Source organism: Pseudorca crassidens, chromosome 5 (assembly GCF_039906515.1).
Source record: "Pseudorca crassidens isolate mPseCra1 chromosome 5, mPseCra1.hap1, whole genome shotgun sequence".
In the NCBI taxonomy this organism is placed as follows: Eukaryota; Metazoa; Chordata; class Mammalia; order Artiodactyla; family Delphinidae; genus Pseudorca; species Pseudorca crassidens.
In genome coordinates this window covers 147,774,465-147,835,412 of record NC_090300.1, presented here as the reverse complement: position 1 = coordinate 147,835,412, position 60,948 = coordinate 147,774,465, and the positions used below count along the sequence as shown (strand labels likewise).

The 60,948-nt window shown below is 54.8% G+C and overlaps 2 protein-coding genes across 4 annotated transcripts; both read left to right on the top strand.

The window, feature by feature from the left end:
• Window positions 1–1,178: 1,178 nt before the first annotated feature.
• On the top strand, window positions 1,179–13,710 carry SUMO3 (small ubiquitin like modifier 3). 3 transcript variants are annotated; one of them, XM_067739654.1, is made up of 5 exons: window positions 1,198–1,325; window positions 2,121–2,354; window positions 5,967–6,095; window positions 9,660–9,731; window positions 10,702–13,710. In XM_067739654.1, the coding sequence occupies exons 2-5, from the start codon at window positions 2,220–2,222 to the stop codon at window positions 10,834–10,836; spliced, it is 471 nt and encodes a 156-aa protein (XP_067595755.1). In that variant the 5' UTR covers window positions 1,198–1,325; window positions 2,121–2,219; the 3' UTR covers window positions 10,837–13,710. The 3 variants fall into 3 exon arrangements, with proteins under 3 accessions (XP_067595757.1, XP_067595755.1, XP_067595756.1); XM_067739656.1 differs by lacking the exon at window positions 2,121–2,354 and having other exon boundaries at window positions 1,179–1,325; XM_067739655.1 differs by lacking the exons at window positions 1,198–1,325; window positions 2,121–2,354 and having other exon boundaries at window positions 2,361–6,095.
• A 1,268-nt stretch (window positions 13,711–14,978) lies between these two features.
• UBE2G2 (ubiquitin conjugating enzyme E2 G2) lies at window positions 14,979–44,822 on the top strand. Its single transcript, XM_067739653.1, has 6 exons — window positions 14,979–15,107; window positions 29,440–29,475; window positions 29,570–29,615; window positions 38,556–38,674; window positions 41,524–41,664; window positions 43,013–44,822. Exons 1-6 carry the CDS (start codon window positions 15,065–15,067, stop codon window positions 43,123–43,125), a joined length of 498 nt encoding a protein of 165 aa, XP_067595754.1. The 5' UTR covers window positions 14,979–15,064; the 3' UTR covers window positions 43,126–44,822.
• Window positions 44,823–60,948: the final 16,126 nt, after the last annotated feature.

The following is a 60,948-nucleotide window of genomic DNA, read 5'->3' as shown; positions in this document are numbered from 1 at the left end:
TGGCCACTGTGACTGGGGATGCCCTGCTAGAGGCACCACAGTCCAGGGTGAAGGAGACCAAACCCTTGCACCCGGCTGAGACGGAGGTCGGCTCTGACCAGAACTTTCAATGGACAGACTTCGTCAACCTGTGACATGGCAGCTCCATTCTGGGGGCCCCATTCCCCTCTCCTAAATGGTGCCTCTAGCCCAGGAAGTGAATTCTGAAGCGTCAAAATTGGTTTGTGAAATTAAGGCCCGTGAAAACTTGGCTCTATGGCCTTTCAGTGTTAACAGGAAATGAGCTGAACCCAGTGGGCTAGGTCGCTGTCTTCCCCAGATGCTCAGCTGCCACTGGCTGGGCTCGGAAGGCCCCAAAGGGGGCTGGACAAGGGGAGACAAAGGAGCCGCACAGAGTCGGCCTGGCTAAGCGCAGAGTGAGAAGTGGACGCAGTGGGAGACTTTCCACCTCCCTGACCCCCTCCTAGAAAAGCCCCGTTTAGGCCTCGGTCCGCTGGGAGCTCTGGGTGGAAGCAGCTGGAGCTTGTGCGGCCTCACTGAATGAACACGGGCCGTGTGCCCTTAGTGGACGGAGCTGCCCGGTGGGTCAGCCTGGTAGGCCTTCTTCCTTCACCCCCACTTCCTCAGGACACTTGGCTCCTCTGTGAAGGTGAACCGAGCCTTTCCTAGGCCTGGGGTCGTCCCCGGGGCAGCTCTCTCTCACGCACGTCCACCGGGGCCACTGGAGGTAGTTCACCCGGCTGGCTTTATTTTCCTTGTTTCCCTGTGAGACGCACTCATCACAGAGGAAGCCAGTGGATACACCCGGCCTCAGCTGGTGGAGATGCGGTAGGTGAGGGGCCAGTTCGGGGGACGGGCGGGCCATTCTCAGGCGCCAAGATAATGTGTCAGGCCTGCCCCCGACCCCGCACCTGTAGGGCTGATGGCCTGGCTCTCCGTGCACCCTTGGGGTCCCAGCACGTCCCACCCACACAGCTCCCCCCGTGCCCCACGACCCTAGGTGCCCTGTGTTCCCGCGGCTTCCAGCGCGCCCCCCGAAGTACGGACGCCGGACTGCGCGGGTCCAGCCAGCTGACGCATTTGAAACTGCCAGGAACCTCGGCCGGCCGGGCACGCGCCCAACGCCCGGGAGCGCGCCTCGTGCACGCGCGCCCCACCGCGTGACCCGCGCCGGCCAACCTGCGCGCGGGGATTTGGGGGCAAAGCGCGGCCCCGCGAGCAGCTGCGGCGGGAGAGCGGCGGGCCGAGAGCGTGAGTCGCCCGCTCGGCGCTGTCTATTGCCCCGCCGCCCGCCGCGCGCAGCCATGTCCGAGGAGAAGCCCAAGGTAAGGGCCGGCGGGCGCGGGCCGGGCCCCGGACTCGGCCCCCCCGCCCGCGCCGCCCCCGTGCCCCGGACCCCGCCGCCCTCCGCCGCCGGCCTCCGGGGCCCAGGCCCAGCGGCGCCGGCAGGCCTCCCCGCCTTCCTTCCCCACTCCCCTCTCCACCCCCAGCCCCTCCTCCCCGCACCGCCCGGCTCCGCTAGTCTCCCCTCCCCCGCAGTCCCGCCCTCCGCCCAGGCCCCGCCCCCGGGGCCGCCCCGCCCTCGAGCTCCGCCCCTGCCCGGGCCCCGCCCCCCGGCTCCCTCCGCCCAGACTCCTCCTCCGCGGTCCGAGCTCCACCCCTCCGGTGGGCCGAGTCCCGAAGAGCGGGCGCCTCTAGCCCGGCCCCCCTGGCTGCGACCCTCTCCCTCCGCTGACATCGCACCCCCCGTCCCCAGTCCCTCTCTGGGACCGCCTCTCCCCAGGACCTCTTCCCTCGCCGGGACCCACCCCCACTACGCCTCTTACGCGGGGACCCACGGTCCGGGCCGGCCTGGGCCCTACTGTCCCGCGTGCGCGGGGCCCCCTCCTCAGTCCTCACTGCGGAGCGCCGAGAGGGCGCAGGCTGGGCAGGGGCTCTGAGAGGCCGGACCTGTCTGGACGCATTGCCGCCCCCAGGGTGTGCGCCCACCTCCCGTCGCTGTCACCCGGTGTGCGCCACGCCCTGCGCACCGGGCTCTGCGGCGCGCGCTCCGCACGCTGGTGCCCTGCACAGCAGTCCTCGCGAAGGCCCGCGGTTGTGCTAACTAGTCTTAAAAACAGGTTTCTGGAGCTCTTCGTCTGCACTCTTGGGGTCTGTCTTTTTGAAGTGGACCATCTGCTGCGCATTGCTTTGCGTGCAGGCTCCCGCCGACCCCGCTGATGCTGGAGGTTGAGCTGAAGTTGGGGCCCCTGGTCACGGAGCCCCTCCCTGGTCGGGATCACACGGTGGGGCTCCGGTGGAAGCTGCCCTCTCCTGTGAGAAAAAGCCACCCTCCAGGAGCGTCCTCCCTCCAGGTGCAGTTGGAATTGCCTTTGCTTTTTTCACACTTGGGGAGGCCAGATGTAAATGCCCTTTCTTTATGATTTCTAGGTGGCCTCCTCTTACTGTAGTTTATAGGCAACGAAATACACACAGTACCATCCCTTCAGTGTGTTTAAACTTAACTCTCCCACGTGGTCAACGTCCAAGGCCCAATTCAGTAGAATCAACTTGTTTTAACTACTCTCAAGGCAACTGGATGGTTGGGCCTCATGCCCCACCAGTGCCCACTGTGCCTGCTGGGCACTGCTCCCTACCTGGAGCCACTCCTTCCTCTGGGCCTGGAGAGGAGAGGGTAGGAGGTACACTCCCAGGCCATCTTGGCAGAAAGAAAACCTTGTGGATCAGTCGGGAAAGACAGTTTGCCTCCCCTCGAGAGCACAGGCAGGGGACTGACAGCGTGAACTGTGGTTCTGGTGTTTAGGCTCCCCTCCCCGCCCCTCCTCTCTTCTAAGTTCCTTTGTTTGTTAGGGATTCTCCAGGGGTCTGGGCCAGGCCGTGTGCTCTTGGTGTCTTTCTCTGCCTGGTCTGCCCTCTTTCTGTTTGTTTTGTGTGCTGGCCCCAGTGTCCCTTTGTTTTGAACACACCCATATTGTTTCATCAAAAAAGCAAATGCATCCTCTATCCACGTGCAAAAGAATGAAGTTGGACCTTTTTTAACGCCGTATGCAAAAATTAAGTCAAGATCGTTCGAGGACTTAAACGTAAGACCTAAAACAATAAAACTTTTAGGAGAAAACATAGGACAGAAGCTCCATGACATTGGACTTGGTGATGATTTCTCGGATATGACACCAAAGGCACAGGTAACATGAAAAAAATAAACTAGACTCATGAAAATTAAAAAATTTTGTACATCAAAAGACACTGAACAGAGTAAAAAGCCAACCCACAGAAGGGGAGAAGACATTTTCAAATCACTATCAACCAAAAAGAGAACTGCAGGAGGCTGCAGATAAGAAAAGAGTTTATTTGGGGTGTTAAGAATTGCAGCTTGGGAGACACAGATTTGGGTAAAACCGAAAGAGCTTTCCGAGGAAGAGAAAGAATCAGGGGCTTTATAATAAAGGCGAAAGCCACGAGGCTGAGTTCTGACGCAAGAAAGGAAATATTTGTCCTTAAGGGATGGCTGTCACGAGTTGTTTTAGGGTCTGGGTCCCACAGGTATCTTGAGTTTCTGGCAGGTGTCCTGGATGCCTTCATCAGGACAGGACGTGGTCACAGGGTCAGATTCCGTCCGGGCTGAGAGGAGCGTAAGGTCCGTCCTCAGTGGCCTCCTGGCTCTGTTTGAGAGGCTCTCTGAGCAACACTGACTCCATTTTGATTTTCCTTCCACATCGTATGTCTGATAAAGGATCAGTATCCAGAATATATAGAGAACTCCTAAAGCTCAACAGCAAGAAACAAGCAACCTGATGCAGAAATGAGCAAAAAAACTTGGATAGACATTTCTCCAAAGAAGACATACCAATGGCCAAGAAGCCCATGCAAAGATGCTCAACATCACTGATTATCAGGCAAATGCAAGTCAAAACTACAGTGAGATATCACCTCACCCATTAGGATTGCTGCTTCTAAAAAACAGAAGAGAAAACAAGTGTTGGCGAGGAGAAGTTGCAATTGGTGGTGGGAATGTAGAGTGGTGCAGCTGCTGTGGAAGAGAGTATGGGAATTCCTCAAAAAGTTAAAAGTAGAATTACCATATGATCCAGAAACTCTGCTTCTGGATATAGACCCAAAATGATTGAACACAGGGCCTCCAAGAGATATTTGTGCACCCATGTTCATAGCAGCATTACTGACAATAGCTAAAATTGTGGAAGAACCCAAGTGTCAGTTGGTCCATGGATGAATGGACAAGCACAACTTGGTCTGTGCATACAATAGCATATTATTCAGGCCTGAAAAGGAAGGAAATCCTTTTAGGATTTCCTAAACACATGCTGCAACAGGGATGAACCTTGAAGACATTATGCTGAGTGACACAAGCCAGTCACAAAAGGACAAATACTGTGTGATTCCACTTACAGGAGGTCCCTGGGGGAGTCAGATTCATAGGGGCAGAAGAGCAGTGGGGGCCAGGGGCTGGAGGGGGAGGAGTTAGTGTTCAGTGGGGACAGAGTTTCGGTTTTACAAGATGAAAAGAGTTGTAGAGGTGGATGGTGGCAATGGTTGTATTTTATACTACTGAACTGTACGCTTGGAAATGGTTAAGGTGGTAAATTTTATGTGCATTTTAACACGATGAATAAATGGAAAAGAAATCTTATCTGCAAATGCAAGGTGGTATCCCGGATTGGATCCTGGAACAGAAAAGGGTGTTAGTGGAAAACCTGGTGAAATACAAAAGAGCTCGCAGTTCCGTTGTCAGCGGTGTGCCAGTGTCGGTTTCTTGGGTGTGATGGGCACTGCAGTACGTGAGATGTTAACAGGGGCAGGGCTGGTGTAGGAGTGCACTGTGCCTCGGTATTGCAACTTTTCTGGAAATGTAAGATTATTCCAAAATAAAACGTTTATTTGAAAAACATGGAAAAGCAACTGCATCCTCGGTCTCTGGGGAGTGATCATGGGGCCCCAGCTCCATCAGAGGAGGCTCCTTGCCGGAGTCTCGCCTCCTGGGGTCACTTCTCGGGCCAGCCCGAGCTCACCTACTGGGGTCTCCAGGGGCCAGAGTGCTGAGTGGCCTCCTTCCTCTCCCCCTCCGTGAGGCAGGGAGGCGTGAGGCAGGGAAATGGCGGCAGGGAGTGGGTTCCTGGGGGAGGAAGGGGAAGAAGCAGGGAAGGAGCAGAGAGCCCGCGGCGGCCGGACCTGCCGGAGCCTCAGGAGGAGGACGAGAGCATGTGGCTGGACAGCGTACAGACCCGCTTTGGTCTCCATCCAAACTCGTCTGCAGATTGACTCAGGGGTCAGCTTCATCATTTTGTTAAAAAGTAAACAACTCCCGTCTCCCCCAGCGGTGCTCTCAGGCCGAGCCTCTGCTCTGAACACGAGCTTCTTGCATCAACTTCCCGTAGTTTCCAGGGGCCAGAGACCCCCGCTACGGGATCATGTCAGGATAGAATATGGCGGGGACCCCGTCCAGGTGGGACTGGTGGCACAGAACGGACTTGAGGGTGGCCCTCCCTAGTGGCAAGCAGGGAAGCTGTGGGCCATCTGCACCCCAAGCCACTCGCACCCCGCTTTCCCGGCTGGAAACATCTGTCGTTGGGTCTCATTCATCCGCGTGCGTAAGTATAAATCACCTGTGCGTACGTGCGGTTCCTAGTCTCACGAGAGCGATCTTAGAGCAAAGATGGATTTTCTCTCCATTGTTTTCTGGATCTACTGAGCAGACTTTCCCCCTCGAATTGACAGTCTGTGGAAACACTAGATTGGCAGGGCATTTCCTGACCCAGCAAGTAGAAGTGAAAAGTAAGTTCTGTGTAGAAATCAAGCAATCACACGAGTGACCCAATTGCTGGGGAATTTTAAGAATTAGCTTGGTTTTCATGACTTCAAAAAAGGCCAGCAGCCACGCAAACACTTTGCCTTTAAAGTGGTGTTTGTGGGGCGACGGGCTGGAGGCCGAGATTCACGTCTCTTTGCAGGAAGGAGTGAAGACGGAGAACGGCCACATCAACCTGAAGGTGGCGGGGCAGGACGGCTCCGTCGTCCAGTTCAAGATCAAGAGGCACACGCCGCTCAGCAAGCTGATGAAGGCCTACTGCGAGCGCCAGGTGCGGGGAGGGCCCCGGAGCGCGCGCGCCTGTGTGTGTCTCTGTGTGTGCACACCTCCCCGGAGGCGCTCCCCTCCGCCCGGCCCCTCCAGGCTGGCCGGTCACTCCCTCTTCAGCCACCCGGTCGTCCCGGTCAGGGGTGGATATCTGGTGATGTCCTCGTGGCGCTGCTGGGATCGGAGTGGCGGCTTCGCTGGGTATTTCATCCCTCCACCTCTGTGTCCGTGGAGCCACTGCCCTCGACACAGTTCAGTTTCCAGACGATGCTTGATTCTTGCCCTTGGTTTACTACATTTCAAAATAAGGAGCCCGTGCTCGTATGTCCTCCCACGGTGACCAGAGAGACTGACTGCGCGGAGTGTGGAGTGTGTGTTACGTGTGCGTGTGACTGTGCCCTTGGGCCCCTCGGTCCCCTTGTGCTCTCTGATGCTCCTGCCCGGTCTCTCCCCCTGAGCCTGTCCTTTCAGGTGAGGCAGCTTTTCTCAGGATACTTCGGAAATACTGGACCTTTGTTAGTTTCCGTTCTTGGCTTTGATAAATCCTTGCCTTGGGCTTTCTGTTGTTATTATTACAAACACCCTAAAACAGCTCCACGCCTAACTCTTCTTCTCCCCACTTTTCAGAGCTTGCTCCTCGGAGGAGATCACTTTCAACTCCAACTTTTTTTTTCACTTTTCTTTGGTAAATATGCTTGCACTTCTATTTCTTCACGTTCTTTGATTTTGGAGATTTTTTTTCGCCTGTGAAAGGTGGGTCTTCAGCTCTGGCCTGCCATCCACACATCCACCGCCCGCGCTTGCACACAGCTCCTTCCCTGGACTCCAGCCCATCGCTCTGGAATCTCCTGCTTCTGTCCTGACTGGGGCAGCGCCAGCCCTGAGCCACACAGCGGCCTGTGAAGATTTCTGGCTCTTGTCTGAGTCCTGTTTCTCCTGGTCTGGTGGTGGTTGTGTGTGTCATTTTCTGGGGGCCCCTTGTTAATTTATGCCCTGAATTTCCCATCGTGCTGCACCGTCCGCCACGTTCCTGGGCCTTTTGCTTTCCCATGGTCCCTCCCAGGGCCCCTCCCTCCCTGCCCCACCTGGACTGCTGCTCAGCCATCATCCCAGAGCCTCCTCCTGTGTATTTTCTGGATTAATCTTCTGCCCCTGTTTTGATGGAGCATATCTTCCAGTATCTTGCGCAGAAAGGGTATGAAAACTACTGCACGTCGGAAAGTGATTTGCTTTATAAACCTTCACAATTGAATGTTTGAGTGCACGTAGGTTGCAGTTCATTTTCTTTTCTTGGAGCTATTGCATCATTTTCGTCTAGTTTCCAACGCTGGTGTGGAAAGTTCAATGGCATTCTCATTCTCTCTCCTCTGTTAGCGGCTTGGTTTATCTCTGATAGCTTTTGGGACCTTGTTTGCGTGCTTTGAGGCAGTGTTACCATTGACTCTTCTGGGCACATTCTGGGCCTTTTCGATCTAGAAACTCATTTTAGTTCAGGAACTAGACCTTCTGTTAGTTCTTTGGTAATTTGTGTCCCTCTTCACTGGAATTCCCATCCGGCTTGCAGTTACCTGCTCCAGGTGTGTTCAGCTGGATTATTTCCTCCCATCGTGCATTGGGTTTTGTTGCTATTGGCCTCTGTTCTGGGAGGTTTTCTCAACTTCATGTTCCCACTTTTTATGGACGGTCTTGTTTCTGTCATGATTTCTGATTTTTAAAAGTTCTCGTTCTGGGCTTCCCTGGTGGCGCAGTGGTTGAGAGTCCGCCTGCCGATGCAGGGGACACGGGTTCGTGCCCCGGTCCGGGAAGATCCCACGTGCCGCGGAGCGGCTGGGCCCATGAGCCATGGCCACTGAGCCTACGCGTCCGGAGCCTGTGCTCCGCAACGGGAGAGGCCACAGCAGAGACAGGCCCGCGTACCGCAAAAAAAAAAAAAAAAAAAAATTCTTGTTCTTTCCCGTTTTCTGAGGCTTCTTTTTCCCCAGGGGAACTTTCTGTTGTTTTCTATCTCCCTAAGAGCTTCAAGTGTGTGTATGCAACTGTGCACGTGCGTGTGCACGCGCGGCTGTGTCTCTGCACGTCTTTGCGTGCGTGCGTGTGTGCGCACGCGTCCCGGCGAGCTCTGATCCTTCCTCCCCGTGCCCTCCTCGTCCCTTTCTTTCTTCTTTGCTTTGACTCCTCACACATTGGTCTTTCCTTAACTGTCCTCTCTCCCTGGGTGACGGCTCGTATTTAAGCACGAAGCACTAAAAAGCTGGTGGAAAGCTGTACACCTGGTGTGTGGACGGGGCCCGCATGTTGTCGCAGGGCGGCCTGCCCGGGTGGGTGTTCTGTGGGGGTCCCAGTGTTGCAATCTGTGAGTCTTTAAGTCTCCCCGGAGTGGCCCTCAGGCTCCCGCCTGTGCCCTGGGAGCGCGGCGGCCGGGAGGAGCAGCTCGGCGGGGCGCCGGGTGTACTGGGCGTCACTCGCCTGCCTCCGCCGGCCACCTGTCACTGCCCCGTTTGTGCCTGTGTCCCCAGCCCAGGGCTCTGAGTCCACCTCTCCAGAACGGGGGCCTTCTGCCCGTGGGAGGGACAGTGCCCGACCTTGGGGTTGGGGGCCCTGCTTTGGGAGTCGGATATGGACTTTCCATCAGTCATCCCACATCAGCTGCATCGCTGCCTCTTACACCTGTGTGCCTGGCCCCTGCCCCTCTCGGGGCTCTTGTCCGCCCCCCTGCCCCCCAGCGCACCGCATCCTGACCTTGGGGTCTAGGGTCCACAGCCCTGTAGCTTCCAGCCTGGAGGTGATGCCCTTTGTCTGCTGGCCTGGCCCCTCTCCTGTTTTCTTTGTCCTTGTTTATGCCTTTTCTTGTTTCTTTATGTCACATCAGTAGGTTTCAGGAGGGAGCAGAGACGGGTGTTTTAATCCTGTCTGTCCTGAAGAACTGGCTGTGCCCCCGACCACGTCCAGCTGTTCCCTCAGGAGGCAGAAGGGCCGCTTCCCAGCTTCAGGCAGGCTGCTCATCACATGCCTCAGGGTCGCCTGACCTGTTTCTGAGAATTGTTTAAAGGGGAGGAAGTGATGGTGCCAAAGGTGTTGAAATTCTGCTCGGCACCTGGAGGGAAGCGAGAGGGATGGATGAGGGTGGAGCCCCAGGAGCTAGAAGGTGCTAGAACGGCAATGTCTGAAAGGCTGTTCTGGGTGCATCGCATGAACTAGGCTGCAGCCCCGCTGGCGAGGCTTCATAGTCAACTGCGTCCTGAATCCGTATATTCAGAAATCTGGTGTTTCCACATAAATGTGTGATTCTTTTTTTTTTTTTCTTTGCGGTACGCGGGCCTCTCACTGTTGTGGCCCCTCCCGCTGCAGAGCACAGGACCCAGACGCGCAGGCCCAGCGGCCATGGCTCACGGGCCCAGCTGCTCCGTGGCATGTGGGATCTTCCCGGACCGGGGCATGAACCTGCGTCCTCTGCATCGGCAGGCGGACTCTCAACCACTGAGCCACCAGGGAAGCCCCAAATGTGTGATTCTTTTTGAATTAATGTGTTAGCTGAAAATGTTTAATGATGATTGCTTTTTCTTTTCAGGGCTTGTCAATGAGACAGATTCGATTCAGGTTTGATGGACAACCAATTAATGAAACAGACACCCCAGCACAGGTAGGAAAGCCGCCCTGTCTATACTTGAGGGCTTCTTCCGATCTGCCTTTCATAACTTCCATTTGGAATACTTGCATTTGAGAGGCACCGATTGCTTCTCACATAGAAAGAATACCTTACATTTTCTTTCTGTTTTTTTTTTTTTGCCACACCAAGTGGCTTGCGGGATCCTAGTTCCCCAAACCTGGGCCCTCGGTAGTGGAAATGCAGAGTCCTAACCACTGGACCACCAGGGAATACCCACCTTACCTTTTATTTTCTTTATTTATCAAAAAAAATTGTTTTTTTGGCTGTGCTCTGCGGCATGTGGGGTCTCGTTTCCCCGAGCAGGGATCGAACCTGTGTCCCCTGCAGTGGAAGCGTGGAGTCCTAACCACTCGACCTCCAGGGAAGTCCCTACATTTTCTTAATGGCTTTCATTATTAGATCATTTGACTTTGTAATTTTGAGGTTCAGTTTTTGAATGAGGAAGATGTCCTTTGTCAGCCTCTTCTGTGTTGGGAGAGGGACCAGGAGGGTTGGGTGCCTGGCGGAGGTGGTCCAGAGACAGGGACGAGGCCTGGGCCTGCCCATGCCCGCCGCCGTCTGCAGGCTCCAGGCGAGCGGGGCACGTGCGGTCACCACCCACTTGTAGCCTGGATACTGGGTCTGCAACGTTAGCCAGTTTGTACTTTTCAGTAAAACTTTCTAGAGACTTGTTTATTTGTAACAGGACTTAGTGTCTCTATCGGGCCAAGTCCCTAACGTTGGCCGTTCCTTTGTTAGGGGAAGCTTGGGGAGTACGCGGGCTTGTTGGAAATCCACAGGTCAGCCTCCGCCCCCGGGTGCCCACCGACGGCAGGCTCGGGCTCAGGCGCCTCAGGGTGGTGTCCCTGGCGTGGGCGGGGGCAGCTCCAAGGCCCTGGTGCTCAGCGGGGTGGGACCCCTTCCTGTGACGTGAGGATACTCACTGCCCCCTCTGTGCCTGCAGCTGGAGATGGAGGACGAAGACACCATCGACGTGTTCCAGCAGCAGACGGGGGGGTCCGGGGCGGCCAGCTGCCTCTGGGGTGCAGCCCCTAGAGCCGCCGTCCCCTCGTGTCACTGCGCTCGTGTTCGCTATTGAACAGTGCAGGTGTGACCATGCCCGCACCAGGGAGGCTCAGACACCGAGGACATTCCCCAGGAGGACTTTGCTCTCTGATGTACTTCAGTGCGGCCGCGGGGATGTCCACGGCTTCCCCCGGCCCGTCACCCCGGTACCTCTGTTGGGGTAACATGCATGGCGAGGGGTTTTGGTTTTGTTTTTACTTTCAGTTTTGTTTTTCCTCCCTCCTATGACATTTCCCCCAAACCTGTGGCCCGAGTGCCCACTTTCCGTCTAGGTGGGGCTCTTACCCCAGGTACTGGCCCCTACCCATTCCAGTCATGTAGAGAACTCACGTCACTGCTCTGGGGGTGTTTCCGTGGGGTGAGTTTTGGGGACACAGTCGGGATGGGAGACAAACTTTCACTTATCTTGCTGGCACAGGTCTTTTTAATGCTAAATATTACAAGTGTGAGCTTTGTCAGAATATAGTAAAGTTGAAGGGAAAATACTGGAATGTTTCTTAAAAGGTAAGAAGTTCTTCAGTAACGTGGCCCCGCGTGGGGCCTGGGGCCCGGGACCCATCGCCACCCATGGCCAGTGATGCTGTTCAGGGGCAGTGAAAGTTGGCTTTTCCCCTCTTCCTTAACAGACAAAAAAGTAATTCCCACACGTCTCACCTGGTAATAGTGCCGGGGCCTCAGATTTCTTCTAGTATTTGCTTCTGATGAATGACAGTCTGTATATAGAAAAGGAAGATTGAGTATTGCTGATTTTGCAATTAACGTTTTTGTGTAAGAGAGCTGCTTCAAAGTGTGGTTACGAGTGAAAGACGGCTCCGGGGTCTCCCCATGGACTGTGCTCTGCTCCCCAAGTTGGTATGGAGTTTACGTGTTACATGTGATTTCAGTTCTGTGAAGCATTTGGGGTCTGTCCTGGTTAAACTCCGATAGTTGTCCTGTTGCCCTTGTGTGTGGACCCACTGCCGCCGGATGGCCCGGCATTGCTTGTTCGGGTCACCTGGGCAGCGTGACCACCGTCCTCTCTTGTCTGGCTGGCATCTCGCTGAAGATGTCTGCTTTTCCTTTGTATTTTGCTCTTCGGGCGCGGGTGGGATGTCTGCTGGCTCTGTTGTGTTTATTCCCGTTTGTACGTTATTTGTCGTCTTTTACTACTGTCGACAGTAAATAGAGTTTGGTATTCTGTCTCTCGGCTTGTATCCAGCACTGCGTACGGAGCTTGGGCGTTGTGTCATGTTCAGTATTTGCAGCGACCCTCCAGCGAGGCCACTCAGACTTCGATCTAAAGGCCGGTTCACCGCTGCCCCCCTTCCTGCGCCCGCGCAGGCTTCCCAGGCGGGTGGCGTCTTCTGCCGAGGACACCCCCTCACCCTCAGAACTCTCCTCTGTCCTCTCCTGGGTGTCCTGGGTGGAGGGTCGCCGTTACTCTGGGCTTCTCGATATTTTTGGTGTTTGAGTATAAGACTTTTCCTTGGTGCAGTTGACAAGCTACTCACTCATCGGTTTGAAACGGAAGCGAGTTGGCACTAATTTGAGAACTTCCCTGCGTGCCACGCTGTGACAGCACCAGGGTGCATCAGGTGAGGTAAGCGCAAGTTGAAAGGTCAAGGGCAGCCGGGTAGTGGAGCACTTGATTCACTTACAGCAGCGGCAGGAGGCGAAGGCGCAGCACAGCGACTGGGTCGTGTGCCAGATGCCGCGGCGGGTGGCGAAGCCGACAGGGCAGCCCCTGCACTTGTGCCGAGAGGGACACGCCGGGGTGCCTTAGGTTAGGAGCAGCGCTGTTTCCTTGGGAGCTTAGAACAGTGCTGCCCGACCGAATAGCAGGCAACGTCCTGGAGGTTGTCTTTTATCTTAGAAATGTGTGCAGATTGTGCATTCGGAATAATCTGTTGATATCGATGTTTTTAAAATAGTTACCTAAACCCAGCTCCCAGAATCTTTGGGTTAAATTGATGCTTCAGTAGGAGACAGGCCCTATTGATGCTGTTGGTGGTGCCCCGGGTCCCAGCCGGCACCTTCTCAGTTCCGGTACCGCAAGTCCCATGTCCCAGGACCCCTCAGTTCCAGGCGCACGGGCGATGCCAGCCTGGCTGTGCTGCACAGCACAGGTGGGGAAGCATGTGTTAATACTGGCTCTGCCACGAGACACAGGTTCCATGGAAAGGAACTGCAAAAAGCAGATCCTTCTTGTACCTCAGAACGTCAGTTCCCAAAGAAACTAGTTTATTCTGAACTTGCTGGCCTGTCCAGTGGACCAAAGCCTCTAGGTATTGATGTCACACACCTGCTACTCAGAACCCTGGGGACACCAGGACCGACTGACCGAGCAGAGAGTTGCCCCAGACTGAGTGAATAAAATACAGGGTGCCCAGTTACACTTGAATCTCAGAGAAGACGTGTGGAGGGGGCCTGCTTCCCTGAAGGGGAGGCCGTCCCACCAGCCAGTGAGGTGAGAGCCTTCTGTTACGTTGAGCACCTCATATTTTGGGCTTTTGTCACTTGAAACTAATCCTGGTACAAGCTGTGAATACACACACTGCTCTACAACAGGAAAATGATGTGACAAAGACAGCAGTGACACAGACGTGGATGCAGCTAAGAAAATACCCAGCATCTGACAGGTGCTGTCGTCTGAGCGTCATAACGTTGATGATGATGCTTTTCATCACCCACACTTCCTTTAGGTGACCAAGTGGAGTTTTCCTTCAGTCTCCATGGGAACCACACCCTCTGACCCCTGACCGGCTTGGGGGGTGGGGTGTGGTCTGATTGCAGAGAGGGCAACTGCTTGAACAGGTGAAGCGCATGAGTATTTGTGCAAATCCATTACTCTTTGGAACTGTCTAAAAGTACTGTGTTGTTTTTATAAATCACCATGGTCATTTGAAAAGACAGTGTCAGACTGAATTCTTGTGACACCTCTACCGCAAAATATGCACCATTGTGAGGTTTGTGCGAATTGTTTAATTTTATTCAACTCGACAGATACCTCCTGCCACGTCCAGGTACTGAGGCTGCATCCCGGAACACACGAGAAGAGAACACCCTGCCCTCATGGGACATGTTTCTGGTTACAGGAGACAGATAAGTTGTGTACTGTGCTAAAAAATTATACAGGACATTACATAGAAATTCTATAGAGGAGTACGTTGGATATGTGTTGTGAAGATAAAAACTTTTCTTTTTTAAAAGGTGCATATATCCTTGCCACAAAGCACTAAATGTGCTGACTTTCTCTGAAGTAAGAATGGGGTTCTAAGAGGCATAAATAAATAGATCAACAGATAGATCAGTGGGCCAGTCAGTAGAACCACCATGAATGTTACGAAAAAAAGACTCGCCAGTCTAGTTACCCGATGCACATTACTCAGTGGAGAAGCCAGAGCAGCAGCGGGGGCGTGGGGGGGGCGGTGTATGGCCCCTTGCTGGCCTCCTGAAGCAGTGGCCTGGGGGACTGCCAAGGGGGCCGTGGGGAAGTCTGGACCCGCTGCCTCTGGGAGCTGCTGGTCAGCAGGCTGGCGGTTGGGAGGGGAGCCCATCCACACCTGGGGTGAGGGAGGGGTCTGGCCGCTGCTCTGCTCCCACCTCGAGCTCCCAAAGCTCCTCTCTTGGCCGAGTGGAATCCAGAACCACACCGACACGGCATAAAACCGCCACAATCGCCAATCTCACTTTTTCAAACCTAAAGCGGTGTGAGGGTAGCCACCGGGGCACCAAATGTGTTCCGCGTGGATTCTCGCTCTGACTGCAGCTGGGCCCGAAAGTCGCCTCCTCTGAACTGCACGGGTGACAGCGAGGGAGCCCCGACACCGTCCACGGTGTACCTTCAGCAAATAGTCTGAACGACATCTGCTCATCCGGCCCGCGAGTGGCCAGCCCTGCCCACCGCCCCCCTCGTCCGCCCTCCCCGCCGTCTCCATCCTCTGTCCACGATCCTCCATCCCCGTCCCCGCCGTCGGGGCCGCCCTGAGGCCACGAGGACGGAACAGGCGGTTCACACACACTCTGCGGGCGCTCGCTGCTCCGGGATCTTCTGCAGAGTTCCCTACCGGAATCCGGATCCCCGGAAGTGGCGTTGATCCCACAAAGCGGCTTAGGGCCCCGCCCCGCCCCGCCCCGCGCACGCGCCTCGCGTCCCGGAAGGGCTCCTGTGCCCCCGCGGCGACCCGGAAGCGGCCGTGGCGTCGGGCGGGAGGGAGGAGCGCTGAGGAGGCGAGGCCGACGGCGCAGCTGTTGCCCGGAAGATGGCGGGGACGGCGCTCAAGAGGCTGATGGCCGAGTACAAACGTGAGTTCAGGGCCGCGCGCCGCCCCTCGGCCCCCCGCCGGGCCCCGCGACCCCGCCCGCACGCTGCTGGCGGCCGCCCCGACGTCCGGGTGCGGGGCGTGGACTCGGTCCGCCGCCGAGCCCGGCCCGTCTGTGCGCCGTCGGGGCGCGTTTCGTGCGGTCGCTGGCGGCCGCCCGCGACCCCGGGCGGGGAGAAGCCGTCGCGGCTTTGATCTGGGGACCCTGGGCTCCGGCTCTGCCAGTAACCGGAGGGCTCCCCGACCCAGCCTCGCGGACGCCGGCGGGCCGGGCGGAGGACAGCTCACCGGCCTAGTGAGAAGTTGCGGGAAGCGTCCTAGGAGGGTAATCGCGTACTGATGAGGCGGAGGCGAAAGGTCAGATTTGGGTTTTCTCTTTAACGAGGGAACAGGGTTTTGGGACCCTGCCACCTGCCATTCTTCCCGGGTAGCGTTGCAAGAGCCTCCTTCGTGCTTTCTTAGCCCGCAGAATTTTCTGATGTTTGGGGAAAGCAAAGGGAGAAGCGAGAAGCGTGTTCTCCCTTTTACAGCGGAGACTCCCTTGGAGGAGTCGCTGTGAGAAGCCGGGGATGGATGCCGTTGTGTTTGCTGGGCGCAAGGTGGGAGGGAGCCTGCTGGGGGTTCATACCTGCCTCTGCTTGTTAGTTGTGGACCTTGACCTCGGACGTCGCCCTCTGCCTTTCCCCGTCTGTGAAGATGGTGCTTAGCCAGGTACCTGACAGCTGGCTGTCCGCAGCGTGAGCTGTTCCTGTTGTCATTACACTGAGGACACTTTCCGAAGAAACTTGAACGTAAACTAAAATAACGAATGTCGTAAAGCTGACTGGTAAATACGCACGCAGCTGAGTTTCCTAAACCATCTTGGCGGCCCTGCGCAGGGGGTGTCAGTGTTTGGCTAGAGCAGACCACAGAGTTGCAAATGCAGGCTCGTTAAAATAAATGGTTAGATAACACGAGATAACCATCTAGCTTTCTCTAAAGTAAGAATGTATATTTAGAGGAGACTTTGGGGGGGCAGAGTGGGGGGACAGATGGTTCCCCCTGAACAGAGGGTTGGAGATGGGGGCCGTTGCCTCTGTCTCCTCATGGGAAACCTGGCTGGGGGTCAGATGTCTGGGAACACGTGCCATTTCCTGCCATCCTGGTCTGTGTCGCTGCATCTGTTTTAGTTTATTTGGCCCTGTTTCTAGACTGCCAGCAGGTACTGTTTTCTCATTTCTGTAGAGAAGGACTCTGTTAAACCCCTGCATGGGGAATTTAGGTGGCTGCTTCAGCCCAGTCTTTGCACTGTTGAGCTTGTATTTCCTAATATTTTCCCCTTTTCTGTGCTTACAAAAAGTCCCATCCGGTATCTCAACCATGTTGTCAGTTTGTAGTAATAAAACGTAAATAGCAGTTGACTTCCGAAGCTGTATCGCAGAAGTGTATCACGTGTGTTTTTATGTGTAAATATACGACATTTTGGAGTGTGTCGCAGACAGAGCTCTACAGGTGTCTCCCTAAGACTCCTGTCCCCCGGTTACTCAGTCACACACTGACCTGGACACCGTGTGAAGGGACTTTGGAGATGCTGTTTACAGGTAACTAACGAGCTGACATTAAGATGGGGAGAGTGTCCTGGAACCCCATTGTCACGTGAGGCCCCCAGATGGGAGGGGAGACAGGAGAGGGGAGGCAGGAGACCCAGAGCAGGAGGAGGACCCCCTGCCGTGGCTGGGCCAGGAGCTGAGGACCACGGTGGCTTCTAGAATCTGCGAATGACCCCGGCTGACGGCGGTGAGGGCCCTGGTCCTGCAGCCGCAGGGAGCAGGGTTCTGCCAGCCCTCTGAATGAACTTGGGGTGGCAGCCTGTGAGGCTCTCGGCAGAGAACCAAGTGGCCTTTGCGGTGCCCAGGCTCTGACACACAGAAACCGCGAGATCATCAGTGGGTGCTGTTTTCAGCCACTGAGTTCGTGGTCATCGTCACATCCGCCGTAGAAAATGACTCCAGTGTGTTGCTGGGGACGGGGATTGTTGATGCGGTATCTTAGGAACATGATAAAATCCCACTTAGTGATTCTTGTCTTTTGTGTCTTAGCATCTGGTTTGCCCTCCTACCACATTTTAAGGTGGCACATCCAGTAGAAAGGTAGGCTTCACAGAAGCAACTTCTGTGCGGAATGGGTTTAGGTAGATTTGGGTGGGGTTCAGGCCCCCTGTCTTGTATTTGGAATAGTCACAGAGCTGCAGAAACTCAGAGGTGGTAGGACCTTGGATATGATTCCGTTCAGGCCCCTAATTTTACAAATTTATAGGAAATTGAATAACAGACAAAATGATTTGCTCAGGTTCTTATAACCGGAAAAAAAGAAAGATGGGAAAAGAAACAAGGTGTCTTAAAGCGATATCTTTTCTCGATGTTTCATCTTCGTGCATCGTCTAGCCTTTTCTAGGAGTATCAGAGATGGACTTAGGTATTAGTTTGCCAGGCTCCCGTAACAGAGTAGCACGAGCTAGGGGCTTAACACAACAGAAGTGTATCCTCTCACAGCTCTGGAGGCCGGAAGTCCCAAATCAAGGTGTCGGCAGGGCCAAGCTCCCTGCACAGGCTCTAGGAAGGATCCTTCCTTGCCTGTGCCAGCTTCTGGGCGTTGCTGGCAGCCCACGGTGCTCCTTGGCTAGTGGTAGCAGAACTCCCGTCTCTGCCCCTGTCTTCCCGTGGTCGTCTTCCCTCTTATGAAGACACCAGTCACTGGTTTAGGCTCATCCTAATCCAGCGTGATCTCGTTTTAACTTGATTACATCTGCACAGCCCCCGTTTCCAAATAAGGTTACTTTCACGGGTTCTGGGGGACGCTGTTCAACCCAGTACGGTGTCTAGTAGGAACTCCAAACTTACACGTGTGGCGCTGAGCCGCGGTGCTCCTGCACTGTTGTTGTCCCACAGCCTTACCTGTCTCGGTGGCGGCCTTATTCTTCCAGCTGTTTGGGCTCAAAACCTTAGATTGGTCTTTTGAGGACTCACTTTCTTCTGTATCCAAGTGTAACCTGTTGACCTGCCTTTTGACTTTATTCATTTATCCGGAGTCCAGTGCTGGCTCAGGCCACTCACCTCCGGCCTGCGTAACTGCAGCCCAGTCCTGACGGCGGTCTGCTTCTCTCTTGCCCCGCTTGGCTCTGTTCTCAGCACAGCAAAGTCAGATCGGGTCGCTCTGTCCAGAAGCCCTTGCAGTGACTTCTCAGGCTCTGTGTGCTCTGGCCCTTCCCTCGCCTCTGACCTCACTGATGCCTGCGCCCCGGCGCGTCTCCCCAGCCCCACTTGGTGCTGCAGCAGCACACTCCTCTTGGGGTGTGGGCCCTTCCTTGCCCTGCCCCCCTGGAGACGCCTTCTCTGAACCACCAGACTCAGCCTGTCCTTCGCATTACTGTCATCCTTCCCTGTCATTAACCCGTTTTAGTTTTTTAAAGCATCCTTTATTGTGAAGTATGTTACGTATGTAAAGGATGTAAAAGGTGTACTTTCAGGTGAAATAGTGAAATGAACACCTGTACCTGTGACACCAGCTTAAGAAGTAGGACGTTAGCAGGAACTGAGCAGTCTGCTTTGTGCTGCTTCCCACCCCCACCAGGAGTTACCACCACCGAATTTTGTGTGACTTGTTCTTTTCTTTTTCTTTATGGTTCTGTCACTTAATATCCTCCTACACAACGTTTACTTTTGCCTGTGTTTGTACTTAGTGGAACTAGGATTGCACAGTATGTATTCTGCAGATTGAATCTCTGCTCAGCACTCTTTCTGCGATTCATTTACGTTGAAACATACAGCGGTGTCTATTTTCACTGCTGCATAGTATTTCATTTTATGAATAAGCCACAATTTGTCCTTTACTGCTGGGCATGTAGGTTATTTCCAGCCTTTGCTTATTGTACAGATTGGTTGCTGTGGACATTTCTGGTGCCTGTGCACAGTGTGACGCAGCCCTGGAGCGCTCGCGGGTCGGCCTTGTGGATGATGCTTCCCTGTGTGTGCGTGTTCCGCGTGCATCTCTGTGGGTACTCACCGACACCTTGGTGTTGTGCGGGGTCTGTTTCCTCCCACCCGGGGGGTGTGATGTGGTTCCTTGTGCTTTTAGTTTGTAGATCATGACTAATGAATGAAGGTGAGCATCCTGTCATGTTTTCCCTTTGTGAAATGTCCATATCTTTTCCCAGATTTCCGTAGTGTGGTTTCTTTTTCTTACTGATTTGTAGGAGTTCTTTATAAATTCCCTATCCCTTTTTATATTCCTGATCCTTTGTTGGTTATATGTGTTACAAGTATTTTATCCCAGTTTGTGCTTTGTCTTTTCAACCTTTGTGGTGTCTTTTTTTCTAGCCACCCTTTTAAAAACAGTTTTATTGAGGTATAATTGACATACAGTAAGCTGATGTGTTTAAGCGTACATTTGATGAGTTTGGATGTACGTGCACACACCTGTGAAGCCATTGCCACAGTCAGCATGCTGAGTGACCACCGCCCCCCAGTCTCCTCCTGCCTCTTTGTAATCTGGCTTGGCCTTCTCCTGCGCCCCCAGGTCCCAGGCAATGACTGGTCTGCCTCCGGTCGCTCCTGTAGTTGTTTTGTCCTTTCTTTGTCAGAGGTCCTTCACTCGGCCTAACCATGTTGCAGTCCATCCAGGTTGTTGCTTGGGTCCGTAGGTCCTTCACTCGGCCTAACCATGTTGCAGTCCATCCAGGTTGTTGCTTGGGTCCGTGGGCCCTTCAGGACCACAGTTTGCTGCCGCATTCACCGTTGGTGGACCTTTGGATTGTTTCCAGTTCTTGGCTATTACAAATAAACGTGCTGTGAACGTTTGGGTTAGGGTTAGGGTTGAACCTTTCTTTCCGTGGACATGTGCTTTTGTTTCTTTTGAGTAAATTCCTGGGTCATATGTGAGGTGTGTGTTTAATTTTTAAGAAGTAGCCAAACTGTTTTCCCAAGTGGTTGTACCATTTTACATCCCCACCAGCAGTGTATCAAGAGTTCCACTTCCTTGCTGACACTTGGTATAGTCAGTTTTAAAGTTTTTAGTCATTCTGTTGGGTGTGTAGTGACATGTCATTGTGGTTTTAGTTTATGTTTTTATATGCCATCCATATATCTTTTCTGATAATGTGTCTTGAATCTTTTCCTCAGTTTTTTTGTTTTTGTTTTTTGCGGTACGCGGGCCTCTCACTGTTGTGGCCTCTCCCGTTGCGGAGCACAGGCTCCGGACGCGCAGGCTCAGCGGCCATGGCTCACGGGCCCAGCCGCTCCGCGGCACGTGGGATCTTCCCGGACCGGGGCACGAACCCGTGTCCCCTGCATCGGCAGGCGGACTCTCAACCGCTGCGCCACCAGGGGAGCCCTTTTCCTCAGTTTTTAATCGAGTTTACTCTTTCCTTATTAAGCTGTAAAGCTTCTTTATATAATGCAGGTAGGGATGTTTTGTTGGATATTTTGTAAATGTTTTCACTTAGACTGTAGCTTGCCTTTTAAAAAATTGTGGTAAGAAACACGTACTGTTGTCCTGTTGCCATCTGAAGTGTACAGTGCAGTGTTATGAGCTGTGTGCATGTGGTTGTGTGGCAGGGCTCTGCAGCTCCTTCACTAGGCTGGACGGAAAGGCTCTGTCCCTTGAACGACAGCTCCTGTGGTTTGCCTTGTAATTTTCATAACGTTGCCTTTAAAAGAGCAAAGGTTTTAAAATTTTCAGTGACATCCAATTGATTGACTTTTAAAACATTTCCTGCTTTCTGTGTTGCCTAACATAAGATCGCTAAGGTTTTTTCTCCTATGATTTCTTTATACTCCCAGCTCTTATGTTTCAATCTGTGATCCACGTCAAGTAAAGTTGTGTGTGTGGTATGAGATAAAGGTCAAGGTTTATTTGCAGATGATTTGCAAATGGCCGTCCAGTTGTTTGGGCGCGGGCTGCTGTAACAAAGTACCACAGGCTGAGGGGCTTAAAGCACAGAAATTATTTCCTTGCAGCCAGAGATCCAGCTGCAGCAGGGCTGGTCCCTCCTGAAGCCTCTCTCCTGGGCGTGTAGACAGCCACCCGCTGTGTGTGTCCTCACAGCATTTGTCCCTCTGTCCATGTCTGTGCCCTGATCTCCTTCTTATAAGGACATCTGTTAGACTGGATTAGGGCCCACCCCGATGACCTCATTTAATTACTTCTTTTTTAAAGACCCTAGTTATACACTCTTCTGCACTTTTTGTCATTTACTATGTCCTGGAGTTCATTCTGTACTAGGACACAGAGGTGTTCAACATTCCCTTTTACAGCCGCAGAGTGTCCCATCAGTAGACGTATCATAATTTGACTGATCCCCTATTGATAGACATTTGGGTTGTTTCCAGTTTCTTTTTTGCTATTACAGAAAGTCCTGAAATGAATAACTTTACGCATGTGTCTTTTCTTGCCGAGGGATGGATTCTGAGAAGTAGGACTACTGGTCAGAGTTTATATTTACATTTTATTTTGCATGGTGTCTATTTTTAAAGCCACTATTTATTTAAAGCAGTGTTTTTATTAACCAATTAACATTCTCATGGAATCAGTGGCAAAGAATGGTCATTGGAAATTTCTCTGATATTGTTAAGGTTTTGTTTCTCTTTTTGAAGTTGTTTTTATCATTAAACATGAAACTATATGGTTGTGGGTGTGTGTTTTAAAAACAAAAAACAAAATAAGGAAACAATGTAATCCAGAAACATTCCCTCCGTCTGGAGAACTCGGTTGCTGTAATTCTTTGCTGACCGGTAGATGCCGCTGTTGACCAAGGATGCAGGTGGGCAGGCTGCTGGAGGTGGCAGTTGTGACCCTGAAAGGAGGGTGTCATGGAGGGGAGTTCCCAGGGGATCTCTGCAAAGGAGAAATAAGGCCAGCTCTTTTTGGTGTAAGCTCCTCCTCGAGGCTCCAGGTGCTCCGCTCCCTTTCCCACCGACATTCTATCCTCCGCCCCTCTTTAGCACTTTGCAATTCATCCGCCCTAATCTGGCGCGGGGCTTTTTCTTACAGAAGATGAGAAGTGCTGGGGATGCCGTTACACCGTGGGACTGTAGTGAATAACTCTGTGTTGTGTGTTTGACAGTGTTAAGAGAGTAGGTCTTAAGAGTTCTCAGCACGAGATGTGTGGTGACGGACGTCAGCTAGATGCATTGTGCTGATCATTTCACAACAGATACAATTACGGAATCGCTTTGTTGTACACCTGAAATTAATATAATGTTCCGTGTCAGTTATACCTCAGTTAAAAAAAAGAGCCCACCTTCAGTGCCCCCTGCCCAGCAGGCCTTTCCTGACCGCCTGGCCACAGCTTGCTGTCACTTCTCTGTGTGCTTCACTGCGCTCATCAGTATCTGAAACACTCTGTGTTTATATGTCTCCGTGTTCACTGCCTGTCTTCCGCCACTAGAACTGAAGCTCACTGGAGGCAGGACCTTGTCTGGCTCATTCACCACGACACCCCCACTGCCTGGAATAGCTTTGCAGAGAGGAAGTGTAATTGATATTCGTTAGTTGATATGTGATTAGTGGTTGGCTACTTCTGGTCATATTGGCCAAGTGTGGGTGCTCAAGCCATTGCCCTGTGGCTTGTCTAGCTCCTCAGAGCTTCAGATATCTCCATGAAGCAAGCGTAAAGAGAAAAATACCACCTGGAATTGAATGATTCTGTGGTTAGAATTGTAACTATAACATTATATAGGGGCTTCCCTGGTGGCGCAGTGGTTAAGAATCCGCCTGCCAATGCAGGGGACATGGGTTCGAGCCCTGGTCCAGAAGATCCCACATGCTGCGGGGCAACTAAGCCCGAGCGCCAGCCCACGTGCCTAGAGCCCGTGCTCTGCAACGGGCAAGGCCACCGCAATGAGAAGCCCACGCGCCACAACAAAGAGTAGCCCCTGCTCGCTGCCCAGCACAGCCAAAAATAAACAAATCAAAACAAAACAAAACAAAAAAACATTATATAGCAAAATAGAGACACATGACCAACTTTTAAACCACCAGTCAGAACAATATTTTCATGACAATGGAGAAATACTTAGATTGTCCTTTGTCTTACAAGATTTAGATTCATCGAGACTCTTCAGCAGTGGTACTGGCGAATTCTCCTCCTTACTCTTGCTTAAGCTAGTATCCTTGGTCAGAGCCCATTCTCTGTCCGTTTTGGGAGAGTTGCCACATGTTACAATATAAAACTCCTTAATCACATCCAGTGACATTTCACCTGCTATTTCCCCATGTTTTTCCAGAAGTTGACACATACGGGGATTGTTGTAATTTGTTTTAAGTTGCTCTGCATATTGGTTGCTACCTAGATTCTGAAGCTAGTCTTCTAAGTCATGACATCAACAGTTAAAAAAAAAAAAAAAAAAATTCTTTGACATGTCTCTTGGTGCACATGTGCACATATATCTGAGAGTTTGCACTCTGGAGAGGAATTTCTAGGTCATAGGAGGTGAGAGCAGCCTCATTTTCAAAGTGGTTGTACCAGTTGCACACTCCTTCCGGCATTCTATTTCTGTAGCTCCTTTTCTTCGTGGACACTTTGTAGGGTCAGCCCTCTCAGCTGTGGTCACTGGGTGATTCTGCTTGGGGTAGTACTCTGATTGTGGGCTTGGTTTGCGTTTCCCCCCAATTAACAAGGCTGAACACCTTGTCTTAGGTTTATTGGCCACTTAGATGTGTGTGTGTGTGTGTGTGTGTGAGTGAAGTGCCTGTTCAAGGCTTGCACAATGAGGCTGAACACCTTGTCTTAGGTTTATTGGCCACTTAGATGTCTCTGTGTGTGTGTGTGTGTGTGTGTGTGTGTGTGTGTGTGTGTGTGAAGTGCCTGTTCAGGGCTTGCTTGTGCTTGATTTTCTTTTGGGTTGTTTATATGTTTGTATTGATTTGTAAGGCATTCTTTCGAAGTTCAGATAGTAGCTCTTTGTTGGCTATATCTGTTACAGATGTCTTCTTCCTCTCCGGGACTAACCTTTTCATTCTCTTAGAGGTGGGTTTTATTTTGTTTTTTGGGGTTTTTTTTAGGATAATGAAGCTATTTTAGTATTATTTAAAATAAAAACAAGCTTTAAACTGTATAAAGTGGGCAATAGGGGAGAAGCACGCCTTCCTGAGAAGGGTCCTCCGGGAAGGGTCTCCTCGGGGGGAAAGGCAGGAAGGGTGGGTGGGCAGGAGGGAGTGCAGGCCTGGACGTCAGCGGTGCTTCCATGGGGCGGGCTCTGCAGGTAGGAGAGGTGGCTCTGGGGCTTGGCAGCCCCTGGCTGGAGTAGAGGGAGCTGGCCTGGCGGTCGGTGCCAGTGACTCAGCAAGGGGTAGAGCAGGGGTCAGCTGGGTGAAAAGAACTGTGCGTTCGAGTGTCAGGAGGAGGTGGTGGCCGGGCCTTGCCTCTCAGGACTCAAGGGGGACGTCAGGCTGCAGGAGGCCCAGGCCCGGGAGTGCCGACCCGCTCCCGTCTCTCCAGCGAGGCTCTGCGACTGTGCCCTGGGTGGGGGGTGGCCTTGCCTTGTCTTTTTTGAATGTTAAAAACAAAAATATCTTTTGAGGTCAGACTTTCTGTTTATTTCTTTTTTTTTTTTTTTTTGGCTGCGCTGCTCGGCTTGCAGATTTCGGACGAGGGATGGAACCCGTGCCTGCCTCCCTCCCTCCCCCGAGACTGCCAGGGAATTCCCAGAAGTTCTTAATTTTAGTGCTGTTAATTTTATCAGTCTTTTTCTTTATGGTTCGTGCTTTTTGGTTATTAACTTTACAGTAAGTTCTGTTTAAGAAGTCTTTACACTAAGAGCATGAAGAGATTCTTCTGCATTATTTTCTAGGAGACTTATTGTTTTATATTTCATAAAAAATATTAATTTGGGGCAGTCAGTTTTATTGAGATAAAATTTACATACTATAAAATGTGTCAATTTCAAATATACCATTTTTTTCAATTAGTTTATTTTTGGCTGCGTTGGGTCTTTGTTGCTGCGCCCGGGCTTTCTCTAGTTGCGGCGAGCAGGGGCTACTCTTCGTTGCAGTGCGTGGGCTTCTCATTGCGGTGGCTTCTCTTATTGCGGAGCACGGGCTGTAGGCGCATGGGCTTCAGTAGTTGTGGCACATGGGCTCAGTAGTTGTGGCGCACGGGCTTAGTTGCTCCACGGCATGGGCTCTTCCCGGACCAGGGCTCAAACCTGTGTCCGCCGCATTGGCAGGTGGATTCTTAACCACTGCGCCACCAGGGAAGTCCCAAGTATACCATTCTTTGAGCTTTGGCACGTGTATGCTGTGTATAGTCGTCAACACAATCGTGGCAGACTGTTTCCATTGCCCTGGAAAGTTCCCTTGTGACTGGCCCCTGGGGTCTGGCAATGTTGGATTTGCTTTCTATTACTATAGCTTTTGCTTCTTTTAGGATTTGGTATAAATAGACGCGGTGTGTAGCCTCTGTCAGGTTCTCTCACTCAGCCCAGTGCTTTGAGAGCCACCCTTGTTGTCACGTGTGCCGGTGGGTTGCTCCTGCCTGTTGCTGCCTGGTGTTCCTGGTGTGGATGGATCACCCCTCATTCATTCACCAGTGGATGGATATTTGGGTTGCTTGCACTGTGAGGCTATTGTGAGTAAAGTTGCTGGGAACACTCACATACGAGTCTGTGGGGACATAAGTTTTAAGTTTATTTGTGTGTATTCCATTCCTATTTTCAGGTACCATCCTGTTTCAGGACCCCTGATTTATGTGTCCAGCCTGGACTACTGTTTAGGGCTCTAGTCTCACGTCCAGTTTCCTCTTTGACCGTCTGCACTTAGATGACTTACCAGCATCTTTAACTTGATGTTTTCAGAACTAGACTATTTTCTTCCCTCTGAAACACGTTTTCTCTGGTGGCGTTTTCCAACCCAGTAGCACACGTTCTCCCTGTGGTTCAAGTTAGATGCGCAGCTGCACCCCTGACTCTCCTGGTCCTTAGCCGCCTACAGAGTTCAGCACGTGCTGTCTGTTATGTCTGGTTGCAGCCATGCAGCTGGTATCAAGGCTCTAGGATTCTTTGGGCTTCGTGCTCACTGGCTCCACTGTAGGAGCAGTGTGTCAGGATCTACCTTAGCAGCAGGTGTTGAACACTGGGTCTGGTGCAGCCGGGGGTCAGATCCCAGAGAGGAATGCAAGAGATCTCGGGATCCTTAATGCAGTAGTACCATTCTGATGATAAACCTATTATTTATATCATTTTTATTAACTGAACGTATACACTTTGTGTTAAGATAAATAATATACATTTCTGTTGGGGAAGGGGAAGGAGGTACTTCGCTTTGTCCACAGTCTTTAATCCCTGAGAATCAAGAATAAGAAAATATTACGGATTTACAGCACCAAAGCAAGCAGATGAAAGTACAGTGTAAACCTCTTCTCTAAACAGTGTAGTCAATCAAGTACTTCCTGCACACCCACTTCATGCCAGGTGCTCTGCTAGGTGCTGTGAAGGGGCTCACTGACCACTGAGACAGGGCTCCTGTGTGTACACAAAGTAGTCAAGAAAAGAAGTGTTCATTTCTCTCGGGTAGGCAGTCAGTAGTCGAGGTGCGGGGTCTCGGGCAGTACATGTTTAAGCTGTTTGCCAGGGGCAGCCAGAGCATTTTGCATTCCCACTGGTGAAGCATGAGAGACCCAGCTGCCGAACTTACCAGCGCTGGTGTTAGCAGTCTTTTAAATTTTAGCCCTTCTGTTCCAAGTGAAGATACTCTCACCGATAGGGCTGTGTAGCAGTGTCTGTTAGTGGTCTTAATTTCGTCTTTCTCTGACTCACCGTGTTGAGCATCTTCTCATGTGCTCGTTTGCCTCCATGCCCTCTTTGGTGATGGGTCTGTTGCATTCTCTTGCCCTGTTTAGAAAACCTCGCTTGTCCTGCATTTCTCCTTTACGATCCTTCAACTGCCACGCTCACAGCACTTCTGACGACAGACGCGTGGGGGTTTTCCCACACTCGGCACTTCTGTGACCGCAGCTGGGCGTCCTACGATTGCACTCAGTTCTGACACTACCTACCTGGAGTTGGTGTGTCAGATCCCACAGCCTGAGGGCCCAGTCCCGCGAGACTGCTCCCCCGCCCCCGCCCGTTGCAAATCCAGGGTATCTATCGCCTGTGCTTCTGACTGATCGCCTATAAATTGGAGGCTTCCAAGGCCCCTCCGCAGGGTTGGTTAACCCGCCAGAGCAGCTCACAGAACCCAGAGACGCGTTTTACTTGCGTGGTTTCCAGTATATTGTAGAAGGGTAGAACTCGGGAACGGCCGGCTGGAGGAGAAGCCGAGGGCAGGGGTGGCGAGGAGCCCAGGTTCCCGCCGTCTGGGTGCCTCTCCCTGCCAGCCCCTCCGCGTGCTCACCAACCCCGAAGCTCCCTGGCCTTATGCTAGTGGGATTGTGTGGAGGCCTCCTCACGTGGGCCTGACTCACCAGCAACTCCATCTCCAGCCCCTCTCACCCTGGAGAATGGGGGGTGGGCCTGCAGCCTGCTAACCATGGCTCGGTCCTGGGGCCAGCGGCCACCCAGAGTGGGGGACGCTCCTGGTGCTCTTGTCGCTTGGGGATTCACGAGGGACTTAGGAGCTTTGCTGGGAGCTGGCGCAGAGGCCCATGTGTATATTTTCTACTAGTTCTCATGCCCCTTCTCCCCTTTTCCTTACATACTTTGATTTTTGTATGTGGTTTGAGATAGGGAAAAGGGTTTTCTCTTTTCACCTCTGTTCTTCTGTTCTTTCACCTCTTCCTGCGGGGCGACCTTCCTAGCAGATGGAGGGCCTCTCTTTGCACGGCGTGCGCTGGGCGTGCTCACTTCTGTTCCATCGTCTGTTGAACTTTGTGCCAGTGTCTGCTGCCTGCTTACTGCAGCTTTGTGATGAGTTTTGCTAGCCCACGGCTGGTTCTCAGTTACCCTTTTTACAGAACGCCGTGGCTCTTCTGCTCGTTCACATGTTCACGTGTGTTCACCTAGTCAGTCAGACAAGAAAACCTGGTGGGACTTTGGCTGAGGTGCGCTCGATCCGTAGGTTCAGTTTGAGGAGGATTGATAACTTGGTAATGTTGAATTTTTAGTCTATGAACGTGATATAATCTCCATTTATTAAGGTCTCTTAAAATTTTTTGTTAATGATGTTTTCTGTTCTGTTACAGCTCTTGCACAGCTTTGACAAGCTAATTTCTGCGTGTTTCCCATTGTAATTGGTGTCCTTTTTAGACTTTTCTAACTTGCTGATATATAGAAGCACAGTTCAGTTGTATGTATTGACCTTGTATTCAGCAACTCTGGCAAACTCACTTTTTATTATAATGTATCTTCTGACTCCTTTGGACTTTATGTAGGTAAGCGGAGCATCTGTGAATAATGATTATTTTTTCTTTTCCGGTCCTTACGCTTTATGTTTACTTGGCAGGGAATTGTTAGTTTTGTGTCTCTTCAGAGAACTAGCTTTTGGTTTTGTTGACCTTCTGTGTGTTTCTCACTGTTTTAGTCATGTCCCGGCCCTGCACTCGGCCCAGAGGGGTGCCCTTGCCACCTGAGCCCTTGCTCCCGTGGCCGTCCTTCTTGCCGAGTCCTCCTCCATCTCCCGGTGTTCTCCTTGCCAGATTTGCCAGATTTGCCTGCAGGTGTGGTTTCATTGTGTAGCCTCCCGTGTGTCATACAAAGCGAGGAGGCCAGGAGTGCAGAGGACAGCCTCCGGGTCGGCAGGGCCTTAGAACAGCTACTAGCCTTAAATGCTGAGGAGCGCTGCTGCCGCTGGTTTCTTCTCTTCCTGCTCTCGGCCTGCTGCTCTGGGGGGCCTCGCACGCGAGGGGCTCGCGGATTTTGTAACGTGTTGTCGGAGGCCGACAGCAGACGGACTTGATGATAGCAGGCTTCTGAAACCTCGGCGCGGGCCCACAGCTCTGCTTTGTGGCCTTCAGAAAGCTTTGGGCCCGCTCTCAGAATGACAGGACATCCCTTCAGTGAGGAAACAGCACACCGTGTTTGATGTGCGAGCTTTAATCAAAATAACCCGCAGGAGTATTTTGGAAGGAGAGTTAACAACACCTTTTGTTTGTTTCTTCATTGTAAGTTGAAAGTGTTGACAGTTCTAAACTTCTCCTTTTTGCTGGTATAAAGAACTGTTGACACAGTCTTGACCAGAAGTGTAACTGCAGCAGGTGTTCACTTGGGACAAGCAGAATTTTAATTTTCATCTGCTAATATGTATGCCATATACTTTATAGCCTTGTATACGTTTTCATGTTTTTTGTTAAAGTGCAACATAATATTCATTCCTTTTCATAATGGTTTTACTTTTTAACCTTATAGAATTAACACTGAATCCTCCGGAAGGAATTGTGGCAGGTAAGGCAGTGTGAAGTTCGCCTCTTTATCATTTACTCCTGATTGCCAAAGTTTCCTTCAAAGTAAAGTTGTGAAATTTCTTCTTTTCCTGCAGGCCCCATGAATGAAGAGAATTTTTTTGAATGGGAGGCATTGATCATGTAAGTTAATCATATGTGTTGTTTGGTCTTAAGCCTTTGTTGGAAATTAGAGCTGTGAATCCCATTCTGCACTGTGAGTGATCAGAAGCGTCAATGGGGAAAAAAGGCCAAGTGCGCCTCTTTCATTGAGCTTTTCTGTGTCTGCTGATCTGAAAGCAGAAAACACGTACGTTCTTCCAAAAGAAATGAAAGTACTTCCTTAGAACCAGTAAAAGGTTTAAGTTGTAAGTGTTTATATTTGTAGAGTTTCAAAATAATGAAGTTTGTGTGTTGGGTTAGCCTCAAACAGAATGGGCTTTGGCTTCAAGGAGTCCCTGTGAGCCTGGGGCTCTGACGGTGCGGAGGGGTCCTCAGGGTGCGGGTGACGCCACAGGCCTACTGGTGCAGCCTGGGCCCTGCCCACCTGTGTGCCTGGATTCTTCCCTCCCCCTCCCCTCCCCCTCCCCTTCCCAGTTCTCCTTAGATGTACAATTCTTGGCCATTCTTAGACTGTACTTTTAACAAAATGTGGTTAGGTAGACTTCAGGAAGTTGAAGTTTATAATCCATTTCAGAGTCTCGTTAGTAAGATGAGGAATTAGCTGACAGCTTTCAGGTGGGGTTTCGTGGGCTGAGGCGTGCTCTAGTGGGTGGGCCTGGGAGATGTGTGAGGGGTACGTAGTGTCAGCCTCGTCAGACTTCCTGCATCTGCCCCGTGCCTGTATCCCATTTAGTCTGAAAACAGATTGCTGCTCAGTGTTGTCTGCGGAGCTCAGATTAATACATGAAATTGGTGTGAAAATGAGTTTTTTTCATAAGCAAATATTTTAAAAATCATTAATAAACACTATGCAGAGAAAGTACCGCGCACCTAACGTTTCCTGAGCACTTGTTATGCCCTAATTCCCTGGGCCTGTGATACTCATTTTCTTTCTGTGTTTAAATGTTTCTGGCATGATGATGACTTCACAGTCTGTGTTTGTATCTAACATGGTGTTGTGTCTTTCACCCCCTAAAGCACTTGCAGATTGCGTGGTGGGCCTCCTGGTCAGCGGTGTCCTTCGTTCGCTGCAACAGGGCGTTGCGCACTCGGGTCAGCTATAGCTCTTTATCTTTAGGGAAACAGTACGCCCCAGGGCAGCTGTCCTGGCTGGGGTGCACAGATGATTGGAAGGCCTTTGAGCACACAGGTCAGCGGGCCCCTGACGGTTTTCCCGTCCTTGGAAGGTGTGGCTGGTGCGCACGCACAGGAGGCTACTGAGAAGCCCTTCCAGGGACACTTGAGCCTTCCAGTACGGTTTTTTTTTAAGGGTTTATTGTTAAGAATCTGTTAGGATAAATATTACTAATTATAGATAAATAACGTAAAGTTAAACCAATATTTTGAAAACTTACCTTAAAAAGTAATTAGAAGTATTTTTAGGTAGAACACTTTTATGTTTGAAGAAGGCTTTTGCGTTAGTATGGAATTCCCCTGCCTCAGGATGTGGTGAGTTTGTGGGTTTGGTCCTGTTCCAGATCCTTTCCCAAACAAGAGGCCGTTTACAAAGGTACTTAAAACATCTATTAAGGAATTAACTGTCCTCCTCTTGATTTGTCTCGCTCCGCTGTTCTGGCAGACAGCTGGCTGAGCTTCACTCCTTAGTGATGGGTTTTCTCTTCTCTCATTTTATTCTTCGATTGTTTCCAGAGTCTCTTCCCTACCCTAGTGCTTCTAAAAGCCACACTTGCCTCCGTTTCTGGGAGTCTGCTGCTGTTGCAGTAGTGCTTACCTGCGGAGCCTCAGCTGTGCAATGCAGAGATCATCTTTTCAGATGTTCAGGCAACAAATACTGAGTGCCTGTTATATTAGGGCCCTCGTCTGAGGATACAGGCGTGTCCTAGGTGACCCCAAATCTCCACCCTGAAAGAACAAGATTAAGGGACTTGGATGGGGAGCACAAGAAATTAACCAACAGGAATAAAATCAACACGGCCTGTTCTCTGATTAAAAGGAGACAGAACTCTAGTGACTCCCGGCCGAGCTTAGGGCAGAGTTTGACCTGTGACCCAGTGGGAGAGGGCGGGGGCTTCCGGTCAGTGACACTGACGCTGTGTGTGGCTGGCCTGGCTTTATGGTCTTGGGCAGTCACTCTGCCTCTCTGACCTTCGCTTATTTGGATCAGTACAGAGCCTCGACACCTTTTTAGACCGGTGGCTTCACTTGCACCTCTTCCAGCTCCAGGCTCTCTGGCCTGTGCAACCTCGTTGGCCCTTGGCCGCGGCGTGGCAGCTGTGGAGGGTCCACGCGAGCTTCTGCAGGACAGGAGGAGCCCTGCCGTGCAGGACGGCGGTTTATCCTCCGTGGCTGGAAGAGGCGTGAAGCCCTGGGCGTCTTGCTGCCCCGTTTCTGTCCTGCCCCAGGTTTCTTCAAGCAGCCGCATGGTGACCTCCCTGCCTGGTCTGTGGCCGAGCCACTGTCCCGTCTCCAGATCAGGGCCCCGAGGCTGTGGTGAGATGAGAAGGCCCTTCCCTTCCCCAGCGGTTGGGGGCCCTTGGCTGACGCCATCCCCGCATCTCTGCTGGCGCACTTGGGTCCCAGCTGGTTCACACCTGCGGTGGGGAGGATTCCCCCGGCTGCGGCTCCTCCTAGGCTGTGCTTGGCTCATGCTGGGTGCCCAGGCCACGGTCACGGCACCGCCCTCTACACCAGGCTTTCTTCTTTACAGAAGCCTGGCTCCGGTCAGGATTGTGCCTGCTCAGATAAACCTGACATATTACAATAGATGTTCATGATTTGCACTGTATGTTCTCTGACCCAGCGGTTCCCACCCCGGGAATGTCTTCATCAGACATTCTGTTAGGAAAACCTCTGTGTAAAGAAGTTTATTACAACATTCACTGCAATCATAAAAGAAAGTGGAAACATCTTTGTTCAGTATAAGTTACGGACATCCAATCAGCAGGATGCCGGCAGCACTGCCATGGTTCACGCAGTTCACGCAGCGTCGTTCACGCAGACGCTGAACGACGGGTCTAGACCAGTGTTGTCACGAGGTGTGGCCTCGCCCCCAGGGACTTTGGGCAGTGTCTGGAGACATTGTGGCTGTCACACCGGGTAGTGGGGGAGATCTCTACTGGCCCCGGGTGGGAGAGCGCTGAGCGCCCCGCCGTGCCCAGGACGCCCGAGGTGGCAGTGGTGCTGAGGCCGAGAGACCCTGGTGTGGCCGGGTGCATTCAATAGCTTTGTTGAGATAGAAGTTAACATGCAGAGTTTCACCTGTATTAAGTGCGCGAGTCAATGATTTTTAGTAAATTAAATTTATAGAGTTTTGCAGTCGTCACACTTCACTTTTAGAGCATTTCCAAGCACGTGCTCACACCCCTGTGCACTCAGCCCCCACTCCCCCTCCGCCACGGGCACCCTCTGATCTGCTCTCTGACTGTTGATTTGCTTTTCTGGACTTCTGCTGCAAGTGGGATCACGATGCGGCATCTTCGGTGTCTGGCTCCTTTTTCTGGGCAGCCTGCGGGAGCGGCCCCTTGCCGTCACCACCGAGCTGTGTCCGCCGTGAGCGGACCCGCTCGCCCATCGACGGGCATTTGACGGCTTCCCTCTTCGGCTGCGCGACGGTGCAGCTGCGAACACGGGGCCTAAGTCTGTGCGGATGGGTTTCCGCCTCCCTCGGCTGGATGCGCAGGAGTGGGCCTCCTGGCGTATAGTGTCACCGTTTTACACTCCCACCCGCAGTGCCGAGTTCTCGGCTCTCCACTTCCTCACCCTCTTGGTGGTGTGTGATGCCAGCTGTCCTGCTGGGTCTCATTGTGGGTTTGGACTGCGTTGCCCTAATAACCGATGCTGTTGAGCATCTTTTCATGGGCTTATGAGCCATTCATCTATCTTTTTTGGTGAACTTCAGAACTTTTGCCCATTTTTTAATTGGGTTGTCTTCTTATTTGGTCCTAAGAGTTCTTTATGTATTTTGGATACAAAGTCCTTGATCAGATGTATCAGTATGATTTTCAGATATTTTCTCCCAGTCTGCAGCTTTCCTTTTCCTTTTCCTTTTCCTTTTCCTTTTCTTTTTTATGTTTTAGGCCGAGCTGTGCGGAATGTGGGATCTTAGTTCCCTGACCAGGTATCAAACCCATGCCCCCTGCATTGGGAGCGTGGAGTCTTAACCACTGAACCGCTAGGGAAGTCCCTCCTTTTCATTTTCTTAACGAGGTCTTCTGAAACTCAAAGGTTTTCATTTCCAATGAAATGCAGTTCAGCAGTTTTGCCTTGTATAGATTATGCTTTTGGTGTCATATAACCCGAGGTTGAAAAGATTTTCTCGTGTGTTTTCTTCTAGAAGTTTTGTATTTATAGCTCTTAAATTTAGGTTTTTGGCCCATTTTGGATAATTTTGGAGTATAGCATTAGGTAAGAGCCAGGTTCATTTTTTGGCATGTGGCTGTCCAGTTGTCTTGCACCATTTGTTGAAAAGAAAATCCTTCTTGCATTGAATCGCCTTGGACCTTTATCAGAATCAATTCCCTAAGTGTGAGGGTTCATTTTGGACTGAATCCTGTTCCGTTGACCTGTGCTTGACCCTCCATGAGCACCACACACTCCGTCATTGCAGCTCGATAGTAAGCTTTGAAATTGGGAGGTGTTTTGTTCTCCTCTTTCAAGATGTCTTACCTATTCTGGGTCCCTTGGTCTCCATTGGAATCTGGGGATCAGCTTGTCATTTTCTGTGAAGAAACCAGCTGGGATTTGACAGGGATTGGGTTGAGCCTCTAGGTCAGCTTGAGGAATGTTGACAGTCTAACAATCTTGAGTGCTCCAATCCATGCACATGGAGTGTCTCTCCACTTATTCAGGCCTTTAAAAATCCCCTCAGCGATGCCATGGTACGTTTTTAGTAAAAAACGAGCCAGTTTTTGCAGATGAAGGTATGTGAGTGGATGCACTTGGAGGGGAAGCCTGGGAGGGTGGCCAGACTCCGTAGTGGCTGCCTCAGAGCTGGTTCAGGGAGGGGCAAGGAGGCATTTGCTTCTTACTTTATTTACTTATGTATCTGAGTATTTTCTAACATACATATTTTTTCTAGTTAGAGTCAAAGTTTATGTTGCAGAAGTCCATGTCAGAATTCACTATGAAGTTCTTGTAATTGATGAACTTATTTAGTAAACTTTAAATATAGTTCAAATATATTTGAGTTAAAGTTTTCAGAAATTTCTGTTGCAAGCAAAAATTAGGGGATGACCGTAGGCTCATTTCAGACGGGTTTAATCATGAAAATAGTTACATGGAAGGAAGCCTGTATTTGTCACCACCGTGCTTTCCTGAGATGGAAGGCCCTGTCCTTTTTCTCCCTCACAGTTTAACCAGCGCTGGTTCTCTACATCAGGATCGCTAGGGTGCTTTGCACACAACGAAAGAGGAAAACGGCTCTTGGGTCCATCCCCAGAGACTCGGCGCTGAGTCAGGGCTGGTGCCAGGTGGGTGTAGACACATAGTCCGGCTGAGACCACCAGGCTCCCAAGGAGACAGGCAGCGAGGGCACTGTCTGCGGGACGACAGCTCCCTGCAGCCCTTCCTGGCTTTCCTGCAGGTGTGAAGGTCCTGTGAGCGGGAACTTCCGGTCGGTTTCTGTGCAGCCTCGCTGCTGGCGGGGTGACCCTCACGCAGCAGGCGCTCCTTCAGTGACTTGGGGGCGTAGAGGCACAGCAGGGCACCCCGGAGCTGGAGTCGTGGCTTCTAGAGCCCCTGGCCTGGGGGCTGTGCTTGCAGCCCACCTCCACTGGGGAGGTGGGGGCTTTGGCAAGAAGCTTTGGCCGAGCTGCGGAGCCAGGGGTGCAGGAAGGAGGTGGCGCCCCTGCTCTGACGCCAGGCCCCCTCACGCCACCGCCGGGTGCTCCGTGTGGGTTCTGCAGCAAGAGAGCGAGGGCAGTGACACCGTCGCCTGGACTGGAGGGTGTTTGTGAAGCAGTGTGCCCTTCTTTTTTATGCTTCAAGTGGTCATGGCTTTGGAGAATAATTGTCCCTTGGTAATCAAGTTCAAGTGTGCGCTAGCGGATGGGTTTACGGTCTCCATTATTTCAAGCCTCGTATGTATGTTTGAGAATTTTGTCTGTGTGCTATGACAAACTTGAAAAAGAACAGCGCAAAAACAGCTTCTTCCACACCTGCCACAGCTGGAGTGACGTGCAGGCTGCGGTCCTGGAACATGCCTGGCGGGCAGATGGCTCACTGACGCCCAGACACACCCGGCTTCCACGGTGCAGCACTCTGGCCTCCCTGCCGCCTTCAGTGTGCAGGCCGTGGGCTGCTTTTGTCATCTCTGTACAGTTTTAGAGACGAAAGGCAAAGCACGGTGCTCCACTCGAGTTTAACGTTGAAAGACTAACAAGCGTGTCTCCAGTTTTTATTGGCTCTGCAAGTGACCGACCACCAGTGATGGCTCGTGGCTGCAGGTGTTGAGCCAGCGCTGTCCTTTGGGAGGAGCGAGCGTTGCTGGGCCCTGGTTGGGCTTAGCCCGTGGGTGCAACTCTCCCACTGCTGGCTCCCTGGCCTCTCGTTCCCCTAAAGCTGGGAAGTCAGAGTGCACTATTGCCTTTACAGAGGAGAGCAAGGGCGTTCTGCTTTACTCTTAATACTAGTCTCAGAAAATAAAACACTTACCTCAGAGCTCTGAAATAATTTCGGCCGTTATTTTAATCAATTAAGATAGAAGATAACTTGCAGGCTTTGAAGAGTTTGTATTTGCCTCAGATAAATTTGATTTTGAGGTGAGGCCTTCTTTGGTGAAAGCGGAGTGAGGCTGTCCTGAGTATGACAGGAAAGCTTGTCCAAAAATAACACTAATTATATCTCCCGTCTTGGTCCAGGAATTTACTCGACAGCGTTTTCCATGAAGTCAGCGGGCAGGCCCCCGTGCACGTGGGCGCACCTGTGTGCTGGGCCAAGGCACTGGGCATTCTGGAAGAGAAAGAAGCCCCTGTTTCAAACCAGTCGCAAACCAGAGCATTTGAAAATGGCTTTGATATTTCAGATGTGGGAGCACTTTAGGAGATGTTTGATCTTGCTTCTGAAGCTGTGGACGACCTAGTGGGTTTTTTTGTTTTTTTGTTTTTTAAAGAAAGCTCTATTATGAGAAACAAAGACCTGAGCAAATATCAAAGTCTTGAGAAAATACCACTTGGCTCAGTCCAAAAACACTTAACTACCCAGACATTCTTTTCTGTTCTAACTTGGAGGCGCCAAGAATACCGAGGCACTGCGAGCATTCCTGGTGTGGCCGCAGCCCTGATTTGCAGGCTCCTGGGTTAGCAGCCTGAGCTGCCCTCTGCCCTCCGCTGAGCCACCCGATCCGGGACCTGGCCTGAGTCAGGTGACCCTGGCTGAGGCGACAGCACTGCTTCCTGGCACCTTCCCTCGGGAGGCCGTGTGAGGGCCAGCGCAGTGGTGTTTATCCTCTACTGTGAGTTGTAGGCTGGAAGAGGGGCGGGGGGCGCAGGCTCTCCCCTGCCGTCGGCGCTGACCCCCTGCAGAGGGGAGGGCTTGGAGGGCGGCTGTCGGGGAGCCGCGGCCCCCGAGCTCGCCTCTCCGTGTGGCCGTCCTGTCCCTGCTTCCTGCCGGGGCTCTGGGCGCCGCTGTCCTCCGCGACAGAGTAGTAGCTTTCCACTCTTGGTTTCCCCAGAAGTAGCGAGGACACAGTTTTCAGAATCCAGATGTGTCTTCAATTGAAAACAGTGTGGCTCCGCCGAACACCTGCTGCCTTGTTCTTGTTTTGGCCATTTTACCAGCCCCTCCCCACCCCACCCACCCCATGATGCAGTCCTGGCCTCCACTGCACTGGTGCCGTTGAAATCCCTAGGCACTGTCACCAGGTGGAAGTGAAGCCGCCTGCACAGTTTCTTTGAGAATTTTTTGTCTACTTGAACTGCTGCTGTAGCGCGGGGTCTCGGCCCCTGTGCTGGTCATCGGGGCCCGTGTGTTACGCGCTTGGGGCCTTGCCCTCTCCGCGCCCAGAAAGAGAATGGGATTCCTCTTCGTGTTGAACTGACCGGTCTTCGCAGAGTGCTTGTCTGGTGTCGCTGTGTGTAGCTGTCATTCGGCAGCTCTGCCTCCTGATAAAAATGTACGGAGGAGAGATGGTCTTAGATTTTAAACTAGATTTTAAACTGCTGTCGTGCATGTTTTATAAAGGACGTTTGTAAGGGGAGGAGGCGTTCCTCTCTCTGTTAATGTGCGAGCTGCTCTCCCTCTCCCTCTCCCGCTGGCCTTCACGTCTTGTCTGTTGGTCAAGATAGTGTTGATTTATACATATAGAGCTTTAAAATTTGACAGGACTTTGGAAGTGGTTTGGCCCGTTTCTGCTATTTTCCACACCAGGAGGACGTGAACTCAGGCAGGCAGGCACGTGCCTGGTGACGGTGAGGACTCAGGTGACCGCGTGGTCCCCAGAGGTGGCACGAGCCCAGACCTGCAGGTCAGGGCTTGCGGCTGCCGCACGTGCGCACGAGCATCATCAGTGCTCCGTACGTGCTCTGTATCTGTTTCTTGAAGGTTACAAAACCACTTCTCAGGCACATTTAAAAATTAAAAGTAGCCTTTGAAGTAACAACTCTTCGCCCCTCGTTCATTAGTACAATAGAGTCCTGCTCTAACATGTACCAGGGTTTGTATCTTTACCCTAAAATGTGATTGTACCACATAGAACAGCAGGATCCCTGCCGCCCCACTCTCAGCCTTATTAATGGGAAAATGCCCGTGAGCCGGTCTTTGTGATTCAAACCTGATTGGAACGGAACGATGACACGTTACCTTCCAACCATAAAAAATACCAATTCATTGTTATCATAATATTTAGATAATCTTTTCATGCACATTTGTGAAGCAGTAGATATTTCCTTAACTCGTTTCTAAAGTGTGGGAGACATTGAAAAAAATCTACCTTGAAGTTCTGTCTCTGTATTTTGTATCTTTTAGGGGCCCAGAAGACACCTGTTTTGAGTTTGGGGTTTTTCCTGCCATCCTGAGTTTCCCACTTGATTACCCGTTAAGTCCTCCAAAGATGAGATTTACCTGTGAGATGTTTCATCCCAACAGTAAGTGCTTTTGAAGTAGTTTCGATGGTTCCAGGAGAGGCCTAGAGATTGTGTGCATGTGGGCATTCATGGTATACTTTTTTGCTCTGTGTTTGGAATTTTCCATAATACAAAGTTTAAAAATTCATTATGGTCAGAAGAGTTGATTGAGGAAGTCAACAAGTTCAAGGTGATTAACTATAAAATACAACTATGAAGAGGATTGTGGGTAATTAAAAAATAAATGATAAGGGCTTCCCTGGTGGCGCAGTGGTTAGGAATATGCCTGCCAATGCAGGGGACATGGGTTTGAGCCCTGGTCCAGGAAGATCCCACATGCCGCGGAGCAACTAAGCCCGTGTGCCACGACTACTGAGCCCGCGTGCCACAACTACTGAAGCTCGAGCACCTAGAGCCCGTGCTCCACAACAAGAGAAGCCATCGCAATGAGAATCCCGCACGCCGCAACGAAGAGTAGCCCCCGCTCGCAGCAACTAGAGAAAGCCTGCGCGCAGCAACGAAGACCCAATGCAGCCAAAAATAAATAAGTAAATAATAAGATTATATTGAAGATAAATATATTCTTTAGAACGATACCTGTGATGTGGTTTAAAGACAAATATGGCCAATAAACTGATTGAATTATGTGTGTACTAAGAATAGCCTGATAATATCATTTTATTTATTTATTTATTTATTTTTTTGCGGTACACGGGCCTCTCACTGTTGTGGCCTCTCCCGTTGCGGAGCACAGGTTCCGGATGCGCAGGCTCAGCGGCCATGGCTCACGGGCCCAGCCTCTCCGCGGCATGTGGGATCTTCCCGGACTGCGGCACGAACCCGTGTCCCCTGCATCGGCAGGCGGACTCTCAACCACTGCGCCACCAGGGAAGCCCCTGATAATATTATTTTTGTTGTTCAGGTAATCAGTGCAAATAGTTTTTAAATTTGGCCTTACTGTAGGTGGGTATCTGTTACTTTTATTTTGTAAAAATTATTTTTGAGAAGAGCTATTCAGTAGGTCTGCCGATGTCATAAAAATTGGTCGGTCCATAAATACTTAAAAAAATAATCCAGCAGATTCACTGAGAGTTGCTGGGATGGGGCGGTGAGCAGACCGTCAGAGGTGGGGGGCTGGACGGTCAGGAGCTCCCAGTCTGAGGGCAGCGATGGACGCTGATGAAGGAATCATACAGAGAGATGTGAAACCACATGGGAAGCCACGGAGGCCCCTGCAGGGGTGGTGGTTGAACCCACCACCTGCAGGAGGATCTGTAGGAGTTACCCAGGGGTCTGTTTGGGGCGGGGAGGGGGTCTAGCAGGTGCAGAGGCCCAGTGTGAGGAGGGAGGAGGAGGGGGAGGGGCCAAACCAGTTCAGGCCTTTTGGTCAACATTAAGGATTTTGATGTTTATCCGAGGAGCAGTGGAGACCCACTGAGGGGCTGGGAGTGAGCATGAGGGGCGGCGTGACCAGCATGGCCTTTGAAGGGTGATTGTGATGCAGGCTGGAAGTGGAGTGGAGCGCGTGCTGGGCCGCTGCCGTGGCCTGGAGGGGAGACCGCCAGCCTGGCACCAGCGGGAGTTGTTGGCACTGAAGCGCTGTGGCTGGGCGGGGACTCGGGAGGGTTAGGAAATGACGCTGCTGTGGTGTGGTGGGGGGGGGGTGGCAGGGACACAACTACTTTTTGATGTTTCTGGGGTCAGCGGTGTCATCGCATGGTGCTGTCACCTTAAGGAAGTGACACTGAAGTTGAAAACTCTGCAACACCTCCTCTCTGTCCGTGGCAGAGAGAACTGTTCAAAGCATTCTGGGCGCCCTGGTCCCGTGTGTGTGGACTTCAGACGGCCATCCTGGTGTCTGAGACAGATCACACGTGGTTTCCTAACCCTTCAGTGAGAGTTTGCGGTACAGTTTCAAAGCATAGAAACCACTAGAACAAGGGGTGCATGGGGAAAATGAGGGCCCAGGTGTAAAAGAAAGGCTGCTTATAACGACTCACATTTCTGAATGGTCACGAAATGCTGAGTTCATGAGTGAGGATGAAGTAAATAAATTTATTTAAAATTGTCTGGTATTCTTACTATTATAACTTAATAGCCTTACAGTTTTACAAGTGATTCCTGGATATCTGAGCATATACTAAACCATCTGAGAATTTCCCCAAGTATGTGTAAGAGAAAGATAACAGGTGCTTTTGACCTTCTTGACAGGACCAACCCCAGACTTTGAATTGAAAATTTATTTTTCTTGAATCAGGTCTTGAGGGTCTCGTTAGTGGTGCTGTTGATGGGAGATGCGTTTAGATTCAGGCACAGCTGATGTCCAGAGGAGCCAGTTATAGTAAGTTAGCAAGAGGAGTCCAGGCGTCTGTCTTGCTCTGGGTGTTTAATTCCTGTAGCGTTTTCCCAGCTATGGCAACGTATGTTTTACACAGTCCGTTTCAGGGATTTAATGGCAGAACGAGGGATATCTAAGAAACCTTTTATGAAAAGTGTTGTGAAGAGTCTAATTACATGAGGTATTTTGGTGGAATATCTGGCTGCCAGGTAGCCTTTCCTTTATCCCCTTTGGATATAGTGCTTTTTAAATGCATATGAAGGTGGAGTCACGCCATGACACTAGAGCTGTTCAGACTGGCCCAGCACCCTGTCGGCGCGTGAGCGGTGCCCTGGGAGCCCGGCCGGGCCCGCGGGGAGCGCGTGCACGTGAGCGTGGCCGTGGATGTGGCGCTGGGGCCGCAGGTGGTGCCGCGTGCAGACAGCTCCGTCCCGGTGTCTGTGCCACTTGCTGCCCTTTCTCTGTGGGCCTGACCGAGCGCCCTATCGCGGGCCCATTCCCTCGGCTCACCGGGTGTGCTCTGACCCCGCAGTCTACCCTGACGGCAGAGTCTGCATCTCCATCCTGCACGCTCCCGGCGACGACCCCATGGGCTACGAGAGCAGCGCCGAGCGGTGGAGCCCCGTGCAGAGCGTGGAGAAGATCCTCCTGTCGGTGGTGAGCATGCTGGCAGGTAACGCCCGCCCCGCCGGCTCCTGGCGCACTGCGGGTTCATGTCCAGGGGGGGAGAGCCGACACTCCGTGCTGCTTCTCTTTCCTCGCTAACCCTTGTCTTCTAACTCCCTGTCCACCGTGAGGAGTCGATATGTACTGTTTTCTTTTCTGCTTTTTCATGTAATGTCATTCATACACACCTTGCCAAGCGTAAGCTGCTTTTTATAATTACAGATGTAAAGATGGTCTTGTGTGTATCACATTGTTGGCCATGAGTAGCCGTGGGCATTTCATTCATTCAGTGGGCACTATATTGCAGACACCGTGTCCTGGGGTGTAAAGCTCAGGTGACACTGACCCCAACCTTAAGGCCCCACGTTCTAAGGGAACTTTCACAGCCACCAGCTGTTGCAGGCCACTGTGATAACTCCTGAGATCAGGGTGCAGGGGACACTTCCCGAGGTGAGTTTAGAACACGTGGGAGTTAACAAGGTTGTGGGGGGGCACGGACCCTCTGGCGGCGTCACCAGGACTATAGGTATGGCTGGAGCCCCGCTGGGGGCGGGGCGCCCTGTGGACCTGCTCTGGCCCGGAGCTGACGCTCGCTCGTGGGGCTGTTAGACCACGGATTGCCCTTGCAGCCCACGTGCTTGAGACAGGCGGGGTGGGTCCCAGGCCAAGAGGATGGGGGAGGTTGGGGGGACCTTGGAGACTCCGGCTCTAGGGCTCAGCGTCCTGGGGCGGGGGCGCTCCTGCCCTCACTGTGGGGTGGAGGGGTGCGGACTTTGGGGACAGGACTCCAGAGGGAGCAGGATTTGGGGGAGACAAGAGTTCAGGGTGTTGTGTGAGTGGCCACCTTGACAGGGGCTCTCGGGGACTGGCTGTGGTGGTGAGGGTGTGTGCCCTCTCCAGGTAGACAGGGCTGGTGGCGGGAGGGAGCTGAGAGAGGAACGGCCCGGCAGCCCCGGGGGAAGAGAGCGCCCATGAAACGGAGGAGCATCTAACGGAGAGAGCTGGTGGCCAAACAGGAGGCCCGAGGGGGAGGCCCCCAGTGGCCCCTTGATCTGCTCGGCTGGTGCCTCCTGAGTGAAGCCGAGTTGGCTGGTGCAGCCCTTGGGAGGCTCGGGTGGAGGAGCCCTGAGGGTGGGTCTGTCCGCCGCTGCTCCGCCCCGTCCCTCAGGGGAAGGCTCTCGTCTCCACAGAACTGCTGTCCTTGCCTGGAGTTCCACGTCCCGTCCCTCGGCGCTTCTGGTTCATCTCTGGTTACCTCTCTGGGAAGATCAGTGATGTTCTTACAGGAGGTGGGAGGTCTTGCCAGGGCCTTCCTTCTTGAGCCCCTTCACGTGGAGGTTCTCCTTCTCTTTCAGAGCCCAACGATGAAAGCGGGGCCAACGTGGATGCCTCCAAAATGTGGCGGGATGACCGGGAACAGTTTTACAAGATCGCCAAGCAGATCGTGCAGAAGTCGCTGGGGCTCTGAGCCTTGCCCACATGTGTGCACAGCTGTGTGCCCGCGCGTGCGTGCAGGCACACCACCGAGCAGTTTTTGGAGTTTCTCCTCCAAGACACTTAGTGACAGTGACACTGTGCTGGTACCAAAAAAGGCAAGCTTGCAGAACCACAGCATCTATTTGTTTTTTACCTTTCCCACCCCAAACAGCCTTCTCTTCTGCAGTGATGGTTTCTGTAGGACGATGACAGCTGGGTGCAGTTGAGGGACCCACCCCTCGTTCTTGCCGAGGTGGCCCAGGGAGATGATGAGAGCCGTCACCACTACCTCTCCAGCTGACGTGCCTGCGGACCCAGCACTTAGTGCGGAGCGGGGAGGGGCGTACGCGCCGGCCCCCAGGGACTAGAACCAGTGACGCTCCTTCCGAAGACGTGGGGCCTTGCAGACCAGGAGGAGGGCAGCGGCCGGATGTCTCTGGGGGCCCCTCCTGGTTCCCTTGTCCCCCGTGAGGAGGACATGACTTTGTTTCAGTACTTTGTTTTACAAGCAGATTTTTTTCTTGCAATCTAGGCACATTTTTCATTTGTTGTATGTTACAAATAATCACATTTAGAAATACTTTCAGGAAATAAATACTTTTTTAAAATGTGGACTAATGAAAAATGGGGCACATAGAAAAGAAGTTTCCTCCTGGCCATGAAGACTGGCGTTTTCCCTGCTGGTATTGATCGCAGTTTACGCTCGTGTCTCAGTTCCCAGTGCATTTACCAGAGCAGGGGCACGTGAGACCGAGATTGTAGTCAGAGTGTCTTCTGGGTGTGTCGGAGCTTTTCTTTTCCAATCTGAAAACTGGAAAGTGCTAAGCGTTTGTACGTGGTGGCTGCAGCGGGAACTTCAACTATTGGGACAAAACCGTTCTTTGCAACTTGGGAAGGGACGCTCCCCGTAGCGCAGAGCGCAGAGGTGTGTTTCATCCCAGACCTGACCGGCGCTCGTGGGAGCGTGGCACATGGGGTCCCCGGGGTCCCCGGGTCGGTGGGGGGTGCTCGGCTGCGGCTCGTGGTTTGGAGGTGGTCTGTCCTCCGGCGTGGGTAGCTCAGCCGGAGCCAGGGCTCCGTTTCAAGCAATAACAGATCTGTTGCATGCAGTTAAATATGTGGCCTGTTTCAAACAGGTTAAATTTAAATAGGAGTTTCTATTTTTGAAATAAGGGACAGTCTACAAGACGTACAATACATTTTACTTTATGTTATCCTTTCCCTTTCATAATGTGCCCGCGGGCAGGAGTCTGTTTTACTGAAACCTCGCTAATTTCTTGGTGTTAAGTAGTACTGGCGAAAGGGCTTCTGTGGAAACCAGACTCTTTCCTTCTCAGAAGGGAATCATTTAAAAGTTGAAATGCAGTACGAGGACTTGTATTCGGAAGGGGATGGGGAAAGGAGAGGTATCGTACCTACATAGTATCTGCGGGCGTGTCGGATGAGACGTAGGCTAGAGAGGAAAAGGTGGGTGTGGTGGAGCGTGGGCCTGTGACCACGTCAGCAGATGGCCACGGGGGCTCAGGAAATCTGGAGGAGGAAGAGGGGCAGTCTCTTTGCAAAAGGAAGTATTTTTATTCATTTGTATTTATTAAATGAAACAAAAGAGGAGTCCCATGGTGTCCTTATTCTGTGACGGAGTTTATTAATTCCTATGGTAAAATAAAGCTATATTTTCCCCCGTCCCAAGCAGTGTTTTCTCTGTCGTGTTTTAATATAATCGAATGGGACCCCGTGGCCGGTGGGCAGCGGGGGTGCCCCCTACAGGTGGCACGGCCGCCAGGACTCCCACTACCACCTCCTTCCCAAGACACGTGAGCTTTGGGAAGTTTCGCTCTTTCCTGTTCCTTCCGCCCGCTGGTCTCCCCTGGAATTCCCGCGTGTCCCTGTTGGGGTCGGCAGCCTCGACTGACCCGCGGCCTTTCCTTGAGCTGTGAGTGTTGGCAGCAGACGGCCGTCGGGCGAGGAGAGACCAGCAGGCACGGAGGCGGCGCTTCTGTCCTGCTCTCGAGTCTCCAGTCTCGTCACGGCTGCTGACGTGAGTCTGCTTATGTCCCTCGGCCTCCTCTCCCCCAACGCCCTCTGCGCCGCGTCCAGGCCAGGGGCTCGGCCCGCCCTCCAGCAGCCTTCATTCTGCCTTTTGCCCAGGGGTTTCCAGCGTACTTCTTACTATTGAAGATCTCTGACGTGATCGTGAGTTGGGGTCCCCGATACCACCCCCAGGTTCCGTGGTTCCCTGGGAGGCCTCACGGCTGAGATCCGTTACAGCCAAAGGCCCAGGGACTCGAGCGCCACAGGGAATGTGGCGTGGGGAGGGGTCGGGGGCACCAGGCACAGACCTCCCGGGCACCCCCCAGCGGAGCCACAGGGCGTGCGCTTGACTCCCCGGCAGGGAGCTCCTGGGGGACCAGCGCCCAGGGTTTTTATCCGGGGCTGGTCATGTGGGCACCCTCTGCCTGGCACCAAGACTCCAGCCCCCCGAGGGAGAGCAGGTGTGCAGCGCACGCCATACCGGGGTGCAGATCGTTTAGGCCAGTGAGGCACTCCTGTCCCACCACGTGGGACCCCCTCCCCGAGCGCACGTCCCCAGCTGCCTGAGGATGGCCGTCCCAGGCCAGCTGTGCTCTTTCCTGCTCAGGATCCTGAACTTCTCCCCTTTGGGGATTTTAATTAGATTTAATTGAAAAGGTTGGTTTGCTCTGTTAGGTTTCTTTGTGGTTCGTTTTTCATGTGTTGTGTTTAGTGCCCCTCCTCCATGGCATTGGTCTTCTGCAGATGTTTGGATATTTGAGGCGAATGTCCACCCTTGTTTTCCTGTTTGCCAGTCTGGTTCTGGGCACAAAGAGGGGAGTTCCGGGGTTTTATCGTCTGGGTGTGGGAGCCCCACTGCGTTGTCCTGGGCGTGTCCTGGGGGAGGGGCACGTCCCTGCCAGCTCTGTGGCCCCGGAGGACTGGACACACGGAGCCCGCAGGGTCCACCCTGCCCTTCCCTCCCGTGCGCGGGCTGTGGCTGCCTTCCGTCTGGTTTTTGTACAGGTCAGGTTGCTGGTTTTTCAGAGGTCGTGCTGGTGTGATGCATTCGTCCTATGCACCAGTCAGGGCTCCTGGGTGGAGTACAGAACCCACCCTGGTTACATGGGGGCGGCTCAGGATCTCCTGCTGCCACTCCCCCTGCGCCCCCGAGGCCTGACCGCAGGCCATGTGGCCAGAAGGCTATGCCCCGGCCCTGGAAGTCAGCTCAGCACAGCAGGACACTGGACTGGCCTCTGTAGAGGGCAGAGAGCCACGGTCCAGTCCCTGCAGAGGCAGAAGTCTGCCTTCCCCACCCCTGACCGAGTCCCCGGGCCCGGCCCCCGCTGCGCGGGCCCCGCGGCATCTGGCCTGTGTCCTGGGTGTGGTCTCACCCCGGGCCCACCACCTCCCCGCTCGAGCGAAGCCCAGCTCCTGAGGTTGCCAGCCCGGCCAGGTCACCAAGGCCGCCCCTCCAGCCTCCCCTCAGCACCATCGGCCTGGGCCCCCAGCCCTGTCACCCTGAGCCTCTCTCTCCACAGTGCCCGCCCTGCTGGGGGCCGCCGCGTGTGCGCTGGGCGCAGACTCCCCGCAGCTGTCTGCGCCGCCAGCCTCGGGGGAGCAGTGCTCTGTCCCCCGTCTGGCTGCACCCCTCCTTCCGTCCTAGGGTGGGGCCCCGGAGCCCACTGCTGCCTGCGTCCCAGGGGCCCTCACGAGCCCGGTGAGCTGGCAGGCCCCGCCGCCCCGGAGTCCTCATCTGAACGGCCGCGGCTCCCGTGGGGGCGCGGCTCCCGTGGGGTGTGTTCCGCTGTGTCCCCACGGACGCAGCGTTGCTGGGGCAGGTCGGCCTGCAGCCCTTCGGACGCGGCACGTGGCGCGTCCTCAGCCTCACCTCTGCTGACTACACTTGTCAAGCGAAGGACGACGTGTAGAACGCACAGAGCATGGAAGGGAGAGGTACCTGGGGAGTGTCTGCTGTGACCCCGAGGGGCGCTCGCGGAGCCAGCAGGGGTGCAGCCGCGCCGTGGAGGTCCTCCCTTGAGTCCCAGCGCGTCTTGGTGGTGTCAGCTCCTTTCAGGGGCCCAGACAAGGGTGGACGTGTTCATGGGCCCCAGGCCTGGGCATCCAGCCCTGCAAGGAGCTGAGCTCGGCCCCTGGAGGGGCGCAGGCTGCGGGGGACGGGCCGGTGGGGATGGCGGTGGGGGGCAGTGAGGCCGCATCACCTCCGTCGCTCCACGCAGGTCGCCGCGTTGCGGCTGTGGGCTGCCCTGTCTGAGCGGCTCCCGCTGGGCCCTGGCAGCAGCAGTGGGAGGGCGCCCGGGCCTGCTGAGTGGGGGCCGTGGGCTGGGCCTGTCCCCCCCCCCACGCGGCTCGGCGGGGCTGTGTGTGAGCGACTGGACGTCCCTGTGACTCATGCTCGCTCCCGGGAACGTGGCGACACGACACGTCCCTTTCAAGCGGGCGTGAGCGCGTGCGCGCGTGTGGACTTACCTTCCCGGCAGAGGACCTGACGCTGGAACCGACTCGGTGGAGATGAGAGACCGAGGATATTGTCTTTTGCCGGTGGCTTTTGGAAATCCTGGGTGATGTACTGAACGAGTTGGAACCACAGGAAACACTTGCAGCTTCAGGGCAGAGCAGACTCGGGGGCTCTCACCGGGTTCTCCCTCCTGGACTAGTTCCTGCCCAGGAAGCAGCTCCCTGGGGCGACGGGTGGCAGGGAGGTCCCACCCGCAGACCTGGGCACCCCCTCGCCCAGCCGGCCCTGCCTGCTTAAGGCCGGTGCCCCGACCCCACGTGTGCCCGCACTGGAGCCTCGGTATCCAGGGAGGATGAGACCACCCGAGGTCCGGCCGTGCGGGGCGGGATGGAGCTTGGCCTTCACGTCCCGCCCCTGCACCCCTGGGCACCGCCGGGAGCCCGGCAGTCTTACAGGGACCCTGAGGCCTGGGCGGGAGATGGAGGGCATCCTAGCCCTGCTGCGCCGGAGCTGAGGTCACCGGGTTGTGACCAGCCACCAGCCAGGGACCAGCCCCTGCCAACCAGAGCCCAGCAACGGGGGAGGGTGGGAGTGAATCCTCCATCTGTCCACTCTCCTCCGGGCCACGGGGACATGCTGGAGCTTCCCTCGGCCAAAGCTGGCCCAAGGACCCCGAGGGCAGAGCCTGAGCCAGGGTAGCGGAGGGAGGAGGGGTGGGCCGGGCCCCGGGGCTCAGAGCACCCTGCAGGTGGGGCCCGCAGGGCGGCCTCGGGGCCGGCCTTCTTCTGGGGCTGGGGCCCGTGGGTGGTCGAGAGCGTGGTCACAATGCGTCCTTGGGCCAGGGCCCCTGGGGGTCTTTGGAGCACCTCTGGGGAGAACGGAGCCTGCCCTTCAGCGCAGAGCTGTGTCTCCTCCTAACCCCCATCGGCCGGGGCCACCCCGTCGCATCAGCACTCGTCGCTGTGGACGTGCAGTCAGGGTGGACGAGCACGGTGAGGTGCCGGCTGGGTGTTCACGCTGCTGCCCAGGGCCGAGGGGACCACGGAGTGGGGCTGCCAGTCAGCGCAGGGAAAGAAAAGCTCCCCCCAGATCACTCGTCTTTCAAAGCAGAAGCTGAGTCGTGCAGCCCCTGTGCTATGAAACCGGAGGGCTCCCGGTCACCGAGGACAGGTTGGCCCGGAGAGCCTGCCCCCCGACCCCCTCCCCATGCTGAGATGCAGCCCTCCCTCCGGGGAGTTTTCGGGGCGCTGCTCAAGACTTCACTTGCTCTGATGATGCCTGCCCTGCCCCTGCCGCCCACCTGCACCCATGAGCACCCTTTTCCTGTTAATCCGTAAAGTGAGTTGCGTTTCCGGATTTCTCTATAATTGCACCATCCTGTGTTTGTGGGGTAATCCGGTGTGTTCTTCCTGAAATCGTCTGTTCCACTTGATTGGCAGCGTCTGGCTGAGGGGTTTCTGGCTACACTCACGAGGGAGTGGGTTGGCTTCTCTCTGTGTCTTGGTTTTGGCATCAGAGTCAGACTGGCCTCAAGGATGGTTTGGGGAGTCTCTGTTCTTTTTTCTTACTGGATTACCTGTTTCTTGAAAGTCTGGTAGAACTTACCTGTTAAACTATCTGGACTTACTGGTTTCTTTGGGGAATTTTTTTTTAACATTAAAGCCATATATAGCAATCTATTTAAAGTGGATTTCTTATATATAGCATGTATTGGGGTGTTGTTTCTATGTTTTTATTATTTCTATCCGATGTGACGGTCTCTCTTTTAATTAGTATATTTTTGTTTAGTAAAGTCATCGAGGTGCTTGGATCTGGTCTATAGCTTCATTTGCTTTGTCTGCTCCTCTGGTTGGGGCATTTGTTCCTGTTTTCCTGCCCTCTTTTAGGTTATTTGAATCTTTTTTAGTATTCTATTTAGTTTGTTAGCTTTAAAATATATTTATTTGTATTAATCTTCTAACGATTGCTCTAGGGGTTACAGTAGACATACCTGATTTTGCACAGTGTATGTTAATAATTTACCACTTTAAGTGACACCCAGAACCCACACAGCCGTGCAGGACGCCCCCCATTTGTCATCCGTGTCACACGGTGGTGGGGGGGGAGTCACCCAGACGATGTTCTGGTTTTTGCTTTCAGGATTTAGTTATTTTAAAGACTTTCAAGGAGACAAATAACGTATTATCCTTGTTGAGGTGTTCACTATTTCTGTTTTCTGCACCTGCCTCTGGGGCCTCGTCCCCCTGGTGACATTTTCTGCCTCGAGAACATCCTCCTCGTTTCTTTCCTCCCAGCCTGTTGGTTTTGCCTCTGTTCCTGGAGATGCTGCACCCCCTGCAGGATTCGGACTAGACTCGCCGTCCCCGCTGCCTCTTGGCCTCCACATCTGGCGAGGAACCGTCGTGGCTGGACTTGCCGTCCCTTGAACACTCCGTCCCTCCGACGGCTTCCAGGCTCCGGCCTCCGTCTCCGTTTCTCTTAATGGGATGAGTCTGGCCCTGGGCCCCTCTGAGTTTGTCCCGTTTGGGTGTCATGGAGCTTTGCGCGTGTGTAGATCTGTGTGTCTGCAGATTTGAGCGGTTGTCAGTCATCCTTGCTCCGAGGCACTTTGCTGCACCATCTTCTCTCTCACCCTGGACGCCTGGAGGTTACTTTTAAAGTGTGCTTCACATTAGTTTTTGGCTTTGACCGACCGTCCTCTGTATGAACCCACACTCTGTTTTGGGGCCTCACACAGACCTTGGTGTCAGGCCCATCCAAAGACCCAAAGCAGCGAGAACCAGAACCCCCGACGCGGCAAGGCCACCGTGCAGGCGTGCCTGGCCCGGGGACTGTGGCGGGTGTGGTCAGCGACTAGTGCGTGGAGGGCGCCCAGCGTCCGTGGGGCAGCCCGCCCAGGAGGTACGGGCCGTGGGAGCAGGGCAGGGTTTCCCGCCACAGTGATGGAGTGGTGAGCAAGGGGGCGTTTTACGGGGCAGCCGTGGGGCAGCGGGGCTACCTTGGCTGCCAGAGGTTCTGCGTTGATGGTGGGAGGAGCCAGCCGTGGCCGGTGCTCTGTCTGGCTGTGCGCAGCCTGCCGAGCTCCCCTGCAGGGGCAGCTGGGGAGCCACACCATTCCCGAGGGATGGCTGAGTCGGCAGGTGGCCCGGAGCGGGGCTCTGATCGGGGGTGGGGGTCGAGGAGGCTGACGTCTCAGGGGAGGAGCCAGGCGGGGGGGCCCTGCATCCCACAGTTTCTAGATTGATCTAGAAAGTTCAGTTGTGCTGCTGAATGGAAGAGGGTGGGTGGGACGAGGGGGCCAGGACGGAGGAGCTGGGGTGGGGACCCCACTATGGTGACGACACCCGGGGCCCGCTGGTGACCCAGGTCTTGGCGTCCTGGCTTATCGAGGGAGGGGCCGCAGGGCTGGCAAGCAGACAGTGCCCGGAGCACACACTCACATCTAAGTGCCTGGACACCCCGCAAGGGGCCCTCAGTCCCCTCCGGGAGCAGGGCAGAGGCCTGGCCCCAGCGCCGGCCCCCGCCCCCCGCCCCTGGCGCTCCCTGCCGCTGGCATCCCGTCCATCAGATAGCGCCCCGTACCCGGCAGCGCTCCACGTTCGTGGACTGGCTTCAAGTACCTTCATGCACCCTCGAGAGAATGATTAACAAATAATTAACCTAATTTAGCCTGATTGTCATAAAGAAATTAGCCGCATGAATCACCTGCGATTTGCCAGCCCGCGCACGCCGGGCTCCAGGTGCTCGCGGTCGCCCGGGAGACAGCTGCCCGCCGCGGGGGGAGGGGCCCGCCAAAGCCCCTGCCCACCGGCTGCGTCCCTGCTGACCGTAGGTGGCAGACGAGGTCCGCGGTGCATCGGCACATGCCAGGCCCCCGCCCGGAGCCCCGTGGGCTTGCCTGGGCAGTGGCCGACCCCTCAGCCCAGCGCTCCAGGGAGGGGCGTCCTCTGACGCAGGAGCCTGCGGGGTCTCCAGATGTGGCCTGGGTGGCCACTCGTGCTGCGGCCAGGTGGCTGCGGGGCTCCAGGACGGCCGCGGGGGCGGGCCTGACCCTCGCTGTCCATCCCGGTCCGGGGTGGGGGGGGGTCTGCAGGGGCTCTCAGCTTCGGGCTCCTCCCCTGCACGGGCCCCTTCAGGAAGGGAGGGGCTCAGAGCCAGCAGGGGGCGGGGATGGGGGGAAGGGTCTGCGCATGGGAAGGGCTAAGGGGAGACAATAAACCGTGAAGTAAGACACGTCTGTCCCCATCCCGACCGGGAGGTGTTGACGGCAAAGTACGAAAACACAGTTTAGTTGTGGCCGCTTATGTCTGGGGCCTCTGTTGATGAGCTGGTGACGTCGGATGTGTAATCAACACAGGCACGGTTTATTCCCTCGTTGTGCATTTATCCCATAAAATGTATATTCTTTCCCTCATTTAAACAGAATCACTAATCACGTCATACTCAAGATTTTCACTAAATTAATATCTATTAACAGTGTTGCTCTAAAATATTCTTAAAAGCTGTGATTATATTCAGAGTACAAAACTTGAATACATTTCCATCAGATAAGCAAATAGAAAGATAAAAGGCAAAGCACTTTTCAGTGTTTAAAAAGTTCTCTTCTGAGGTATTCAGAGGTACCTATTAAAAGTGAATGCAAATTATAACGGATGATTTGCAAAATACAAATATAATTAATGATTATAACATGGAAATCAAAGTTATTAAAATTAAGCTTTTGAAAATGGAATTCTTTTGAAAATGCAGCTAAATCTTACTGAAGGTGCTTTAAAGGAGCAACCTGCCATCTGAATGTGAAGTAGAAGGAGGAGCCGGGGTCCTTCCGGGCCTGCATGGAGAGGCGCTTCCTCACGAGGAACGTCCCTGAGCCTCAGCAGCAAAGGCTGCAAATCCGCGAAGCCCCGAGCACGCCGAGACCTATCGCCCATCAGAACGAGAGGACGCGCCGGGCAGCCAGACCCGCACTGCTCTGTGGCCAGGGCTGGACAGGTGAACTCACCTGGTCCTCTCACGCCCGGAGCTTCCCCCCGTCCCTCCAGGGCCCAGGCCCAGCTCTGCAGCCACACTAGCCACAGGCCAGCCCTTCCCGGGATGAGGGCCTGAGCCTGGGGCCTGGGTGTGCCGGGTGTGCCGGCTGCACCAGGCAGTGCTGGGTCCCTCGCGGGTGTCCCCTCCCCGTCTTCAGGGAGTGTGACCTGCAGGTGCCTGACACGTGGGCCGGGACCACCCCCGCCGCCTACCCTTCTGGGCTGCGGTCACCTCGCTCACAGCCCACTGGCTAGAAGCAGTCACCCACAGGGCTCGGGACAAGGATGGGGCCTCCCGGGCCTGGAAGGATTGGGGGTGGCCGGTCTTAGGTCAGGACTCTCCTCTCACCCCCTCCCTCCCCCGGAGCCTCTCCCTGCACTTGACCGTGGGCTCACCTGGGGCTTGTGATGTCTGCTGGGGAGGAGCGGGCCAGCCAGGATTTCACTCAGCTGTATGCGTGTTTTTGAACTCTGTTTCCTTGTACAGTTTGCAAATGCACCTGAGTAAGTCCTGACTCCCGTCCCAGCATGCCGTGCCTGCCGCTCCTCCAGGACGGGGTCCCTGGCTCTGCTGCATTGAGGGCCACCTTCCTAGGCTCCCTGCGTTCAGGACTCTGGTCACCCAGAGAGTGCAGCCCTTTGCGGGGTGTCCTGCCTCTTCTCAGGAGCCCGGGGTCCTGCCTTCCAACGTGAGGGCTCAGCCAGGCTGGACAGCCGACGCCCAGGTTCCCAGGTCCAGCCGAGCCCGGGTTCCCAGGTCCGGGCGCCTTACTGGTCCCTTCCTCCCCCCGCCCCCACCCGCAGGCTCCTGCTGTCACTCGGCCCTGAATGCACTGGGGGGTGTTTTTCGTACCCCCACCACTGTCTGCCCCAGCATCCCACCCTTCCGTCTAGTCTCTTGTCTGTCTCTATGGAGACACATGGGGAAGGCATGGCACTGCCACGTGAAACGCACGGGCGGCCGCTTGAGCAACGGACGTTCACTTCTCCTGGGTTGGTGCCCGGAGGCCGAGGCCAGGTGCCTGCACGGTCGGGTCTGGTGAGAAGCCTCTTCCTGGCCTGCAGCCTCCTTGCCGTGTCCTCTCAGAGCAGGAACAGAAGCTCTGGTCTCCCCCTCTTCTCTCAAGGACACAAATCCCGCTGGGGCCCCACCCTCATGACCTCGGTTGGCCTAGCTACATCCCAAAGCTCCCACCTCCAAACACCATCACACTGGGGCTTCAGTGTGTGAATCTGGGGGACATGCCGGCCTCCCGCCCCGTGCAGAGAGCCGGGCCTGGCTTGGATTCCCTGCCCCGTAAGTGTTCATGGAACGAGCGGTCCCCTTTCCCAGCACGCTGCGGTGGAGGCTCCCAGCCCCCTCCTGCTCCCTGGCGTCTGGGCCCTGCAATGCCCACTGGCCTGGTACCTCCTTGATGGCGTGAATGACCCAGTTTCGGGAGCCTCCTGCACCGGGGGCCCTAGGGAGGGGCATCCTTCTCAGCGGCTCCTCCCCTGTTTCCCTCGGCCCAGCTTCAAGTCCAGAGCCTTTGTCCTCAAGGTGGAGCCGCGTCTGCTGCTGCAGGGCCTCCCGCGTCTCATTCCCTGAGGAGCCGCCCGGCTGGCTGTGAGGTAGTGACTGAAACTGACCCCAGGAGGACTTGTCCTGAGGTCGGACCGTGGAGGCCCCATGAGGGCCTCGCAGAGCTGCCCAGGGGTGGCTGAGAACTTAGCTCAGGAGCAGCCAGACCTGGGTTTGGGCCTGGATCCTTCTCGCTGGAGCTAGAGCCTGGCGCTCAGGGGCTCGACGTAAACAGGCCCCGTGACCGTTGTTATTGTCATTTGTCAGCGTCGTTGCCCACTATGGCTCAGGGGGCTGACCTCCCCGGGGCCCTCGAGGGCAGGGGGCCTTGAGTTACAGGTACTTTCTACTAAGCTGCCTTCCAGGACGCCCCCACCGCCACCTCTGTCCAGAGCGCCGGCATGGGGAGGCCCACCCTCACCCTCGTGTGCATATGTACACACACACACACACACACACACACACACACAGAGGCGGGCTCACCGCGTGTCCAGACCAGTCACCAGCCCCTCATTAGCGATGACCCTCCAGGAGTCAGTCGTGCGCGGAAACTGTCCAGCTCCCTCCCTCACCTGCAGCTGCCCTGCGCACCTGGTCTGCCCAGATCCTATCAAAGCTGGGCCTGCTCCCAGCGCTCATCACCTGCGGCTGGAGGAGACGCACAGACCTCGGAATCTCGTGGGGCCCTGTCCTTACTGGTTAGACGGCCACACGCGCGTGCACAGGCACATGCACACATACATGCCCACACGCAAACGTGCACAGAGATGGCTGGGAACGGGGCACCCCGGTGAGGCTGGACGGAGTGGCCCGGACGCGGCCTCGTGGGCGGCGTGTCCCTCCACAGGTGGTGGGGCCCTCAAGGTCCCAGGAGCCACCCACGTGGAGTGGCGTCTTCAAAGTCCCCTCCTGCTGGTGGGGGACGGGTGGGGCAGGGGGCAAGGAAGCCGGGTCAGCTGGAGGCTGTGCTAGGGGGTTGGGGGTGGAGAAGATGGAGACTGGAGGCACTCGAGGCTGGTTTTTGGAGAATCCATAGGATTTGCCAATGGATCCGCGGAGGAGCAGAGGCAAGGGAGTAAGGCTGCTGGCTGGAGCGGCCGGGCGGCCGGGGGTGCAGGGGCAGCTGGGGCAGTGTGACGTGTGAGCTGCTTGCTTGGGCCCTGGGCCCCTTCTCCCCTATTTTGGCAATGCCCCCACCCCCCCGCCACCAGCGCCCTTTGGGTATCGCCTTCCTCCATGGCTGCCGTCGGTGGGACAGGGAGCCTGCAATCCACGCCTCAGCCACTAGGGCCGTGCCTCAGGGGCTGGAGCCCTGAGCCGAGGGTCCCAGAACAGACACACCCCAAGCACCTGCCCCTCGGGACAGACGTCCTGTGGCCCTGTGACCCTGGAGCCCTCCATCCACTTCTGCCCCCAGGGGCAGATTTTGTTCTTTGCAACCCGAGGAACCCGTCTCTGGGGCCTCTGCAAGTTCAGCACGAGAGTGTGTGACACACGTGTCCTGCCTGAGCTCAGGGGACCACGGCAGGTCAGAGGCACAAATCCCAGGGAGTGAAACCGCTCAGAGTGTTAGAAAGGGCCGGAGCTTCCACGGGGATGTTCCTGTCGGCGGTGCTCACCTGTAATTGGTCTGCGCGTTCTGGTAGATTCTGTGGGGGCACTGCCCTCGCTCCACTTGCGGGTCGTGGCCCTGGCTCGACCGTCTGGCACACGCACGCCTGGCGTTTAATTCTGCCTATTATACGCCGATACCCGCCACCGGGAGTGAGGGGTTAACCCTGCCTAAAACCACTCTAGTTTCAGAGTGCAAGAAACCAGCGGGACGTTGTGTTGATTTGTGAGTAAGAGCATCTGGGCAGATGCTTGTCACCTGGGTGCACAGAGAGCAGAGCACAGAGGGGACACGGCTCAGCCTCTGTTCACAGCCCAGTGTCTGTGTCCATCGCCAGAAACGTAAGAGCTTCCAGCGGGGCCCCTCCTGCCGTCCAGAGCCAGTGAGAGCCGGCTGGCGCCCCAGACCAGGGTCTGAGTCCTGGGGGGAATGCAGGGGGGCAGCAGGGCTACAGCCAGGCCTCGTGGGGCTTGGGGGAGCCCCAGGAATCCGCCATCTCCTCAGTGACGTGTCAGTGGGGCAGGGACATCATTCACTCATTCATTTGGTACGAACGGTGTGTTCTGCTCAGCCCGGTGGTGCAGGGGGGATGAACTGTGAGATTGTTGCACAGATGTTGGAAAGACTTGGCCAAGTGCTTCACGGCTTTGGGTAGGGGCTGGGTGGCCCACGTTATCTCTAGACACAGGCTCCAGCGACCCAGCGCCAGGCCTCTGGACTTGTTCACTCGAGGCTCAGGTGGGCTCTGGTTGGTGGAAGGGCCCTGTAAGCACGGACACCGCAGGATGCGGCCCCCAACGTGGCGCTGGCTCAGGCAGCCTTGCTTCACGTGGGGTCCCTGGCAGGTGACTGGGGGCAGGGCCAGCACGGCGCAGGCTGCCCTGGCCGGGTGGGAACTCCTGGGACCAGCCTGAGAGGAGTCAGGGGTCGGCTGGGTCAGCGGCAAGCATCCTGTGTCTGGAGACGCCTGGTCAGGCTCGGCCGCGTGGGGAGAACGAGAGCCACCCACCCTGAAGGGGACCGCAATCACCCTGCTCCCCCAGACCTGGGCGGCATCTGAGCCTGAGCGCTGCGCCTGCCTTTCCTGTTCCTGATGTCCCCGTCTAGGGGCTGCAGGCAGTGATCTGGGACACGGCATCGGGTGACAGCTATCAGTGGTGATGGCGCCTGGCCCAGAGCCCCGGCCAAGCGGCACCGGGCGCCCTCGGCCTCGGGGCAGCCCCGTGGGAAAGCGGCACCGTTGCCATCCTGGGGAGTCCCTGGGAAGAGGCAGCCTGAACACTGGTTCCATCCGGCCCTGGAGTGCCATCCCCCCGCCAAGGCCTTAAGAGGTTCTTCCCGTCTGGGACCCTCCTGGGGCCACGGGGCCGGGCAGAGCCCAGCAGCATCACTGACCCGCTGATCAACGAGGCCTTTGGTCTCTGGTAGTGGCGCAGCTGTGGACGGGAAAGGATCTCAGACAGCTCGTGACCTAAGTGACAATGGAAGTGCGGGCGGGTGACGGACGGACGGAATCACGCTGTGGTCCCCAGCGGACTGTTCTTTAGAGAAAATTCATATAACATAAAATTACCAGTTTTAAAGTGACCGTTCAGCGGCATTTAGCACGTTCACATTACCGTACAGACATCACCTCTGTCTGGTCCCCAAAGGTGAACCCCGCACCCATCAGCCGGCACTCCCTCCCCTCTCCCGGCTGGCACCCCAGAATCCGCTCTCTGCTGCTGCAGAGCTGCTCTCTGAGCACTTCACAGCGACGGAGTCGCACACGTGCTCCTGGGGCCCGGCTGCTTTCGCTGAGCCTGGGGTTTTGAGGTCCGGCCGCCTGGCGGCCTGGAGGGGAAATCTGTGCCTGGCGGGGCCTTCCGCTGGGGCTGTGGGGGGAGGGCGCGGGGAACCGGGGCCCCGCCTCGTTTCTGACCTTCCCTCCCGGCGCCCTGGCGCCTCCTGCAGCGCAGCCCGTCCTGGCCCCGCGTCCCCGCACCTGAGGGTCTGGGTAGTCGGCCTTTCTGCCGCAGATACAAAACCCCACAGCAGCCGAGTCACCCGGAGGCCTGGGCCCCCAGCCCGGGTGGGACCTGAGAATGTGCATTTCGAAGGAGTACCCAGGGGATGCCCACCTGCAGGAGAGGTGCTGCCCCTCCTCTGACGCAGGTCTGACTCAGGTCTGGCCGGCCCGGCAGAGCGGGGGTCTGCACGTGGCACGCCGAGAGCAGGCTTGTCTAACTGACACCCAGGGGACAGCACGGAGCCCGGGGAGCTGGTTACTCAGCAAAGGGCCCCGCACTGCCCACACTCACAGTTTAACCAGAGTCCCGTTGTTTTGCTGGGAAAGGCTTTTGTGGTTCATCCTACCACACTTCTCTGCAACGGAAGTCGGTGTGCCAATCGAAACGAGCGTTTAAGAAGTTCTGTGAACATCAGGCTCACGGTGCTCAATAATTTCTTTTGGATTTTTCTGGATTTTCCCTTAAATTAATCTTAGTACAAAATGCATAACTCTGCATAAACAATATAATTATATATGTTTTGGCTGTGTTGCTTCTTCGTTGCTGCACACGGGCTTTCTCTAGTTGCGGTGAGCGGGGGCTACTCTTCGTTGTGGTGCATGGACTTCTCACTGCGGCGGCTTCTCTTGTTGCAAAACAAGGGCTCTAGGCAAGCAGGCTCAGTAGTTGTGGCATGTGGGCTCAGTAGTTGTGCCACATGGGCTTTGTTGCTCCGTGGCACGTGGGATCTTCCCGGACCAGGGCTCGAACCCGTGTCCCCTGCATTGACAGGCGGATTCTTAAGCACTGCACCACCAGGGAAGTCCTAATTCTATCTTTTGATAAAATATTTAAAACCACAGTAGGCATTTTTGGGGGAAATGCACCTCTTGCTTAGATGGCCATTTGGGTTTTCCTGTGGTTCATGTATCATTGATCGATAGGATCAAACAAGCCTCAGTGGACATTAACACTGAATTGATGACCACGTCATAGGCCACTCAGAAGTCGGGGGCTCACGCGAGTACTTTGACGACTGGCTGAGTGTCTCATGTGAGTTGGGGTTGACATTGCATTGCGGTTAGTTTGATCCACATCCAATCTCAGTAGATGATGGGGCTGGATGGAGAAGTGAGGGTGGCAGTCAGGCGACAGGAGGAAAGGCTGTGTCTGAACAGAAGAGGATACCTGCCTGAGTACCTGCTCTATGACATGTCACCCAAACTTAGCTACTCGAGACAGGCGCAAGTTTCCTCTCTGTCTCTGAGGGTCAGGCATCTCGCGGCCACCGGGCTGGGCGGTTCTGGCTCAGACATCCCGCGAGGCTGCCGTCAGGGTGTTGGCCGGGCTCCATCGTCTGGAGGCTCCCGTGGGCTGGAGGGTCCACGGCTCCTCGCAGGGTTAGCCTTGTCGTGCTGGTCGTCAGCTGGGGGCCTGCGTGCCCAGCCTCGTGGCCTCTCCAGAGGAGTGGCCTGGACCATTTTACGTGGCGGCTGGGCTCTGAGAGGGGTTGGGGGAGAGACAGAGAGATGAGGGTGGGAGAAAGGTGGGCAGAGAGAGAGAGACCGCCAAGTGGGCCGCCCCCGAAGCTCCCGGCCCGCACCCCCAGGGCCGCCCCCACCACCCTGGGGCCACATCTCTCATCTGGGATCTTCAATTCCTCCTCTGAGGGGCCATGCGTGGCACATCCCGCACCCCTCCCCTCTGCCCCGCTAACAGCTGGCAGCTGGCCCTGGGGCCCATGCCACTCGGGGCGTTGGGCTGGGCTTTGGGATGGGGCACAGTTCGGGTGCAGGTGGTCTTCCTTGCTTTACAGGGGCCGGTGGGGAGGGGAGACTGGCCAGGTCTCCCGGGTCCCAGGCCGGCCCCTGCGGAGGGACGTGGGGCAGTGGCCAGAGGTGGTGCATCCGCCTGGTTCCAGTGCCCGGGGTCGGTGCGGGGAGAGCAGTGAGCTGCGTGGTGCAAGGTCCCCTGGTGTCGCCGGGCGGGGCTTGGCGCTCACCGCCCTTGGTGCCGCAGGCGGCGTGGGGAGCACGCCGATGAGCCCCTCCTCCGACGGCCAGGACGCCTCCACCCCCACCTGGTGCTGCTGACAGCCTTCTCTGTCCCTGTGCTTCTGTGGGAGTAGCTTGTGAACATGTCCCCGGCGGCACTCGCTGGGTCAGAGGGCTGGCCGCTCTCAATGCCGAGCTCCCACCGGGGGCACGAGGCCCAGGCCTCCGCCGCAAGGACGGTGCCACTGGCCCGGCCCACCTTCCCGGTTGGGGCAGGTTGGGCCCTAATCCAACAGCGGGCACCCTTGAGTGGAGCTGTGAGAGGACAGACCAGGGAGAAGCCAGTGATCAGGGGCAGAGGCGCAGCCGGGAGCCTGGACCCCGAGGCTGCGGCACCGCGGGCGTAGAGGTCAGCTGCTCGCAGACCTGAGAAGGGTCTCGGCCCCTCGGGCCAGGGAGCCCACGCTGGCGCCCCGCCTCCTGCCCCCGGAAACCTGCCGCTCCAGGGCGCACGCAGCCCTTCCGCTTGGGAGGTGCCGCTCCGCAGACTTCGGGGAGAGCGGGGTGGGGGAGGGGGAACAGGAGGGGGCGGGTGAGGAGGGGCCCAGGGCGGGCACGAGGCTCTCCAGGGCACGAGGCTCTCCAGGGCGGGGAAGGAGCCTGCGCCCCGGGTCAGGGCACCGGGCTTTCAGAACTGCTGTCCCGAGCCTCCCTTAGCAGGTGAAGTGAATGGCCCTGGGTTGGGGGGGAGGGGGTCGGAGGGAAGGGCGCCCTCAGGAATGGGGCTGCAGCGACCAGGGACTCGGCCTCACCTGCAGGGCAAGGGGGCAGGTGTGTGGGCCTGGTCAGGGAGGAGTGAGGCAGCTCAGCTGAGGAAGAAGGGGGGTTGTGCAGGGAGCCTGGGGAGGACACACAGCCTCTGACCCCACGGTCCCCCACGCAGCAAGGAGGCCGAGGCCGGGGCGCCGTTTGTGGGAATAACGGAGAGACCGCGTGCACCCTGGCGCACGCCCGCCGCCGCCAGGCGGGCTGGGTCCCGGCACCCCCCACCTCACTGACCGGGCAGAGTGACACCCACGCCTGCCTGTGCAAGAAGACATCGCGAGAGAAGATCTCGATGCAGGACCGAGAGTTCACAAAT

Coding starts and splice junctions, on each gene's coding strand:
- UBE2G2 (XM_067739653.1), top strand. CDS start 15,065: ATGGCGGGGACGGCGCTCAAGAGGCTGATGGCCGAGTACAAAC. Junction 29,616..38,555: donor GAATGGGAGGCATTGATCAT/GTAAGTTAATCA, acceptor TGTATCTTTTAG/GGGCCCAGAAGACACCTGTT. Junction 41,665..43,012: donor GGTGGTGAGCATGCTGGCAG/GTAACGCCCGCC, acceptor CTTCTCTTTCAG/AGCCCAACGATGAAAGCGGG.
- SUMO3 (XM_067739654.1), top strand. CDS start 2,220: ATGCTGGAGGTTGAGCTGAAGTTGGGGCCCCTGGTCACGGAGCCCCTC. Junction 2,355..5,966: donor CAGGAGCGTCCTCCCTCCAG/GTGCAGTTGGAA, acceptor GTCTCTTTGCAG/GAAGGAGTGAAGACGGAGAA. Junction 6,096..9,659: donor AGGCCTACTGCGAGCGCCAG/GTGCGGGGAGGG, acceptor TTTTCTTTTCAG/GGCTTGTCAATGAGACAGAT.